General features: G+C 42.0%; 3 protein-coding genes across 5 annotated transcripts; 2 read left to right on the plus strand and 1 right to left on the minus strand.

Annotated features, from left to right (window-relative positions):
- The first annotated feature begins 9966 nt into the window (after positions 1 to 9966).
- Positions 9967 to 47026, plus strand: atp2b1a (ATPase plasma membrane Ca2+ transporting 1a). Of its 3 annotated transcripts, none has more exons than XM_071502937.1 (22): positions 9967 to 10028; positions 19412 to 19910; positions 28096 to 28293; positions 28577 to 28834; positions 29021 to 29146; positions 30620 to 30781; positions 31187 to 31225; positions 33240 to 33395; positions 33587 to 33801; positions 34138 to 34380; positions 34493 to 34734; positions 35390 to 35627; positions 36426 to 36605; positions 36690 to 36777; positions 36886 to 36992; positions 37260 to 37451; positions 37898 to 38111; positions 38230 to 38441; positions 38608 to 38715; positions 40208 to 40396; positions 41020 to 41109; positions 43758 to 47026. In XM_071502937.1, the coding sequence occupies exons 2-22, from the start codon at positions 19718 to 19720 to the stop codon at positions 44148 to 44150; spliced, it is 3843 nt and encodes a 1280-aa protein (XP_071359038.1). In that variant the 5' UTR covers positions 9967 to 10028; positions 19412 to 19717; the 3' UTR covers positions 44151 to 47026. The 3 variants fall into 3 exon arrangements, with proteins under 3 accessions (XP_071359038.1, XP_071359040.1, XP_071359039.1); XM_071502939.1 differs by having other exon boundaries at positions 41020 to 41200; positions 43758 to 43951; XM_071502938.1 differs by lacking the exon at positions 41020 to 41109.
- Positions 47027 to 48537: 1511 nt separating this feature from the next.
- On the plus strand, positions 48538 to 52988 carry mest (mesoderm specific transcript). The gene is made up of 12 exons (XM_071502941.1): positions 48538 to 48794; positions 48908 to 49098; positions 49444 to 49523; positions 49627 to 49704; positions 49870 to 50006; positions 50131 to 50189; positions 50615 to 50655; positions 50796 to 50866; positions 50958 to 51059; positions 51147 to 51223; positions 51592 to 51655; positions 52406 to 52988. The coding sequence occupies exons 2-12, from the start codon at positions 48945 to 48947 to the stop codon at positions 52521 to 52523; spliced, it is 981 nt and encodes a 326-aa protein (XP_071359042.1). The 5' UTR covers positions 48538 to 48794; positions 48908 to 48944; the 3' UTR covers positions 52524 to 52988.
- Positions 52989 to 53019: 31 nt separating this feature from the next.
- copg2 (COPI coat complex subunit gamma 2) lies at positions 53020 to 60748 on the minus strand. The gene is made up of 24 exons (XM_071502940.1): positions 60590 to 60748; positions 60176 to 60228; positions 59994 to 60074; positions 59790 to 59861; positions 59593 to 59672; positions 59218 to 59293; positions 58967 to 59059; positions 58697 to 58783; positions 58348 to 58505; positions 58035 to 58168; positions 57752 to 57819; positions 57258 to 57446; positions 56664 to 56759; positions 56218 to 56461; positions 55929 to 56004; positions 55561 to 55664; positions 55314 to 55439; positions 55128 to 55196; positions 54777 to 54958; positions 54484 to 54613; positions 54141 to 54238; positions 53863 to 54001; positions 53643 to 53741; positions 53020 to 53436 (listed from the first exon to the last, which is right to left on the minus strand). Exons 1-24 carry the CDS (start codon positions 60624 to 60626, stop codon positions 53306 to 53308), a joined length of 2622 nt encoding a protein of 873 aa, XP_071359041.1. The 5' UTR covers positions 60627 to 60748; the 3' UTR covers positions 53020 to 53305.
- Between the last annotated feature and the right edge of the window lie 200 nt (positions 60749 to 60948).

Here is a 60948-nt window from a genome sequence, read left to right on the forward strand (position 1 = left end):
CACAAAGAGTCTCTGCCTGAAGACGGAGTTTATCGGAAAGAAGAGTTGATGAAAAATCATCTTCAGCCCTTCATTTTGTCACACCTTTTATTAATTTAATTTTAGTCATTTTTCACCCACTTTTTTTCTTTGGCACTGAATGTGTATGAGTGGAGCAGTCATCTGCCACAGCAGTATTACTCAGTTCAGCTCACAGGACACTTTCCTGAGCATAAGAAACAAAGGCCAGTCTGTTTCTATGGTTTCTCACATACTGGAGATCTGAGTGGAATTTTACATAGACAAGACTAATGGATAGGCTGCACCAGCCGACATTTAACAAATACCATGGAGAGGTATGATGATGGAGAGGGCAACTTCATGTGCAAGCCATTCCACAGTAACATTTTTTGGTAATTAAATGTGTCATTGTGTTGCTCATTATAGAAATGAGGTGCAGTCGTTATATCATAGTAGGTGGTGTCACAGGTGGCACGGAAAAAAAAAAAAGCCTTCCGAGAACACGCTCAGATGCCGGCTAGAGCCCAAACATCACCTCCCCAAACAGAATATACACACACCTACTGTACATAGACATGCATCCACACACACACACACAAACACACACAAACAAACCCTTTCCCTCCCGTAGGTCAGAACAGGAAGCCCACCAAAAGCGCTTCGACAAACATGCCCTCCTTTCTCCAGGCTCCTGACGCATCACACGACGGATGGGTGTTTTTCTACAGACAAGAGTGTTGGAAAACTCCTGCCTTGCCCTTCACATGACACACTAACAGAGAGGAAAGTTTCCATTAACCACTGGCGAGCAGAGGAGATTCAGGGTAATATAGGTCTGAGTGAAATTAGAGAAGCTGATTATGTTTGTTAAGTGAATTATGCAATCTAAAAGTAACCAAAGGTAAACATGCGTGGAAAGGATGGGTGACAGAAAGCCTTCACATTAACCAGATCACCACACCATGTATCAAATAGGTCATCTGTGCCTAAATAAATCATAGAAAGTTTGTTATTAACGGATAACAAATGAAAAAGTGCTTTTTTAAATGACTGCTCTGCATCACTTCTGTTATGACTCAGTGGAATCGAACCACAGCCTCACTGAACCTTGTCAATGTGTTCTGTAATTTAATTGCAGGGCACACAGTGTTCTTTTTAAACTTAAGTAGACCAAACTGACTTCGTGAATCGCAGTGAACCAGGTCACCACCATCAGGACAGCTGATGAGCTTGAATGGGCAGAGATTTTCTTGAGCTTCCTTTCGTGTGGGCCCTTTGAAGAGGACTAATCCTTGCCCAAACCACAAAGCTGAAGCCATCGAATTTCACACATATGTTTACATATTAGTCATGCAGCCAATAACGGCCCAAGAGACGGACAAAGTTGGTTGTAACCTTGAACATTTTAAAGTAATTTCTCCACCCTGCTATCTTGGCAGCCATAGTAGTTAGTCAACAAAATAAACATAAGTCTGAGTTATGTCTTTTTTTTTTTTTTTTGTCATATTGACAAAGCCTGTGTCTCTGTGGTCTCTCAATCAAGAATGGGGAATCTCAGTTAAAACTGGCTCTCTCCTGCCTCTCTGTCACAGCAAAGTGACTGAGTTCTCCCCAGACAGACCCAGGGTAATTGGAACAGTGGATTGAGGGGTAGACACACACACACACACACGCGCACACACACACACGGGTCATTACATTTACCACTAAGCATCTCCATAAGCCCAAGCAGGCATATCTGACATATCCATCTGCTATGGTAGGATCATGCTGGATCTGCCTCTCTCTCTCTCTCTCTCTCTGTCGCTCTCACTCTCACTCTCTCTCTCTAAATCGGGGTAAGGGGTGTGCCAGTGGTAATGATGATGGGGACATGACATGTAATCACGGGGTTGGTCACAGCTTGGTAACTAAGCAGGGCTATGATTTTACCCACATTTACATCTCCTCTGGAGCAACATGTAATATTGGCCTGGTTTTGTGCAACAAAATGAAAAAGACAGTTGAAATTCTTAAAATCCTTTAATCCTATAAGGATGACTGGTACTTTATGGATTGTGTCTGTTGTTGCCCACATATCACAGATCCTCCCTTTTTTTTGCCTCTTGCCTGGGTGTGCATCAGTTGATTCAATTTTATGTTGAATGGCTTGTAAACACTTGTTTCAAGTTGTTTGTGTATTGCTAGGTATCGATTTTTTTTTTTCCTTGGCAGCGCCAATACAATACCTGAGTTTCTCTGCTGACACCAATATTGTTATTTACTTTAGCTTGAGAGCCAACTGATTGCCCTACGGACATGTGAACAAATATTAATGTGTTTTTCTTCTAAATCCATAACTCTCTGATCATAGAATTCTAGCTTTCAGTACTTGAAAGTTGTTGATACTTATTCATGTTGCAGACACATTTCAGGTGACACCATAAAGGTATACACTGTCAATACCTAGCCCTGATTATGAAGGGATATTTAGAACCGCAGTTTAACATTCTGGGATATACATTTTTTTGCTTTCTTGAATTGAAGAAGATGATCTGTCCATTGAATATAAATGCTCAACGCAGCAATGTCCCTGGAAACAGGAGGAAACGGCTACATTGGCAAGCTTTTTTTTTTTTCTTCGCAAATTAAACAACATTAAATATGTTAATTAGTTATCTTTAGAAACTGATTTTGTTTGAAGAAAGACAGGTTAGTGGTGTCTTTGTGTTTCCACTCTTTATCCCAAGCTAAGGTAACCAGCTTCTGGCTGTAGCTTCAGAGGAGTATTCATCTTTATGATCTAACTCTCAGCAATAAATCAAACAGTTGCTTTAAAACTGTAGCTTGGTATATGGTGTATGTACAGTATGTTTCTATATTTTGTAGTTTCAGATGTGACTTGTTGAAGATACAGTTGATTTATTTCAGTCTGTCTCTCACATCACATTCTGCCCTCTCTTTGAAACCCTCCACCTCTCCCTCCCTCCAACACACATATGTCCATTTGTTCTCCTCCCTAAGGTAGGAAGGTCAAGGCCACTATGTACTACAGGGCAAGGTGTGTGTCTGTGTGTGTATGTGCATCTTGAGTGTGTGCACACACATGCTCTGCGCCACGAAGCATAGGTCCTAGTGTGCAACCCTGCCTCTCTTCCTCCTTGTGCTGTCTTTCCCTCCCAGGGGAAAAGCCCCCATGTGAAAGGGAAGAAATGGGGTGTAAAGGGCACCGAGTTCCCATTGGATCTACTCCTCTATGCCCCATCTGTGCCCAGTCTATGCCACTCTGCGCTCTGTGCTGGCTTGAGGAAGCAAGCACTTCTAATGTACCCCGTCTCTTGCTCTCTGCACATTCTGTGGGTTAAGCAAAAATCTGATGTGGCTCTGTAATTAAGTTGCTATTAATTGTTTTGCCTGGTCCCTGGTGGCACTCTCAGACTTTGGGGGAAGAGAACAGCAGATTTATAGGGCTGATGGGCTCCACGCCTAACTGAACAACTAAACACAGGGAAAACGATTCTTAATTACTGCCTGTTGCCACTAATTTACCCAAAGTCACCTCTGCCAGAAAGCTAACTAGCCCTCACCGTCTAGCTGCACTTAAGCACACAAGCTTCTCCTCCTTTAGAATTTGTCCTTTCTATCATTACATCATGTATAAACACCTTAAACTGTTACCATTTCTTAACCTGGATATTTTATTTCTAGCAAACTTGTTTTGGAGACTGAAACACAGACAGCTAAAGTTTGATTCTGCAGTATTTTTGTCTTGTATGTTTTGTTTTCCATTTTCATTCCCGTTGGATTCTAGAGGCAACATTTTCCATGAGCGTTGCACTCAGTCTAAATTTGGAATCTCAGGTGGTTTCTCTGCTTTGGAGGTAATTGAATCAAGACTATTTATATGCCCTACATTTTGTGACATGTAAATGTTCACTGGCCTGAATAAAATACACTCTCCAGCACCACCGTTAGCCAAGCCAAATGTAAATACAGAGGATATCGATGGAAAACAGAGCATGGAAAACATGTCCTGGAGGGCAGTGGCAATACCACCCAACCCCCGCCAACACCCTTCTATGGCTCTTCTACGTCTTCACACACACCACACACAAGTTTATGTGGTGATGGCATACTATAACCATACACAGTCTCTTCCACTCACGCACCCACATACAGGGCTGGGCGGGTCGCTGTCCTGACAAAGTCTGGCCTCAATGGGCACTTGAGGTGAATTATTGTTTGTGAGTGGAAACTTGGCCAGATAATCTCAGTGCTGCTGGCTCAGAGCTGAGTAAGACCACTGTCTCCTTCCCTGTACACACACACACACACACACACACACACACACACACACACATGCACATGCTCGATACACACACACAGCTTTTCTTTTACCATCTCTATTTCCAGTTCACACTTATTTGCTGACTCTTTGCCTTTTACAATAACACCTTGTCTGTATGTGCTGTTACTTCATCTTTCTCTTCCTTTTCTACAAATCTCTGTTTTTCCTCTCTCTATTTCTCTCCACTCACTCTTTTCCCAACAACTCTGGCCTTTATCCTGCAGGCCATTCACCTCTCTGTGGCTGCCCTTGCCAGTGCCTGCAGTAAATTCCAGGGGTAGTTGGAAACACAAACATGCACAAGCCTAGAGCGAGCCACTCGGTCATGATAGACCCCTCCTTTACAAGCACCGCACCTACCCACCACCTCTCACTCAGCTTTCCTCCACACAAGGGGTCTTTGTGTGTGCGACTGCTTCACAAGGTCTCGCTTCAGATCTTCGCTTAGATGTTTACCTGCATCATAGGTGTAATGCATGCGTCTGTGTCTCTAGTTCTGTTGCCAGTCAGCAGAGTGTGAATGTTAATCATATAATTGGGGACTCCTCCAGCAGACATAAACCAATGTTTGGACGCTTGTGGATTTCAGGAGAAATGTGATTACAGTAATTGTGGCAGGCTAATGACGTGTTAGATGAGGAAGGTTTGTTATTACAATGAGAAGGACCCATCCCTAATATAAACTTTGTCTGATTGATATAGCTACTGTCCTTTTTAAATAATAGGTCTAAACAGTCTAATGTTAATACATCCTTCTAACACCGAGCCCAACAATATGACATATTGTCTAAACTCAGAAATACAAGCTAAGAACTGCTTAACATCTGGACTTTTGATTAATTTGCGATCGGAAAATTCTCACACATCATCAAACCCGATCAGCAGTCTTTCTCTAAAGTATGCAACACAATTTTTCCTCTTCCTCTTCAAAAGGAGGAAGCCCCCCCGTCCCCGTCTAACTCTCTGCCAATGTGCTGAGCCAGTGGAAAATCCAACGTCTGTTCAAGAAACAAAGTGGTGCAGAAAGATTGGTTGACCAAAGGAAGCAATATTCATACAGCGTGTCCTCACTGATAGGGACCTGGTTGTGTAAGTTGACTAATGCGACATCTTCATGATAGCATTTTCCACTTGCCTTGGCTGAGGAGGCACATGATCTCTAAGTGCACCATAGGCATTTCCACCACAGTCATATGTTTATTTAAAAAAAAAAAAAATGTTTAGGAAATAACTGCTAATCTCTGTGGCTTGTGATCTATCTTTTCCATTCCCTTTGGCCTTTCCATTTTGCATTGTTACTTGAGCAAATGTCTTAATCAGTTCACAGCAGCATGTTATCTAAAAATGTGATAAGATGCCGAGTCCGCAACTAAGTTCCTCTCTGTTAGAACAGCAGACGCATTCACGAGATGCCAGTTGCTAGACACTCTTCGACTGAACCTGCAATTATTTGTCAAGCTATCTTGTCTCATGGTGTGTAGAGCTCTACCCCAGTAATTAAAGTTCTATGTTGGGATGAACACACACAACCACAGCTTTCTTGTTTATTCTCAAATGTGACAAGACTTTAGCTTAACTTTTTTTTTTTTTTTTTTGTTCTCTGCATCGTGTTTCTCTGTCAGGCCATGTGTTCTCTTTCAACCTAAGTTAATAAAGTGGTTCTGTTTGAATGTGTTTTTAATAAATGCAAAAGTTACCCCCGAAAGCAGCATCCCCCTTTTTGGGAGAGTTTTGGCATGCCTCATCATTAATGTTTACTCAGACAGCATAGACAACACATTAGCATGCACAAAGGCTAATGACACTTGACATTTACTGTAGTTCACAAGATGCTCCAGAGCATATGGCAAATTTCCTCTGAGAAACTGAGTCAACAGCAAGACTGAGACAACAGCTGTGGGGAAAATGATTGGTCTCCCCGATTTAAAAACTCTCAACAACACCACTGACATGGCTCTATGAATATATTTGCAAAGATGTAATTTCCTTTTGAGTTAAGCAACAGGATTAATCTAAGTACATTTTTCTGCGGCAGTTAATTTATGAGATTACTGCCCTGCTCTCTGTTACGGATACATGCGGTCTTTTTATTTATTTATAATTCACTGTCTCCATTAACACGTCAAAAGACCAAACAGCTTTCAGATTGTTGTGTATACAGCTAAAAGGCCCTTCGTGTGGGGTTTCACCATCTTGCTCACTTCTGCGGCCCCAAAGTGTTTAAATGGATTGAAGCCGAGATTAAGTGGTTTCAACTGAACAAACAGGCAGGGATAACACAAGGTGAAATTCCAATGTATTGTCTGTCATATTTAGATAAAGAGATACTACAAACATTAGCCACAGACAAGACGGAAATGCCATTGAAAGTTTTACTTGATATACCTACACTTTTATGAACTCTGTGTGTCTGAATGAAAGATTTGTGTGATTAAAAAACATTTTTTTTTTACATTCCTAAAATTGTATTGGAATTTAATGAATGAATGAATGAATGTTAAAGGAGTCATGTGCTGGACTTCTTGCTATTACTGCCCCATAACACCCTGAATCAGGGGCTAGCTATTTCACCCTGTTTCCAGCCATTGTGCTAAGCTAAGCTAACTGAGTGCGGGCTGTAGCTTTATACTGACTATACAGACATTTTCAAGGTATCCTCTCATCCAACTCTCCATTAGAAAGCAAATAAGTATTTCTTTAACATTATAAATAAAAATAATAATGCAATGCAATGTTCATGCTGTTTAAACTAATCTACTGTCCACATTGGGTATTGTGTGGTATTAAACTTGTGTAGTTGCTTGCTAGTTTCTGAAAGGACATTTTGAGACTATATTAGCATTCCTACCATCAGATTCTTGTGTCTGTGCCCTGGCTTCTGCAAGTGAGATAAAGAGGGAGGGAAGATACAGATTGATGGATAGACAAAACAAAGAGAGAGAGAGAGAGAGAGAGAGAGAGAGAGAGAGAGAGAGAAATGGGTGACATCAGTGTCATGTTGGAGGGGCATCTCGTCAGGGTTGGCCAAACACAAAGCACTGCAGGCTGCCAATCAGGAAGTCACCAAAACCACTGACAGTGAACTGGTATAAAAAAAAAGGTCACATCTCTATAGCAATACAGGGTTTGAGGGTCTGCAGAGCAAATCCGGTTTGCCAGTGCTAGCTCAGCTGAGGCCTGTGTTATTGTTGTACAAGAAAAACACCAGCATTGAAGTGCTGCGGTGCAACAGCTCCAGTTTGAAGTCTGAGAGCAGAAGATTGACAGCTGAAAATATGTGATGGGTGTGGGGCGTATATGTGACACCCAGACACAACTGACTGCATCATCTCACTGATGGACGATTTTGCAAACATTGGTCAAAATTCTGCCCATGCTATGTCTTAGATCTAGAAATCTTACAAAGGACAATTCAATCACAACAAAAGGTCATCATATTAGAATCAACCGTTAATTATCTAATTCAGTAGCTCTCAAAGTGGGGTCTGAGGACCTGAGTCCTGAGGGGGTTCCTGGGGGTCCCTAGCAAGAAGGGGACTCATTTATTTTCACTATAATTCCATCCATCCAATAACATAATGTTTGACTATTACAGTCATGGGTTTCAAACATGTTCTGTAGTAAAACATCTAAAAGCCAAAACCTTATTAGGTGGGGGTCCCTGGGTCCCTGATGTGAAATAGTTTGAAAGGACTGATTTAATATACTACTGTACTAATGCAATGTACTGTAGTACAATATATACTAATCTGATGAGTCAAAGCAATTGTGGTTTAAAGAGATTGGTTGGATGCTCATGAGTGGGAGAACAGATGCAAAAAAACAGTCACCAATATAATACATTTTGTGGTAATCTACCTATTATATAAATCTGTTTTTATCTATCTATGCATCTTCTGATTGTTCCGCTGTCTACTTTTGACTGAACCAACTCAAGTCACACACACATAAGACCAAATGATTGCACAAGTCAACTGACATAAATCAAGTTTTTTTTTCCTCTTTCCTCTCTTCCTCTTTTCTCTCCTCCCTTGACGTTGATCTGACTCAGAAGTTCTGAAACAACATTTTCCGACTTTTAAACTGCATACAGCTGTAAACATGTTGAACTTTTCCCTTGTTTACAAGTCTGAAGAGGTAAATGTTTCTGTGCACTTAGAGCTGTTGTGTTAATGATAAATCCCATTATGTGAAGGCAGCAAGTATATTACACTGGGGTTTGACCTCAACTGGGGTTATTTTCTGTTTATCATCTACCACCACTTGTCCTGTTTTTTAACCTGGGGCCCACCAGTCAGATAAAGTCATTTATCAGAAGACAGCTGCCTCGCCTGACTTGGTTCGTCCAAAGTTGAGATATCTGATGTATTATTCATCTTGACTGAAAAATGTTTTAACTGTCCCTGTGCACATATTAAACATTCTGCACTTTGTATTTCTAAGTCATTGACTTTGTCATTTGCTGTAGCTTTGCACCTTATACTCCTCATGGATCTGCTCAAACCATAAAGTCTCACAAATAATAGGTGATCGCTTTACAATGCACCATAAAGCATATTCTGTGGTGAATCCATTATCAATGTGCTGTTCAGTTTCTGTAACATAAGCAGTCAAGGGGTATTTCACCGACAGCCGCAGTAACAGGGAGGCCGATTGTTAAATGTGTGGCTCCTTCTCAACAGGACTAAAGAAGCGCAAAGAATACAGGCATTGAATCCGGAGAAGAAGAAGAAGAAGAAGAAGAAGAAGAAAAAAAGCGCTACGTCATGGAAAGAATGACGTCAGGCATTATTAGGCGCCGAGGGAAGAGCCTTGTGTAGCTTAGGTGGAGTTCAGACAGGCACACAGGCAGACACGATGCGGCAGTGAGGTTTCGGCGCGTACTTTTTGCAGGCTGCATCATATGATGGGAAGTGGGGGGGGGGGGGGGGGGGGGGGGGGGGGGGCGACTGAACAATCCTGTTATTAAAAAGCGACACGGGAGCAAAGAGGGAGTACGAGGGATCATGACGTAACCGTTTCCATAGGCGACTGATATGCTGGCTAAGCCAATGGGAATCCACACTAGCGGTCCATACCTATCCTCCTTTTAACGTGCATCACATGTTCCCGGCGGTGTAGTGACAGAAAGGAACTCACTGAGGCGAGATGATTCACCGCGGCGTACTTCCGCCTTCGCAAAAATCTACGTTAGAGAAACCGAACCACTTCATTTCTGGCTGGTTGTGTCCCATATAGTTTTCACATAAATGTTAATGCTTTCAGTCTCAGAAATGTGATATTGTTATAAAAAAAACATACATTTCATCATATTATTAGAAAAAGCAGGTGTTCATGGTATGCACCTGTTCTATAATGAAGCGATCCTTTATGAATCACTCCCGTGTTCAGCAGTTTTATTTCCATGAGTTATCTACTGGGTGCAGTCGTCGCAGGAACATCATGTCAGATGACCGTTATTGCAACGGTGTAAATAGCTGTACGCATGCGTCATATGTTGTCCGGTTAGTTGACGTGGGTGACCATTGGCTCTAAAGGGACGGGAACCATCTTGACAGCTGAGACTGAGGACTTTGGTTGTGGCTGTGACAGCGCAGTGGGCGGGATTTTACCTCAGAGCAGGGGAGAGAGTCCAGTCTTTGGTGAGACTGAGGGGGAGTTAAGGAGAGAAAGGGAGCTGGGATACTCTTCAGAGAACGGAGTAAGTATTTTTTTTTTGTTATATTTTCCTGTGCTGGCGCGACAAAATGCAGCAAGATAAGGGCTGCTTCCAAATGTTTTGGATGTTGCATAGGACACCCTGAACGGTTGAGTCTTCATTTTTGTATGCAGTGATCAACGAGGGCCAGCCACTGGTGGGTAGCTGCCTTGAGTAGTTAGCTTTATACCAAGCTAACATCGTTAGCTAACGTTAAATCTTGAATAGATACTGATTGGGCGTCTCATTTTTCCAAACCCAGGTAAGCTATTCAGCCAGGATGCTGCCAGATTTTCTTTGCTTGTGCTTAGCTTAGTTAGACCTCTGCATTGCCATGGGCTAAGTTTTTGGACTTGTCAATCTCTTGGAAGTAGCTTTTGTATATTTCCCTTCTTTACAATCAGCATAAGCTAACGCCTGGGAGCTAGTTGGCTAACATTGCACGTTAGCCCGGATCGATGTTTTTACCGTTGGGCTCCACGCTACGGTCTCCCGTGGGTAGCAGATTGACGGGGAGACGTGGAGGCGGCTGGAGACTTGCCTGTGAAATAACGCCAGACACTTAAACGTGGACCTCTATATCGGTACGAGAAACTTACCCGGATCTCATTCTAACACACAGACCTCATCGTGAACATTTGGGTGCGTTTTAGCGAATTGTCATTTAACCGGTTTTCACGTCATATGGACCCCGCTGTTCTCGGCTGAGAGACGGCGGCAGTGAGTGATATCAACCGGCCTGGAGCGATACTCTCCGGGTGTCGGACTCCAAACACTGCGGTTCTTCACGCAGGCACATTATAGTCACTTTTGTCGACTGTGTGTCGATATAGAGTAGACGCAGTAAATATGTAATTATTACCAGCACCAGTAACGTCGCTTATCGCCCAACGTGTCCCCACGCTGTCAAAGTTAGACATCCAGTCGGGGGATATCGTTTGCCGGTGTGGTCTCGACGTATGTTTCCCCTTAGATTAGTGTCATCCCGTGCTCTATCCCGACCACAGACTTCAGCTTTAACGTCTACCTCTCGGCGTCTAACCTCGACCACGGAGGGCACCTCTCCCCGGGAAACACTATTTTGCACCCTCTCTGTCTTATAACCTTAAGCCACCTATCAAGTGCAAATGTCATAGCAGGAACCTTACACTTTCATCCATGCAATCAACGTCGCTGTTAAAAAATAACGATCACTTCCTGACTAGCAATCCAACTGAAATTCAGTGACGGGAAACCTTGAACCGCATGCCTCTTTAAATGACCAATACTGGTTACTGCATGATGGTAACATCTCGTATTTCCCTAACTTTTCAGCTCCTACGAGTTGATTACGTATATCAACGTTGCACTTTTGACCTTAATGGGCTAAACTAATGTAGTTTCGCACTCGCTAACATTACCAGCAAGTTTCCAGGTCGATGTGGAGTGCAGCCTCTGAGCACCTTTTGGTGTCTAGTTGAAGGGATCTCTCCTTATCCACTGAAACAGCACCGGGCTTGCTGCAGCGCCAGCTGCGTCTTCCAGTGTTTGTGTAGAATGGCTCCTGATCCTTCATTGGGTTGAAAGTCGTATTGCAGTTTTATCAAAAATATATTTGAACACAGAATTTAGCTTGAGCCTAAAGTGGATAGACTGTGATTCAGTGATACAAGGTGTGCAAGTCATTGTAGTATGGTATGGCTATCTGTAGATATATTACATAATATAATGGCAGCTAAGTGATTCCATAGACAGGCATTATGGTCAGAATACTGTGCTGCAGAGTATGTGCAAGACATGTCAAAACAGATTGTGCAATTCAGTTTTCAGTTATGTCTGTACTTTACAGATTTTACAACGTTGGAAAACATTTTCTAGGTTTAGTAACAAGTGATATTTCATTATAGCTGTCTAGGTCAGCATATAGAGATTCAGAGTTTGTTTAATGATTCACTTAAACCATCAGTAACACAATCTGTTGCTGTGTCTGAGCCCTTTGAACTCAGACTGTTGCTGTCACTCAAGAATGACAAAAATATCCTTTCTTGTTCCTTGCTGTACCATGCTTTTTCATAATGGCCGGCTACTGACAGTGCTTCTTGCCCCGACTAAAGGATATGAGTCAGTAGTTGTTACACTTGTTTTGTAAATAGTTTTGGAAAATGGTTATATCTCAGAGGCAAGATCACTTGACCTCCTTGGCTGTGTGGTTCTGCTGGATAATGTTTTCCCTACTTACATTTTGTAGACCAACAACCTCTCAAGACTACAACTCTAGGTTTTTTTGTGCAGTGCATACGTTCATTACGCATGCTGGTGATTATCTGATTTCTACTAATCTAACATCATAGCTTGCTGTTAAAATAAGCACTGTTTGTGGTCACGGAGCAATTGTCATTGTGAAGTAATGCAGTATGCCGAGTACACTTTCTGTGTACTGTCCCAGCTTTATCACGGACGAGCCCCACCTTACAATTGCTTGATCTGTCCACTCATTTCATTGTCATGTTCTGCATGTGAGTCAATTAAAAGCATAGCCTAAAAAAAGAATTAATATTGTTCATGGCAACAATTTGTAATGCTTGTCCTTAGTTCAGTCTGTATTTCTCAGTCCAGTTTCTTAAACTAGTATGAAGCATTATTTTAGAGAGCAAACCACTGTAGGTCATTACTCTAAGGTGACTTTGAGCCTCATGTAAACTGGCATGGAAAGCTAAATATAGTCTGCTTTTGTACCATTTAGTACGATGTATTCATGATAGTATTTACTTATGATGGAGTTTTGCTTATCTTTATTTTTCTCTGTGGATTATTAGGCCAAGGTTATTCCAAGCAGAGGTTTTGGGTTACATGGAGTTTGCCTCATTCATTACTACTCATTCATTTAAATGTGGCCTGACAAAGCAAGCAGTAAGAACGAACTACACTGTTATGACAAAAATGTATTTGCTGTTTTAAAATACTGGGTTAATGTTAAAGATGGAGGGAGACGCAGAGGATCATAATTGGCAAAACTAATTTGATAAACTGCACCCTAAAACAATTCTAAGTTACACACTGCAAAATATCATGAATTAGTCATCAACAGCTAGAAGGTCTAACTATGCTACGAGGTGTTAGTTTTAGCATTTCTGAAAAGAAAAGATTAAGCTTGTGTATCACCATAGAAATAAAGTTTACTTTTTTTTTTTTTGACTGTATATCATCATTGCTGAGTATATAAAATAAACCCTTCTGCTAGACTCCAAAGTTGTTTTAGTGTAAAGAATTGCTGGTTGTGGTGGACAGCGTCACTTGTGGTATGATGTACAGTCCAACGCTGGTGTAATCTTCTCTACACATCTGAACCATCATTGTGAAATGATGTAAAAAATCTTGCTATATCAGGCCAATGGAGACAATGGAGAAATCACATTTCTTTCTATCAGGCTTTTAAAATGTGCCTCTGCAATCGGAACACATTTTACACAATCTATAGACTGATTCACCTGCAGACTTTGTGTTTTCCTTGTCTAGGGACATTACACCAGGCTTAGTCACACTAAATGTAGTTTCACTGACAGTGAAAACACAGGTGGTTGGCTTGAACCCTTCTTGAATAAAGGTATTCTATGTGAATGTAAATTTTAAAACACTAAAACACTAGTCTGAAATTTATTATGACATGGCTGTTGGAAGAAAGTCCGACTTACACAGGATGGTTGTGAAACTGCTGTGTAGCAGCATAGTATTAGCTTGAGACTTGATGTACTTCCACCCACTCCCCTGTAATAGTCTACAATATAATTGTGTGCATATATGTCTGTCTGTCACTAATTGCATTCCCTACCACAGGCCATGGTAAAATGAGTTTGATGCTCAACACTACTGCGTCCTGAAATTGAAATGGTAAGGACAGTAAGGTCAGATAGCACATGGTATGGGCGGCAGGACCTCAGGCCACTGAGCTGCTATGTAGAATCACATGTAACAAAGACCAGAGAGAGCTTCTCATCTTGTGGCTCGTTGGATGATGCTTCATGTTTGAATATTTTCCATGCTGTGGACATGAAGGACTTCGTAATGGCTAAACAAATGCCTCCCTCCTGGTTCTCTCACCTCTGAACGAAAAAATATGATAATATTTTCACAGTCACTACTTAGACATACAGTTACATTATTGATCCAGAAAAAGGGTGGATCAGAGAGTGATTTTGGTGGTAGAATGTGATTCTAATGGAAATAAATCCTTTTCACAGTTTGAAGATGCCTATAAAGAATTAATTATACTTTATCAACAATATAGTCTTTCAGGACTCTGCAATATGTGGAAATGCTTGTTGAGCAAATGAGAAGTAAATGATTGCACCATATGACCTCTTGCCATCCGCACAGATATCTTCATAATGATGTGAAGAAACACCAGAATACTACAAACTTTGTATGGCATGTTAAATGGTGCATTGATGAGGTTTTTGAAAAGGCTTCGCCTCTAAACCTCTGCTTTAACTTCAGCTGTATTTTATTGATTATGAGTCACAATTTGAATGTTTCAAAAGAACAATTCAGTCACCTTTACTTCAGCATGACGGGATTGAACCAGAGATTTACCTCAGCTTGTTTCAACCTGCTGGTGATTCTTGAAGTGTCTCAGTGCCTCCATATTCAAATGTGAGGGCAGTTGGTATATGCTCCGTTTTTCTGACGTAAGCAGCCAAATTTCTGCCCTACTTCCAGGCTAGTGTGCGCTCCACTTGCATGGATTTTGTGATTTAATCGTCACGGTTTTCACAGATCGAATCAATGGGTACCACTTGCTGAAAAAACATTGAAGCCCCCGTTTCTTTAGACAAAGGTTTAACAACAAAAGGGCACTGAATTATTTAGTAGCATAAAACAGCTGCAGTGTTGCATGAAAGAAGACATACAGACATTAGTGTTTCTGTACAATATGACTTATTTATTAAAAAAATACTTTAATTATACCGAACCAAATTTAAATTAAGCCACTGTCCTGACAGGATCCTTTTAAGTACTGGACATATACAGCCATTAAAAGTCAACATCTCATTCCTAACACCTTACATCCAGATCAAAGCAATTATGATTTCTTTTCATTTTAGAGTCCATCTCATGTCCCTCTACACATGAAGTAAGAGGAGCTGAGGAGGAGAAGTGTGTTGACGGTGACACCTCTGACTGTGCGTTCTTATGCATTGGCACCCTGACAGCGTTTGAGGTTCCAGTCTGTGGGGTGAAGAAGCACTCTCAGCTACAAGCGATGCAGCACAAGGAGGGCTGGGTGTCTCTGCTTTGTACTCTCCACATTTACATGGCCTGACCCAGTTCAGCAGTGGCTAGCAGTGGGGGGAGGGGCAGTCTGGGGGAAGCTAAAAATACCACCCCTCGCATTAGGCAGCTCCATTGCAGAGGGATCCCTAGAATTGCCATCCTTGACTTGCATCGAGTTGCTGGCACGTAGAGGTGTGCAAACTGCCAGAGGGTTTCCTTAGCGTGGAAACAAAGACATGAGTATATTTCTGAGATGGCCACCACTGTTGTCCCATCTACTCGTTTCCCCTCACCACAGCCCTTCTGGGTGGAGGATTCAGTGTGCATCTGATGTGTGATAGCAGCCTTAAATAGCTTGGTTAGAGAAGTGACTTGTGACTTGCACGTCTCTGGTCCTTGAGTGAAACCAGCACATTTATGCTGAGCTATGGTTTTGCTGTGGTTGTCTGCAAAGGGTTAACCTTTGCCTCTGTCATTCAACCATACCATGCCAGCTGTTGGCTTGGAGATCCAATCACAATGATTTTCCACTGTTGTGACATGTGACCTGCTCCGCAACCCGAAACTGTCGCAGCACAGCAAATGTTGGCACTTCCTTCAGCTTGGCGTTGTTGCTGCTCGTGGTGTTAGGGAGTGTGAATGTGGGAGAGGGCTCATGGAGTAAGACATGAAGACAGGGAAATGGAGAAGGCAGAGAATTACATTCATTACCATAGGCTGCTGTGCATGTGGTACCCAAGGCAAGTGAAATATCTACCGTTTAAGATAAGTCCTTTAGGGCCCATTTACACATTTGAAAAGCTGTATGCTTTTCCCAAGATGCAATATGAAATTTAAATATGCTATTTTTAGGCATAAGAAACTCAAAAACTGACCATCCTGGTGTCTACAATCAATGTCAATACTTGTGGATTTGCAACATGTTCTTTTCATATTTTTTCTTTTCACTTTTATTTGAAATAATTAACCTTGAAGTAAGAAATTAGTGACACAAAATAGTAGCAAGAAGAGTTTTTTTAAAATACAAAATAGAAATGAATAATATGATTATTACTGTGTTTTTCTGTAAAGTACACTTTTATCATACATCTGTTTTATTTAAAAAAAAAAAAAAAAAATATATATATATATATATATATATATATATATATATATATATATATATATATATCTGTTAAACTCAAAATAAGGCTCAGCCCTGTTATACATCGGAAAGTACACTACATAGTCACTGGGTGTTACTGAGATGATGCATGACTGAATAAACTCGGTTGGAGATTCAGCTACAGCTAAATGTCTCATTTCCCACTCGTCTAATATGTGACCCACTGTGAGAGCGGTATAACTTGCCCAGTAGTCTGTGGGTCTTGTAGAGATGATCGCGTTTGCTGGCATGTCTGTGCCTTTTTACTTTATCATGGAAGTGAAAACAGTGGTGTGAATTGCATGATTATGGTGTGATTATAATTGATATCATATGATGATATTAGGCAAAATAACACCTGATTTGTCATCACATCTCAGAAATGATTGCATTTCTTTATAGGCATTTAAACATGCACCAAAGATCCTAAATCTGTGGTCAGTACCAGAGGTGGAAAGAGGTGCATTTTCCTCCTAGAGATTTCTGCGATCTCTCCCACCTCGGTAATACACCCGGCCCTGCAATTATGCTGTGTAATAAATAATAAATTCTGTCCTGTTTTCCATGGCAGATGGCTCCAAATAGAATCTCAACATGTGACAGAATAGTTTCCAAGAATCTCAATGGAATAAGCTGCAAGCTTTCATTTGTGCAGTGAGCAATAATAAAGGCTACATTTTCTGTCCTGCATCTGCGTCCCAGTTTAAAGGTCTGACATATTTTTGACTTCAGATGTTAGTTTGGGTTTACATGTTTGAAGTCCCATTTGGTGTAAAGGCACATGAATTGTGCTCTCTCAAAAATGTTTTGATGTTTTTTATATAGTCAGAAATTCAGAAAGTGAGTAAAACCTCCCCAGCTGAGGGATAACTGCAGAATTTTTCCAGGAAAGGAGAAACATCCCAGTCTGTCTTCACTGGTGCCTGTCTTTATGTATCAGATGGCTACATCCATGTTCCCTTCAATGCAGTTTATAGTCTGACATGGCTTTCCACCTGAAAGTACAGTACAGTGTTTCACAAATTGTTTCAGACTAGTAATCAAGCCCATCTTGTTGAATCTTTCAAATAAATCCAATCCGACATGAATGAATCACCCTCATTGTGTTAGGCTGATTAAAGCTGAATGGACAGCAACCTCTCATTAGAATGGACTCCCCCATGTAGAGCACCATGGAGCTCCCTGATGCCACAGATAGTCTTAATTAGATTAAACAGAAGGCTTTTCCTAAGGTAATCAGTCAGTTGGTGCCTGCTCACTATGTTGCCCCACAAGTTTCACTGCAGGGAAGCTTGTGGATTTTCTTTTTCTGTGTGAACCTACTGTGTGGACAGATATGGATGTCTAGATTTGATTTGATTTGAATGCTTTACTTTACATCTGGTCATACTAGGAAACTGCTGTTTCATCAAGCAGACCTCACTCTGTGTGTGTGTGTGTGTGTTTGTGTGTGTGTGTGTGTGTGTGTGTGTGTGTGTGTGTGTTAAAAGTAAGAACATCACAAACTCTGCTTTCCCATAGGCATCTGTGAGCTGAAAGAGGGTTGTGAATGGCTTTTATAATCGTAAATAGAAATCTAACAACATATGAAAATTAACATAATGAAATCCAGATGAAATAATAAAAAAGATCAAAATAGTTGAGGCATTTAATTCTCCACAGAAGCTTATTTTTATTCTGCATTCACTGTTCAGTAACTTCAATTCCATTTAAGGCACATTGTTGCATCTGCGGCAACTGCAGATGCAACTATTTTAATGAGAGCGTGTAGGCTTTTGTTCTGCAGGTAGAATTTTATCTTGTAGATTACTGAGCTTAAGGTCCATGAGTAGGTTACCAGCTACTGGCCAGCAAACAGATTTTTGCTAGTGCTTAGGCTTGTATCTTATAAGCAGTTTTAACACACAACCTTCAGCCAATAAGAATGCAGCAAATGAAATGCAACAAAACACAGTGAATCAGTTCAAATCCAGCAAATGCAAAAAAGGAACGAATTTGGAGATGCTGCTGGAAGCTCTTTACTGTGAAACGGTTACAAGAAGCATTGAGTTTGTATTAACAGTAGATGAATATTGCAGAGGGGGAAATACTATCTTTGAATTCTCTATGCAGGAAAAACCCTGGGAGCCGCTTGTAGCTGAGTGATTATCGAAAACTAATGCTCCATTCTACTCACATACTCCGGCTGGGAATCAGAGGGCATATTACCAGACAAGAGTTTTGTCTAGATGACAAAATTATTATTGTTATTATTATTATTTTCATACAACTCAAGTAGAGCTAATCAAAATCTCTTGGCAATATCTCCAGGCAGTTTTGCTAATTACTTTGCAGCCAAGTGGATTTATCTAAGCGCCTCCATGCTTCCTCTCATGCAGCAGTAAAATATTTCAGCAAAGGTGTCTGTAGCTGCATGACAGAGATGGAAAGAAACGGTGATGTCAACATATCATTTAACATGCTGTACTGAGAATTTGTAAGTCCACACTAGAAGGTGCACCTGTAATGCACAGCAATAGGTTGACATAGTTCATGAAAACTGCACGGATGATGGTACTGCATTAAAGGAAAAAAATGATCTGTGTGTAAATCTGCTTCCTTATATTTAAGACAAAACAAAATGAGCTTCATTGCTGACTTGCTTGTGGTTCTTCAGTACAGCTGTGTTCTCACAAAGGCATGAAGGCATGTTTCACGTTTGCCAAAAATGTCTATTCCTCCTTTTTGTCATTTTGTTATTGCTGTTGTGTGGAAGGCTTTAATTATGAAAATGGAAATGAAAAATTAAAACAAAAATAAATCATCCTGTTCTAACTTGAACAACCAGCATTTTGTATCGCAGCATGTTAAACCTAAGTTTTCCTGCACAGCTTGCCCAGATGTCATTGTCATTCATGTGATATCAATAATTGTATGAAATCCTGCTTTACAGGAAATAACATTTGGAGGTCTCACTAAAGAAAATTCTTGTATGTTTGCTCTTCCCTTTCAGATCTACATGCATGGTGATCTCCGGCTCTGTGGGTGATCCTCAGTCACCATGAAAGACTAGGAACTCAGCTCTCCAAGGGAAATGGCTTGTTTTGTAATATCCCTGCCCTGCTACCTGCCGTATGACTCCAGCTGCCTCTGAGGGGCCTGTCAACTGTTTATGGGAACTACTACTGTGTATGCACTCTTGAGGATTTAAGCTTTTCCAATTCTTTTTTTTTTTTGTTTTTTTTTTGTTTGTTTTTTTACCCCCGCTATCAAGCCAAAGCAACAACGCTTTGCAACAGAGTGGGGAGGCGGTGAGACAATGGCGAACAACTCGTACAGCGGGGTGAAGAACTCCATGGTGGAGGCCAACCACGATGGAGAGTTTGGCTGCACGCTCAAAGAACTGCGCTCCCTTATGGAACTGAGGGGTGCCGAGGCACTAAACAAAATTGGGGAAACTTACGGGGATACTCAAGGACTCTGCAACCGATTAAAAACTTCACCTATAGATGGTAGAGTAACGTTTCCACTACACTCAACATGATGGCTGTTGTTTAACTGGATCAAATACAGGATGTTTTCACAACAGTGCTAGTAGTGAGTGCTTGTTGGAATGCTAATGTGGTGCACACATAGTTTAGGAGGCGTGTCATTGGCCATGTTATCCACATTGCGGATACCTTGACATCACTTCCTTGGAAAACTCATATGCCAGACAGGTGGCCAGGCTGGCTGGCTCTGACCTGGGCCAGTCCTGCTCTATTTCAAGGCCTGTGGATATGTCCCTCACACCCTCTCTCTCCCTTTTCACCTCTGTGTCTTCATGTGTGCGTGTCTGTGTGTGTGTGTGTGTGTAGGCTTCAGACAGACCAGCTGTCTGCCTGGGCACTGCACCAGGCTGCGGGCAGGTCTATGTCCCACATGTGGCGGACAAAACAGGAGGCTGTAAGGCTGGGTAGTAATGACTTGAACATGTTAGGGAAGGAGGGAGTACATTTTTGAATAGCTCTCCTGTGTTACCCTTTTGCCACCAAACCATTCACTGTAAAGATGCTCACAGTTATGTAAAAATTTCCAGTTAGGCTACAGCAGAACCCCACACAGCTGTGATGGGTTTTTTTTTTTTTTTAACTACTCTTTTTCTCTCTGTCTCAGTTTGTCTCTCTATAGACAGTCTGCCTAATCGCCAGTATGACCTTGACTGAACTCTTATGGGAGGGGATTTTCAGTTTGATCCCAGATTAAAACGGCACCGCATATTCACTGTAGCAGCAACAATCCTCTGTACGCAGTGTCTCAAAGCAAGTCAAAAATTTCCTAACCAAAAGGAATGCCGTGAATACCATGCTACGCTACAGCACAAAACATCTCTCATTCAAGAATCACTACCGTACCGTTTAATTCTTGACCTCTCATTTGTTGACAGCGTGGTCAGTGTACAAGGTAGACCCTGCAGTCCCTCTTGCTGCTTTCATTGTCAGCCATACAGACCAACAGGCCTTTGTCTGAACTGTGAAGAAAGTGCTGAATTGGAATTTGTCTGTTGGGAGAGAGAGTGAGTTGTCTAAACATGCATGTGGCTGTGTCAAGTTGGTGAACACCAGAGGCCTGTCATATTTGTACCATGAGTGACACTGGCTGTTTCCTAAGTGTACCTGTCCTCCCCTGCTCATTCGACCGAGTCCACACTGCAAAAAAGAAAATGTGTGAATAGTCCAGGCCCATTAACTCGTCAGCACTTTTTGTTATGAAGCACAAAGAAGTCTCAGCATGGCATTGGCTTCTTTGTATGGGTGTGAAACTACTACAAACCAATTAGCATTGATTTTCAACTTCTGCTGTAGCTGCCTGTTTCATCTGAGTCAGTACTCAACACCAGCCATTTCTATTTACCATCTTCAGATTATCAACGATGAAGACTGAGAGATAAGACTGAGAATAAATAGTTTCTTGATTTCTACTGGAAACAATGCTTTGGATTCATTGTGTTTCTACCCTGCAAAGCAAAGGCAGCTTTGACCCAACTTGTAGAAATCTTTAGTGTTACTCCTCCACTTATTTGCAACTGCACTGCTCTGATGAGCTTGACTAGGTCCACATTTGTTTCCCCTTGCAGCAGGGGCTGTCCCACTTGGTTCGCCGCCACTGAGTTTTGATACTTACAATCAGCTCATTCGTCATTGGCTTGGGAAATTAAGCCATCATTTAAGATTAAAGGAGCTTGACAATTGAAAAGGGATTTCTAATTAGTTGGTTGGTCATTTCTCGAACTTCTTAAGACAATCCTTCGCTAATCCTCCACGTTTCAGAGCTTTTTTTTTTTTTTTTTTTTTTTTCATCCAAAGAAGTTTGACTGAACTTTCTTGTTGCAGCTGTGCATGACTGTACCACTCTAACTAGATTTCAAAATCTAAGACTTGGAGGCATGGCCTGTTTGGATTAGGCTAAATTTAATATAGCGTGGCACTACCACTGCTATTTTCCATGCTACCACATAAGTCTGAATATCTCTAAAGTCTCCCAACTCATTTCGATTTCAGTAGATTGGACTGTGATTCATATTGATTTGGGTAATTACCATACTAATGCTGAGTCTGAAAAGGGTTAATTGCGCTCACTGCATGTGCTTTCTATACTGTGACAATGAACTCTGGCAAAAGCTTATTCAAATATTACATTTGTCTGTTTGACAAATGTAAACCATTAACCCGGTTGCAGTGCTGCAGTCTAATGAAATAAAAGGTGAAGCCTGAAGGGCAGTAATCACAGATAGAAAAGATCCGAACTAAAGGTTGAAAGTTTTTAACCAACTACTTATTTTTACATGTGGCCTTCTAGTTGCGCCAGCATGCTGTACTTATACCTTATTTCCAGTGCTCACCAATACCTGAAGCTCTGGCAGATAGACTGGTTTTATTTGTATGAGTTCATTTCCTCTGTGTGTGCAGAATATTTATTCTGTTGCTGAAAGGTACCACTTAAGTCTCGGTTTTGCCTCTCGGCCTCCATTTATCTCTTTTTTTCTTGTTGCGCAGTCAGTTATATAAATCTCAGTAGCACTGAAGAGGGAACTGCAGTATGTCTTTACACATAAAAATCAGTTTACTGATAATGGGGAACACTATTCAGATTGTGTAAGAATAGTTGAATAATGTTCTCTTTGGTCTTGTGGGAGTTTCGTCAAGCCTGAGGAAATAGCACTGGTGACGTCACCAGGGTTACCTTGTCTTGGGCATGGCGACACATTTTAACTTGAAGCTTGCGTTACGTATGTGGGGGAATGGCATTTGGAAGTCTTCTGTGTTAACCGGGCCATGAAAAAGTGCACTATGGAAAATGTAGGATGCAAGTTTTTGGAAGTTTTGGGCAATGGTACATCCCAAGTCAATGGAAGTGGTGTTGCTGAATGGGTTCTACTTATTTTTCACGTGGACTTACTTGAAGAGTCAAGACATCAGAGCATCTGCTGCATCAGTTGTGACCATTGTTGTTTTTTAATGTGTCTCTCATGATTCACCCTGTGGTCTTTGAGAGCAGCATTAAATCACTGGAGTATTGTTATAACAAAATTCCCATCCTTTTACCACATTTTCTCAGCATTGAATATCACAGCTCAGGGTCATAGTATTGTAGTCTAAAGTGTACCCAGATGTCTGGATTTAGGTTTGGAGGGGTTTTCTTGGGCACCCAAATCAGTTGACGCTTAAAAGCAGTATTGGGTTTGATTAACTGGGGCGTCCATACACGCCCAGAGGAGAATTAGAAACATACACGAGCTGAGTTTTTACATGTTTGTGATATTGGGGGAAAAAATGAAATCATACTGTAGCATCAATATTCTCAGCTAGTCCTACTCACACAGCAACATTTCTTTACTCTCTTTGGGATCCTCTGATTCCTCCATATAATGACACTTATCAAATGTGCAAGGCCACTTTGCATCAATATCATTGACAGTGGTCCCCTATTTTTCCTTGTCACAGTTATTCCCTGTTGATTGCTGTTTTAGTGGAGTCAAATATTTGGGTTCCAGCCTATTGATCCCATCGACTGTGGGCTGAGAGGCCTCCGCAATTGGACTACAACTGAAAAACTGACAGGCTCTCTGTATCTGTCATTCCAGACACCACGCCTCCTCATTCAACAGGAAGCTTCAAACTGTTAAATGATAGCTTACTCTTTGTGACTGGGGGGTGGGGGGGTTAGCACAGCTTGTATTCATGTCTGAATTCAAAATGATGTTCTTAAAAAGAGGCTTTTGCCAGTGAGTGGATGTAGCATATGGCCAGACCCTGCTTCTGTTAGTGAGCTGTTCAGTGGGAAATGGTGGAGGTATGCTGTGAGCACAGTTGGTTTCTTGTGTTTCCCTGCTTTCATTTATTAAAGATGGGTGTGGGTGTCCTCTGCTTCGGTAATTCCTGTTGTTCTGGTGCTTTTAGAACTGTAATCTGTGAAGCAGACAACAGTTAAAACCTTTTTTTTTTAATTTTAAATTATTTGTGCCACTTTGAGGAGTTGATTGATCAGACCCTCGAACAAACCATTCACACCTTTAGTGTCTGTGTACACACTGTCCCCTTGTTATTCATAGTCCAGCCTGATTCTCCAGTGTAGCTTGCCTGGTGGAAACTGATCTCCTTCAGTGGTCTTCCCAGAATTCCTGAGATGGGTGGTGATATTAGATTCCCAAAAGCTTTTTACCAAGACCCTCTTTGTGTATTCTGAGATGAAACTGCATGAAAATTTCCATTTACCACCATTTATTTGGGAAGTAGAAAGATCATGCTATAATAATGAGGAAGCAGCACTGCTGTTCCATTCGTTAAACAAAGCCCTGCTCATTAGCACAGAATCTGCTTATGTGCACCAATGCCCAAAATGCCCTGATCGCTTGGAAATGAGAAAGAAGCAGGGGGATGTAATCACTAAAAACGACAGCAAATGGAAGTTCAAAAAACAACCACAGTAATTATTTTTGCACGACATAGTCACCAAGTCATTTTTTTTTTAAACTATAGGAAAAATTAAAGGCCTGCCTACTTCAGAGTGACCAAATACTGTCTAAGCATTTGAGCCATTTGTTAAGGCATTTCTTCCTTTTTTTTGTTGTACTCGTTCTCTGTGTGTATCAGCTGCTACCCAGCAGATACCTGTTGTGTAAACCCTAAAAATCATGATAAAATAACACTATAACTTGAACAGAGGTGATAAAAATCCCATAATCCATTTATCCTTGTCAGAGTATAATGTCATACAATAGCATACCCAGAAGATGGGTTTAACATTTCAGCCAAATTAACACATCTATCTCTTTTTTTTTTTCTGTTCTTGCATGTGTTAAAAAAGAAATTAAGTACGTTCATCCAAATACTGACAGTACACAATGTGAACAAATCCTGTAGTAAACCAACAGTTTCTCAGATTCAGCTAACTTGTTTTCATTAAAAAAAAAAAAAAAAAAGTTCTTATTTGAACCAAAAAGCACAACGCAACTCTCTGACATCTGTTTGTGTATGAGCTTCACATATAATGACTTTAAATGTTCTGACAGGAGAAAGGGAAGAAGAGCACACATCCATGCAGCGTTGTCATTCTCGCAGTGACTCTTGTTTCTGTGCACTTCTGGAGTCCAATTAAGATCTAATGACACAAACACCCTCATTGTCTAATGAAGCTTAACTATACAACAGTGGGTGGGATTCCTCTCTCTGTTGCATTCTGTTGAAACTACCTGGGCTGTTGAGTGCGTGGAACTCTACATATTCTCTGCGAAGTAGGATAGCTTTCTAGTAGCTTGTCCATTAAGGGTTTTGGTCTCATTGTACTGGACAGTGTGTTGGCACTTTGAAGGCAATAAAAAAAAAAAATACCGTGACCCTTTTTGATTTGATTGTGACAGGCTCAGAGTGAAGGCTTACCTTGACCCCTCTCAAGTGGCTAAAAGGACAGTACTCAGAGGGGTCAGCTGGGGACAAGCATCCAAATTAAATGGTTAATGATTAGCTGCTTGACTTGAGACACACTCTGGCTGCTAAAATGATGTGAGGGGCCAAGGCCAACCTATTTTCTGTTTGTGTATCCAATGGAGGGACGGCATGTTGATCATCCTCTGTCACTTGTATTCACTGCTCCAATGCGAAGGGAAAATGTGGTGTAAAATTGAATGGGGTATTAGCTGTCAGCATGTTTTCATTAGAGGCATAGAGAATCAAAGCAGACGGTGAGAGACAGCCAGGGAGCGGCAACAGGCAGCTATGCAGAATAAACCCCATAGCCTTTTTTTTTTTTTTAATGTGCTGTGCTAGTGAGTCATTGTTCTTCTCACCTCTCTTTTAGAAAAGTATGTGTTAGTGTTAGGTTGTAATGTCAATTAACCATGTAACTAGTGATGCAGGATTATTTTCTTGTTTAATGAAGTGGACCGAAACATGTTTAAAGTGAGAAATTAGTAGAAATGTGACAGAAACAGAAGCAGAGAGGCCGTGGTTTAATGAAGTCAGATCAACACCCGTGATTGCACACAGTCTCTCCTTTTCTCATTTTAGAAATATATTGATGCATTTCATTCAGGAGGAAAGTGTTATCCCATTGTCGCTGCTGTAATTTAATTATGGCCATGTATAATGTTGAAATGTCTGTGCAGCGAGAATCAGTGGGGACAGAGCATTTGGGATTGACTGCAAATGTGTCGCTCATTTTATTTAAATCAAGTATCTCTAAAGGATCACTGATTAAACAGTTGACAGGAAATTAATAGCAAATTTGTTAATCACTAAAGATGTTCGGCTCTAGGATCTTGTGGACATGTGTCCCACTTTCTGACATTTTGTATAAACAATCAGTAGTTGCAGTCCTGCATTTACTGTATGATTGAATTCTCTTTCTTATTACAATGATTTATTGATGGTTTCGATCATTTCGAATGGAAATAATGTCACCAGCAAAACCACTGTCGAAGATAGAAGGGGAGGAATATGTAGTAAATTGGGGAAAAAAGGGTTAAGTTGTCAGATACTAGTGAGAATTGGGAAGATGAACTTAAGGGGATTCCCTTGCCGACATGAGAATCGGTTTCAGGTTTGGTACACATGTGATCACTTAAACAGTCATCTGACAACCCACCTAAAAATCCCTGGCAACTGTTGACTGGGGACGGGAATTTCAGTCTGTGTCACAGAGCTGTTAAAATACTCACTTGACAGTGCCTGTAATTCTGAGTTAGTTGTATCATATCTTGCTAAATGAAATTCAGTATGTGGTTAATGCCTGGTTGCCTTTTTTTTTTTTTTTTTTTTTTTTTTAAATATAGTGTATCACAGTTATTACTGGTACTATTTAATGAACTGTGAGCTTGAAGATTGGAAAACGTTATGGTGTAAAGGAAGAAAGCACAACCAGCACACCGAGGCAGTGTGTAGATATTTATCTCATGAGATGGCAGGAACACTAAAGGTATTAAAGTTTTGTTTGACAACTGGACAAATTGATGATTTAATTCTTCCTGAAGTGCTTGTAGACCACATAGAGAAATCTGCTCCCTCTGCCTGAAATAATCAAAATTCAGCTGCAGTCTCCACCGTCACTGGTCTGTTTTGGCAGCATTTATGGTCACTTGAGATGGAGAATTGTCTCAGCCCCAGATGAACAATGTACCTTACTCCCTGTGCTGTTGTCACTGCACAGACTCATTATTCAAATGTGGTGTTGTGGTTTGTATTGTACCCTTAGGCTTTGTGTGTGTGTGTGTGTCTTTCTGTCCATAAACTGACCCTACTGATCCTTTTCCCTATTAAGATGCTGCTATTCCCAGCGCAGCTTCCCTTCCGCCGTCAGTAGCTCCACTCTTTAATAGTCTCAGTCCTTTGCACCCTCACCCCCGACCCCCACCCACCCCCATCTGCCTGTCAGTAGCAGTTTCACACAGTCACTCTTCCCTGGCCCCCAATTCTGCTCCATCTCCTCTCTGCCACACACACAACAGCTCCATCCAGTCTGTACAGCCACCCACACACAGTCAGTCGGCATGAATAGAGCTGAAAAACTGTCAGGCATCATCAAATGTGCGAAGGCCCTTTTGAATATATGACTGTGCCTTGAATGTGGAGGCATTTGAATGGGTGGCTGCAGAATGCTCTCCGTGCACATGGATGAATGGGTCTCAGGCCAGCCAGACATGTAATGTGTCAGAGAGATGACTCTATAACAGGACAGTAGTATGCATACACACCTGTGAGTCTAAAGCTGATTCAACCTCTGCAGTCATTCAGTCATTGTATTAAAAAAAAAAAAACGGCTGAAGTTTACAGGATTAGCTGTGACCTCTGTTCTCACATTCTCTGGCATGCCTGAAAGCGGTGAAAATGTTTGACATGCCCACAGAAAGTGTGTCATTGTTGTCCAGTGTTGTCGCCTCCACAGTGTCCTGTCAGAAATGCTGATTCCTTTTGGGGATTGTGTTTTTAGAGGCCCAGTGACCACTTCACTGACTTTTACTTTTTGAGACCAGCCCTCCTCCGGTGAACTAAATGTGCACATGCACTTGCATCCATCTGTGTTCAGATTATACATAACTGTCTTTTTGTAATGTGAACACATGTTGTTTTTTTTTTTTTTGCAGTCTTAACATTAAATTCCACAATAGATTTAAAGTTAAAATCTTACAAATGAAATGCTTTTCTCCTCTGTTTCCCTCCCCAGGTCTAAGTGGACAGCCTGCAGACATCGAGAAGCGGAAAACAGTGTTTGGGCAAAATTTTATACCACCCAAAAAGCCCAAAACTTTCTTACAGTTAGTGTGGGAGGCGCTACAGGATGTCACACTGATTATCCTAGAAGTGGCAGCCATAGTTTCACTAGGCCTTTCTTTTTATAAACCTCCAGATGCCAAAAGAGAAAGTAAGCACTTCATTACTATTTCCCAAACTTGGTATTGAGACATGTAACTGTTAATGGATATTAGTCTATTTATGTTTTGGGATCATTTGAATAGTTTGTTCCTAGATAAAATATTTTATGTTACAACAAAATCCTTCGTTTATTTTGTCAGTTTATTTCATGCTAAAATCAAATGAAATGCCCTTTTCTCTTACACTGTGTTTATTTCTCTCAGTGAGTGCATTCCAGTGTGTCTGAATGATGGGATGATGTGTATTAAGATTTGCCCCTTGTCCCTTGGCAGACTGTGGAAGGGCTGCTGGAGGTGTGGAGGATGAAAACGAGGCAGAAGCGGGCTGGATTGAGGGAGCTGCTATTCTTCTGTCAGTCATCTGCGTGGTGCTGGTGACGGCGTTCAATGACTGGAGTAAAGAGAAGCAGTTTAGGGGCCTCCAGAGCCGCATCGAGCAGGAGCAGAAATTCACTGTCGTCCGTGGAGGACAAGTTATCCAAATTCCTGTGGCTGAGATCGTGGTCGGCGACATTGCACAAGTAAAATATGGTAAGAGGAGAGTTACAGCTGTGTAACTGACGTCATTTAATTAAACATAATTAAATCTTTGAGGGATAAAATATAAATCTGTCAATTAAGAATGCTTAGGATGAATGTCATGTTTTCACAGTTCTGATTTTTTGTCCACTATAGTTCCTCCAAATTAAAGAAGAGTTTTGTCTGCGTGTGTTTCAGGTGACCTTTTGCCTGCCGACGGAGTCCTCATCCAAGGCAACGACCTGAAGATTGATGAGAGCTCGCTCACAGGGGAGTCAGACCATGTCAAGAAAACACAAGAAAAAGATCCGATGCTGTTATCAGGTAACATGAAGCCTCAGTTTTAATTTTGGAGGTCAACATGGAAATTGATCCTAACCATAATTAATTCTAGTTATTAAAATAAAAGCATCCCCATGACGCCTTTATTCATTTATTTTTTAGGTGATATTTAATCTGCTGTTCGGCATTATAGACTTCATTTTCTAGAATAAAGACATCCATCATACACCTATGAGAGACTGAGGCATACATTCATCAGTGAGGCTATTTGTGTGGCTATATTGTGGCCGGAAGAGACCTTCCCAGTTTAATGTTCTGACAAATGAACAGTGTGCCCCACTGTAGGCCAACTTCTTATGTTTTATTTATAAGCCTCAACACCGTGTTCAATATTTGATGTACACCAATAATCTTCATACAATATGAAAACAAAGATTTTGCTTAAATCAGCTGAGAACAGTGGAAAACACTGTTCATTGTAGTACACAGCTCCTGCTCTGCTTTTAAGGATAAGTCTCTATGTTGTGATGTAAATTAGCACGGCTTCTGTGACAAGCTGGATTAGAATTGAAAGTGCTGCTCAGTGTAATCAATTATCAGCCATTCAACATTCCCAAGATGTGAACCTGTAACAGTCTGAGTTGCGCTGTGGAGACACTTCATGGTTCTGCTGTCAGACAGCTTTGTCTTCACTGCTCTGCTCAGTTCCCCAGAAGAAGTGTGTAGGGATTCAGGAGAAACACTTCTTGTTTAGTTCATCTGGCTCTCTATTGGCACGCCTCAAAGAGAGAGGAGTGTTCAGTGTGTGTGTATGTGTGTGTGTTGCTTTTAGATTCCCCTTAGCACAGGCTGTATTCCTTCTGCCATCATTCTCACGAATGAAAAGAAAGCATCCTCTAATTAACAAAGGCATGAGAGAACTCTGAAATGCTTTCTACTTCTGTCTGGCTTCTTCCATCTTTTTCCTCTGACTGTAGCTTGTTTTCTCCTCTGTTACTTGCGTTTTCTTTATAAATCAACAACATTTTCCTGTGCACTGAGAGGAATAGTGAGCCGGAGATATTAAACTGTGGAGAAACCCTCTGAGATTCCATTAATTCACCCAGACTGACAATTGGCTTCTGATTAAAGGCTGTTGATTAAAGGTTTGGAGGGTATTTGCATCTTTCTCTTTTTACTTGCAAGTGCGCCATTCCTTTTGTATTTATTGCCTGCATTTGAAAACCTGCATTTATTTTTCTTTCTTGTGTGTAGCTGAACATGCCACTTGAAAGCCTAGCTAAACCACCCTCTCAGAAAGCAAAGGAATCTAGCTCAACATTTAGTCTGAAGCAAAATGAAAAAGTCAAAGCAACAAATAAGTTAGAAATGTCATGGTCAAAGTCGAAGCTGAAACAGGGTATAGGAGATCTTGGAATCAAAAGTGAAACGACACGTATCAATTAGTCAGATTTCGTTCACAGCCTTTCCCTCCCTTATTGACTCACATTTTTATTTTTCCTCCTCTGTCTGAAGGCACCCATGTAATGGAAGGCTCAGGGAAAATGGTGGTCACTGCTGTCGGTGTCAACTCTCAAACTGGAATTATCTTCACTTTACTCGGGGGCGGTGAGGATGATGATGACGAAGAAGAGGAAAAGAAAAAGGAAAAGGAGGAGAAGAAGAAACAGAGAAAAAGTTGGTGTCCTCACTACGTATTTACCTTCCTATTGTGTGTGTGGCTCAGTGTAGTTGGTGGCAGAGTTACCTCCGCACTAAGAACACAGGTTGGACTATTTACACAAGTTAGGGTTTCCTCTTAGGGAGCATGCAGCAGCTACTTATGGACATAAATTCAGATTCTTTGCACTCATTTTTGTATGAAGGGAACATTTGTATGTCAAAATTACACCAGTGGTTTAATGCTTTGCAGGAATTGCAGGATTTTCACTGTGCCTTTTTTTTTTTAATCAATGAGAATTAACATAATTATATACATGTTATGCATGTTATGCATCTATCGTGGTTAATGGCACAGTAAGTGTGTATCGCCCATCTGGTATTTACTCAGCAGTACTCACTCCATGGTGTGTTTTTCCACAGACAAAAAGCAGGATGGATCTGTGGAAAATCGTAAGAAAGGTAAGTTGCCTCCACACACACACAAACCAACACACACACAGCCATATATAATTGTCTTACAGCTTAGAGCCTACCTTTACGCATTAGCCTCCCTCTCCATTTAACAGCACTGGATGTAGGTTAAGGCCTCTATCTGTTAATAATTGGCCACAGTAGTTTTATGCAAGTAATGAGGAGTTGCATATTTTAGCATGACCCCATGTCAGCATACACTTGGTACGGGATGTTCTTGCCTATCCATTGTACTGTCTGACCCTCCCTTCTGTCTCTCTCTCCTCTTTTCTCGTCCTTCCCTGGCACATTGCGCTTTGAGCAGCAGGTGCTACTGAATCCAGTTATAGCGATTAGTGATGAGGAGATTAAAGCCATGCAACAATTCTGGGGCCAGAACATCTGCTTTCCCACCCATCTCTCTCTCTGACTCTCCCTCAGGCCCCCACAATTTGATTTCTATTGACGGCCCAATCTGAACTATTCAGTGTCAAACCGTAAGACTTGCACTGGTGCAATTTCAGACTGACAACAATGATAATGAGGCTGTTTGGGGGGTAACACAGCCAGCTAGCCAGGCTTGTAGTCCTCATGGGACACCATGATCAGTAGTGCTTGGGTCTGTGGCCACAACCCTGGCGCTAGTCCCTGGTGCACAGATTCCCTCTGCCTGCCAGGAATCAACAGTAATCCTTTAGACTGAGATTACACAGGCCATGTAAGTGCAGAACAAGCCACAGTCCACAGCAGCTGCAGTGGCCCAATGATAATGCCCCTCCTCTCCCTGCTGCATACGTTCGCACACAGTGCCATGCTACAGTCCATAGAAAAGCAAGGCTGCAGAAATTACACAAGATACCCTCATAATGCATGGTAATAATATTAGCAGAAGTTAACTGAGAGATGGGGAAGATGTGTCAGTTTCCCTGTACCAGCAGCAGTAGCCTCAGTGCCCCGCAGAACTAATGATTTTATCGTGGTGAGTGACACGACAGAGACCAGCCCCTGCTGGCCTGCCGGCTGCCTCTCGTCCCTGCTTTGCCATTAGAGGCTTTGTGTCTCCAAGGTTACCTGGTAGATGTGGGCTTGGGATTCCTGTCAGTTCTGCAGGCGAGGAATGGGGGTCCTGAGGGACGTTGAAGAGGAGATGAATGAGATTTATGGGAATTTAACTGGCAACAACTACTGTGGTTGTGGTGCTGTCAAAGGAGGAGGGGGCTCCTCAGACAGATCCCAGTGCTGCTAGCTGGTTAACCTGTTCTTTAAATCTCTAGGTGGGAGGATGGTAATTACACTTTCAGATCATTCAGCTAATTACTGTGCAGTTAGATCACTGCAAACATAATAACAGTGACATTTCCTAAATTCCATGGATTTAAAAAAAAGCATGCTAAAAATTTGAGTGATATGACATCTCATCTTTTCATTTAATTATCTTGAAATACAGTGCTTCACTGTGTGATACTTGAATTATTCCCACAATCCAGTAGCCTCGTCATATTGCTCTGAATCAACTTGCTGTGACTTGTTACCTGTTAAATCAGATAATCAAATAACTTGGGGATACAGTCTAGTCTAAACCTGTTTTTGACGTACTTGTTTTCTGAACCACAACAACCACAACAGGTAACCTAGAAATGAATTCATATTTCTCGAATATTAAAGATGAAAAAACTTTATTCATACACTGATGTCAGGTTGAGAATATAGTTTTTAATCATGGACTTGCAAATGTAAGCAAATAGGCAAATCTAAATAGGCTTCACGTGTTGCCTGATTGAAGAATGCAGCTCTTGTTTCTTTGGATTATGCTGATTTGTTACAACTGCTAGACTAGATCAGAAATCATTTCTATTTCAGACTCAAGTCTGTTTGAATATTCACAGTCAGTGTTGTGTTGTATCAGTGTGTGTACATTAAATTTGTGTGCATCACTTGACACCAGCGGAATGTCAAAGCCGTACACTAGTGTAACTGTCAGGGCATTTCATTCAACAGCGATTTATTGTTCTCTTTGCTGCAGCTAAAGCACAGGATGGTGCTGCAATGGAAATGCAGCCTCTGAACAGTGATGAGGGAGCTGATGCAGAGGAGAAGAAGAAAGCCAACCTCCCAAAGAAGGAGAAGTCTGTCCTCCAAGGCAAACTGACCAAACTAGCTGTTCAGATTGGCAAAGCAGGTGAGTGGGACAAATTCAGCTAAAACTTAATGTAAATGTACGGTTTTATCCACTCATCAACATTAAAACTGTGATTTTATTATCTACATCTCCATCTTTCTATTTTCTATTCTCAGTAACATGTTGGTAAATGATACCCTTATGATTCCTTGACCATCCTCTTTCTTCTTTTTCTCCCTCTTTCTCTCCAGGACTGGTTATGTCAGCCATCACTGTTATTATCCTGGTGGTGCTGTTTGTAGTAGACACCTTCTGGATCCAGAATCTACCCTGGGACAAGGCTTGCACACCCATTTACATTCAGTTCTTTGTGAAATTCTTCATCATTGGCGTCACTGTTCTGGTGGTGGCTGTTCCTGAAGGCCTGCCGCTTGCTGTAACAATCTCCCTGGCATATTCCGTTAAGGTAAAGTCTCCTAGCCAAGTGACCTGTGCCCAGTGCTGACCAGCTTACACTTTAGCCTATTAAAACTAGCAGGCCAGGCTGTTAAGTCAAGGAGACTTGGCTAACTGATACCCTAAAGCCAAGCAATGATCCCCTCTGCTGAAGTTGTTAGCCAACAGAGGGTTTTATCCTATCAAGGAGCTATTATTTCAGTCCTATAACCTTTGCTCACATTTCTTTTTCCTACCAATTAAAATTCTGTCCAGCACAGAAAATGTATTATTGAATTTCTGCTTGTACATGCTGCTCTACAGTCGCCGTCTGTAATCATTTGATGCATCGTTTATCCTCCTACAGAAAATGATGAAAGACAACAACCTGGTGCGTCACTTGGACGCCTGTGAGACCATGGGCAATGCTACAGCTATCTGCTCGGACAAGACTGGTACCCTCACGATGAACCGCATGACCGTGGTGCAGGCCTACCTCGCTGATAAGCACAACAAGAAAGTCCCTGAGCCAGAGAACATCCCCTCATCCATTTTAGACATCTTGATTCTGGGCATCGCAGTAAACTGCGCTTACACCACCAAGATCATGGTAGGCTTGTGGAATGCTGTGTGTCTAAAATATACTGCGTATCACCCTGAATATTCCCTTGTTATGTATTTAGCTTTAGGAAATGACTGACTGTCTTGTCAATTCTCTTCAGCCTCCAGAGAAAGAAGGGGGCCTGCCACGGCAGGTGGGTAACAAGACCGAATGTGCCTTGCTTGGCTTTGCTACTGACCTGAAGCGTGACTACCAGGCTATCCGGAACGAGATCCCCGAGGAAAAATTATACAAAGTGTACACCTTCAACTCAGTCCGCAAGTCTATGAGCACTGTGTTGAAGATGGCAGATGGCAGCTACCGTATGTTCAGCAAAGGAGCCTCAGAAATTCTCTTAAAAAAGTGAGAACAGTTTCCATCTTTGTTTTTAATACTGCATGTTTTTTTTTTTTTGGTTTCATATGTTTGATTGTATGGTTGTTTTATCTTTGTCAGTGTTTTGTTTTTTTTTTTCCTTGGAATTTATAGTGATGAGACTTTTACTGACGTATGAAGTGTGATCAGTGCTGTCCACATAAATGATTTTACACAATGAAAGGTTATTCTGTAGGTTTTTTTTTTTTACTTGCTCCAGCTGGCCAGACTTCGCAGTAAATGATATGTGTAATGGCTTAAGCAGCTAAGAAGTTCAAGTGCGTCCCACCCAAGCCCCTTACTTTGCGACTTAAAAACAGGGGCTGAGAAAATGAGCCGGTAACAACTCTGTAAGCCTCTTAACCAAGCAGGCTTCTTTTTAACCCACAGATGGCTTAGTGTGACTTCTTACCACTGCAGCTCACCATTCAAATGCTTTGTCTTCTCCTCTTTACTCCTTCATCTCATCTAAACTATATTCTCTTTTCACAATTCTGTACCTGTCATCCTCATCCACATTTCTCCATCTCTCTTAATGCCTTCCTTCATCTGGATATTTTCCCCTCCTACACTCCTCCCTTCTGTCGGTCTTCTGTTCTCTACACTTACATCTATATCAATATATCCCCTTTTCCCCTCCCAGGTGCTATAAAATACTGACAGCTAATGGAGAGCCCAAGGTGTTTCGCCCACGGGACAGAGATGACATGGTTAAGAAAGTGATCGAGCCCATGGCCTCAGAGGGCCTCAGGACCATCTGCCTCGCATACAGAGATTTCCCGGTCTCTGAGGGTGAGCCTGACTGGGACAATGAAAATGACATCCTCACTGGACTGACCTGCATCTGCGTGGTGGGCATTGAAGACCCCGTGAGACCTGAGGTTAGCGGCCACACACAAAGGACACAAACAGAATCAGCTAATAATTGTTGACTTAATTGAACCCGTCAGAGAGAATTTGATTTCATAAACAAAATGGAGTCGGATTATTTCAGGGGAATCACTCATAATAGAAATACAGCTTGCTTGTGGTTACACTTATATCACTAATACATTTGAAAATAACAGTGCACATCTTCAGACAGTCTGTCCTGGAAGACATTCATGGTGTCGCACTCGGTTGTTCACGTGAAAAGTGACAGAAATAATTGTGTCAAGAATGAAAAAGAAACGCTAGAGAGAGCAGGTCAAACCTAGGCTCCTCTCTCCCCTCTCTAGTGTGGTTGACAATGTCAGATTATAGTTTTTGGGAAGTTACAATCCCCGAGATCCAATGCCAGACCGGGAGAGGGTCTGAAACTATCTGACTTCCCAACAAGCACTTCTGAAGAAACATACTGTAGAAGGAGAATGTGCGTCAGCCATTTTTAAACATGAGAAGTGGCTTCATGTTTGCACAAGCTTCAAATATTGAACCTATACACCAGCTGTGATATTCAAGCTTTTGAGAGAGTGCTTTCAGTTTGTTTAGCTTGAAACAAACTGCATGTTGTTTGGAAGGGGCTTTATGAGAGCAGTGAGACTCCACCATACAGCGTCTATATAAATCTAAACCTGAAAGCTGCGTAGAGCTGCCCAGTTAGATGTTTCAGTGCTCAGGGAGCTTTAATTCTGGTATCCCCAGTGACAGGCAAATGCAACACGCATTTCCTCCCTCATTGTGTTTCCTGTTTCCTCCAGGTCCCAGACGCTATCAGGAAATGCCAACGTGCTGGCATCACAGTGCGCATGGTGACTGGGGACAACATCAATACAGCTCGAGCCATCGCCACCAAGTGTGGCATCCTACAGCCTGGAGATGACTTCCTCTGCCTCGAGGGCAAGGAGTTCAACCGAAGGATACGCAATGAAAAAGGAGAGGTGGGCCACAGTAAAATACTGTACCTCAGAGACTGTTGCAGATGTACTGTTGGGATTCTATTAGGTTTTGTCTCATGTTTCTAGATTGAACAAGAACGCATTGACAAGATCTGGCCCAAACTACGAGTACTGGCTCGCTCTTCACCCACAGACAAACACACCTTAGTGAAAGGTAGTTTTGTTTTTCTGGTTTGTGTGAAAAATGTTTTGTTGTCACTATTTTGTTTGTGTGTTGTTCTTCAGGGGTTCCATTTTAAATACTCATGTTTTACTATTCTAGGTATTATTGACAGCACCGTGGTAGAACAGAGACAAGTAGTGGCAGTGACAGGAGATGGTACAAATGACGGTCCTGCCTTGAAGAAAGCAGACGTTGGTTTTGCCATGGTGAGTTTTCTCTGTTTACAGGTCTAATGCTTCAGATATCACAGCTCATTTCATACATGCAACACCCTGCTCCAGTCAGTCATCCATGGTATCAAATTCAATCCAATCCATGGTAACTTGGTACTCAGCGAGACGCAAGCCAGAACTTTATTTGCTAACTGGGCCACAGCGATTCTTAGAAATAATGGTCATGCAGAAGAGTAACAACGTTAAATATGTTGTGACTAGATCCAGACAGATCCTTGATCATCATCTTTTTGTCTCCAGGGTATTGCTGGCACAGATGTAGCCAAGGAAGCATCTGACATCATTCTGACTGACGACAACTTTTCCAGCATTGTCAAAGCCGTCATGTGGGGACGCAACGTCTACGACAGCATCTCCAAGTTCCTCCAGTTTCAGCTAACTGTCAATGTGGTGGCTGTCATCGTAGCATTTACAGGAGCCTGCATCACACAGGTTGGCACCAACAGAGTCTGTTAGGTGTTAGCAACAGCAGACTCGAATAACTATAAATGTATCTCAGTCACTGGATTTTTTTTCCAGCAATAAAATCTGAGAGGAAACACAGGGTCTGATATCATTTTGAAATATGTGCTGTGCACCTTTAAACTCTGTTTCTAAAGAGACCCCATTCATTGAATTTCCTCATGCATTAGAAATTATAAGTACATGAAATTCCCTAATGTCTTTTGTAGCTGACAAATTATGTTCTGCAGCCTAATGAAATGATTTAAGTGTCTCAAATAAAGTACTGCAGATTTATTTGAAGTATTCAATATATTTCTCAGCCTTAATTGTCTTCAAAAAAAAAAATCCCGTCCTCTCTAATTGATGCTCTAAATTTCCATGATAGGAGTGAGATTATGAAAATGTAACTGAATTTGCTGTCTCTCGACCACCAGGACTCTCCACTGAAAGCGGTACAGATGTTATGGGTCAACTTGATCATGGACACCTTTGCGTCACTCGCTCTGGCCACAGAGCCCCCCACAGAAGCCCTGCTGCTAAGGAAGCCATATGGCCGCAACAAGCCTCTAATCTCCCGCACTATGATGAAGAACATCCTCGGTCAGGGAGTGTACCAGCTAATCATCATCTTTTCTCTGCTCTTTGCCGGTAAGAAGCTGTAATAGGCATAGTTCTCCATGTACTTGGAGCTAGTGGACTTGCTGTGTTTTTTCGTGGGTGAATGTATCCGTTAAGTTGAACAAATTCTCTCTGACTATTTCTGTAGGTGAGAAACTATTTGATATTGACAGCGGCAGGAACGCACCCCTCCACGCTCCACCTTCTGAACACTACACCATTGTCTTCAATACCTTTGTAATGATGCAGCTTTTCAACGAGATCAATGCCCGCAAGATCCACGGTGAAAGGAATGTCTTTGAAGGCATCTTCAACAACCTTATCTTCTGTAGTATTGTCTTTGGTACCTTCATTATCCAGGTAAAGTAGACCGGAGATTTCTGCTAAGTTGCAAGGTTTTTTCTGTGAATGTGCTGTTGACACACACATGAAAAGAGATTATCAGTCCCACAAGGCTTCAACCTGTAAATGTCAAATCGTAAAGTTTGCTCTCTAATTAATTTCACCTCTCTTCCTGCTCCTCTAGATTGTCATCGTGCAGTTTGGAGGGAAGCCATTCAGCTGCGTCGCTCTGTCCATCGACCAGTGGCTGTGGTGCACTTTCTTAGGCTTTGGCTCGCTGCTATGGGGACAGGTATGATGAGACAATACAGCTGAGCTCTACCTTCAGTTGGCCAGTTGGAAAAATGTGGGATAACACTGCCCCCTTGTGTTGGACCTGGCATAGTGGCTGTCTGAAGGTGGTAAACGGGTGTCAGAGTGTGCTGTGAAGGGATAGGTGCTCTTCCAGACTAAAGCTGATTTAAATCAATTTGGAACAAATCATATGGCGTAATTATAGTACATAGTTCATAGCTTTAGTCAAGCTTACATTTCATGTAGCCACCTGAATGTGTTGGTCACGATGTCAGTGTTTTGTTTTTTTTGTTTTTTTTTTACATAAACACAATCTTTGCCTTCTTTTTCCTTTGAACAAAACAAATATAAAAAACATATTTAATGATGCCCTTTTCTTTTAATTTTGAACAATTTGTAAAAGCTATGTCACTTTGCATAATTACCTATATTTAGAATGAACTAACGTGGAGTAGATTTTTGGAGTTTGTTTGCCATGTTGCAGTAAAAAATAATATTGTGTGTATAATTTTTGTGAGAGATTGAGGGTTAAGATTCCTCAGAGTTATAATGAATGAAGTAATTCTAGTTTGCTCTCTTGCCCACGCTCATCCTGCAGTGCAGTGCATAAAATATGTCACTATCCAGACACAGATTAACAGGGTTGCACCGAGTGCATGGAAGGTCAGGGTTAGCGTTAGCAGCTGGCAGGTTTAGAACTGAAAAAGTTGTCTGTGTTGTAGGAGGACCAAGATTATTGGTGCCAAACCAGAGATTGTCCAAAGGAAGGTTCTGCTGCGTTTTCCATTAACCAGCGTGCTGGCTCTCTGAGCACTGAGTTGTTTCTGTCCTTTACTTTTAAATAGGATGCAAATACAAAAACCATATTTCCCAAAGGTTATCAATTAAGTGTAACTTAGCTCTACTGGTTAAACTCAACCACTGTGACTTATGTTATTTGTATTTATTTTTAAGTTTTTGTATCCCCTACTCTGCGGTCCTAGTTGTACAGCTGCATCTAACAATTATTTGTTGTTATATTTTAATCTACAGATTAGTTCCACAGTTAATAGAATATTATGTATATTTTTTGGCTAATTGATTTATCTGTAATATACTGTAATTCAGTGTTATTATTGTGATGGAAACAAGTGAAGAGGAGGAGGAGGAAGCTTTTGGGAGAGGATTAAAGGTGATATGACTGATTATCACCAGATAGTTGATGAAATAGTTTTTTTTTAGAATTAGTTACAACATCATCATTATCAGTCATTATCTATTCAGTGTGTGACTTCACTGTAGATAGGTCTGGAGAATCTGAGCAAACCTGATGACGTCAAACTGTCTGTCTCCCATCAGCCCTTTGGCAGGGCGGCTAATTTTCAGGGTCACTGGCTGCTTAATGTGTGTGATGTACCCATCCTGCTGTAATGAAATGTCACTTTCCCCCGCTGAAGAGTGTCACATTATCAGCCAGCAGTGTTGCTGATGTAAATGGTGATGTCTTCCAGGTAATCTCTACAATACCCACCAGCCGCTTAAAATTCTTGAAAACAGCGGGCCACGGCACCCAGAAGGAGGAGATTCCAGACGAGGAGCTGGAGGAGCTGGAGGACATGGATGAGATCGACCATGCTGAACGGGAGCTTCGCCGAGGCCAGATCCTCTGGTTCCGAGGCCTCAATCGCATCCAGACTCAGGTAACAATCCACGGACCGTCCTGCGCACCACCGAACACTGCACCCAACACCAAGGGAATCAAAAGCCATAAACCCTTTAACTCTACTGCTCTTCCAGCTTAAAATCTATGTTTTGTTCTTTCTCTCGGCATTCTTTAAGAATGGCTTGTGCCCTAAAAACAGAAGCCCTTCCTCTAATTTTTCTGTTCTGCTTCTGAGCTAAAGCAGGTTCCTGTGCCTATTTCTGACTCAGTCTGAATCTATCTGCTAAAACACAACTAGTTTGAAGGTACTGATGAGAAGCAAGTGAATTGGATTGGATGGAAAGCGCGATAGAACAGCTGAATGTTCAAAGACTATTGGCATGGCTATAGCTATGAGTATGGAAGGATTCTGCAGAGAAAAGAGTGAAAGTGAGGTCAGATTTTGGAGTCAGAGCTCCCTCCGATCAGTGCCTTTAAACCCAACCGCCCCCTTTTTCCTCTTTCTTTAACTATAATGCCTAAATCCAATTTCCAAGTGACATTTTTTCTATGGTTACTGGTGCCTTTTCTTTATTTTTTCTCTCTTTTCTCTCTCCTCTGGCTGTGTTGTGTTTTATTTCCTCTGGGCTTTCTCCTGTCACGCTGTCTGATTCTTTGCAGATGGATGTAGTGAGTGCGTTCCAGAGTGGAACTTCCTTTCAGGGGGCTCTAAGGCGGCAGGCCTCCAACTCCAGCCAACAACAGCACGATGTAACCAATGTTTCTAGCCCTACACATGTAGCCTTTTCTACTACTACCACTACTGCCACTGCCGCCAACACCGCTTCTGCCACTGTGGGGTGTGAGTGCGTGTTCTCCTCTAGTGCATGAGACTTTTATTTCTTCTCTTCTTCTAACATCTTCCTCCTCCACTCTACTTCTCACCTAACGTTGACACTTTTACTCTCTCATGCTTCTCCTAATGTTCCCCTCTGTTTTTTTCCAAAAAAAAAAAAAATGACACCAAATATACCACATCTTCCATATTGCTTCGATAACACTGCTGTATATATATATATATATGTACCCTGTAACCAGGTCGCTTCTGGCGTCAAGGTGTTTTCTCTGTGTCATCATGTTTTCTGTTCTGCTTCTGCTTTGGTCTGAGAAATGGAAAGGTTTTACTGTTACCTCAGGGGGGGGGGGGGGGGGGGGGGGGTGATGTGCATTTAATATTTGACAAAAATTACATTCTGCATTGACAGTCACCAGGTTTGTCTGCAGCTGCCTCAGTCTGCTCTGTGCCCCTGCAGCACCCATGGGTCTGTGTCGCAGCTCTCTAGCCCCTCTAGTTGCGTAAATGTTTTGAGTATATGCCCATGATCACGGCCTAAAACAATAGAGACAAACCATGACATGGACCTCTGTGAGAAAATCTATCCTGGTGTCAGTGGATGTCTTGTCACTCAGTGGTTAGACAATGACTTCTTCTTCTCTAGCTGTGAGTTTACTGTGAAAAACAGGGTGTGTTAAGAGAAGGGGGGTGGGGGTGGCAGGGAAGAGGCTTCAAAAACACCCTATAGCCGCAGTTAGTACGACACAGTTTGTCGGTGTGCTTGGATGCAAGGTTGTGCATAAGTTTGGAAGGTCTGGCAGCTTTCACACCATGCCAGCCGTCCGTTCAGCGTGGAAGATCGCTGTGTCGAGCAGATGCGGATCATTTCACAGTGGTATTTCCTCTTGACCGTGCCCTTACAAGGATTGTGTGTGTGCGTGTTGACGATGACTCTTTTTCTCTTTCAGATCTTCCCAGGCAAACCATCTGACCAGCAGTGGATTTTAAATGTCTAACAGATGTCACTAAAAACAGCTTAATGGAATAGATGACTGTGCTCTTGAATGTAAACATGTGGGACTTTTCCCAGACACATTAACAGCAGATCCAATGTTGTGTTCCCCCTGCATCTTGAACAATTATGCAATCTTACAGTAATATTAAGGTCTGCTGCAGGTGGGACTCCTCTCAGATCTGACGTTTATGGGCCAACGGGCACTTCCCTATTAAACTCTGAACTTTTCCTTTCAGGTACTCTTGGAAAGAGCTGGACCATCTTTCCTCGAAGTCTTTCTCTATGTGAATACTTGTTTGTTGGCAGAATGTGTCCAGCTGGCAATGTGTTGCCAAAGAGACCCTAAAAGAATGAATACCACTGACTCCCCACATATTCTTCTTTAGATTCTGTGAAATGTGTCATGGGCTATACTCAAAGGTTTACTACCATTGAACACAAGGTAGCGCCGCGCTCTGCATGGGTTCAAAGTCTCTGGTCTCGTTTGTGAGTTTTTTCTCTTTGTGCTGTTTTTGACATGTATACCAGCTTGTAGACATGCTTGGCTGCCGCAGCTTTTTTTGTTCTTACTCCACAAACATAAGCTGTAACTGACCACCCCTTTCTTTCTTTGTCTGTCTTTGTTCTTTCTGTCTCTATTCCTCTGCCTCTCTCTGTCTCTCTCTCTTTACTCTATCCTAAGCATGACCAACAACAGTAAACTCTTGTGTCCAACCTCTGTCCTTTTTCTCTCTCTGGATGTGTTCTTGTCTAAAGAACAGCATCTCTCTTGTCTCTTGGTTCCCTTTTGCATTTTGATTAATCAGACACAGGCCTCTACCAAGTGTTTTTGTGAATTACTACCACTGTACTTACAAACAAAAAAAAAGCCTACATTGCATCGAGTTTGACACTGGTTTGTACCCTCCCCTCAAGGGATTTACTACATGATTTTAAAGAATAGAGTCAATTGTCAGGTTTGTCTTCACTGGGTGCAAGTCAAGTTTTCTATCTCTCAGAAATGCTTTTATTTTAACCAACATTGTGATTTGCACTGGCTCCGTACAGGCCTACAGTCCAGTCTGCGAAACATTATTGAAACCGGATGCCTTTTAAATGCCTCAAGTCTATCTCATGCCTTTAGTTGTGTGCGTTAGCATGTGGCTTTGGCCTGTGCTTAAGGCGTTAAATCAGTGGCAGTCTGTACTCTAGAATAAATATATTGGCAGGATGGAGGGTGACTTGGAGAAACAGGAAGTGACACTGAATTAGAATAGACTTTGACAGTGGCTTTGAGGCTAAAGTAGTCTAGAAAATGGGTAAGGACAGCCCACTGTAAACTGGTTCCACAAGCTGTAATTTGACTACTAGAAATAACTGCACACTTGCACGTGTCTCTGAGAGTTCCCCCCCTCACTGGTAATTTTTTGCCCCTAAAACTCACCTATTATTGACTCAGTAAAACCTGCGTCCCGGGTTTTCTATCTGTGGTGTTACCTCCAGGTGTGAAAATGAAAAACACGTGTATCATTACTGAATGTGACTAAACATGTGCCTTTCCCGCTCCCTGTCCCTTCTCCCTCCCTCCAGATCCGGGTGGTGAATGCATTCCGCAGCTCCATCTCCCTCTATGAGGGGCTGGAGAAGCCCGAGTCGCGAACATCGATCCACAACTTCATGACCCACCCCGAATTTCGGATAGAGGACTCTGAGCCCCATATTCCCCTCATAGACGACACCGACGCAGAGGACGACGCTCCCACCAAGCGCAACTCCGCCAGCCCCCGCAACGCCACGCCCACGCCGCCCTCACCCTCACCTTCGCCCGCTACCACCGCCGCCCCCACCACGCCGGTGTCCCCCTCCACAAACCAGAACAATAACGCTGTGGAGAGCAGTAACCATCTCCTCCTAGAGGCTCCCAAATCAGGAACCCCCTCGGCCCCAGGGAGCCCCCTACACAGCCTGGAGACCTCCCTTTGATCTGACCCCCCCCTACTCCCACCCCTGCTCCACATGTCACCATCACTTTTCTACCCACCACCAAGGAGCTCAGCTCAGACAAAACGAGTGAACACTTGGAGAAGAGAGATGAAGGGCTAGAAGGAGAGCGGAGTCACGTGTGAGCTTGGCTTGGGCTGGACTAAAAGAACAGCAAACATTCAGAGGAATGTACGGCTTGGTGTGGATGCTTTGGTCTTCTTTTATTTTTGGTTCTTATTAATACCCCACTGCAACACAAGGACTCCACCCCTCCCTCCTTGGTAACTTTTGTTTTTCTCGGTAAACAAGGGGTGATTATAAACTCAGATTGAAAGTGACCTGTTTTTATTATTCTATTCTATTATTATTATTATTAATATTATTTGAATTGAGAAGGGGAGGTCTTCCTCCTGGCTTGAAGATCGATGAAAGAACCTTTAGCTTCTCTTTTATCTGAATGGTGTTGTATATTTATCTCTTTGGCCCTTGCTCATTCAAAACTTATTTCTGCTCCATTGGCTGTTAATATTTTGAGTTATTTATGTTTTTGGAAAAAGCAGGTCTGTTTACAAAGTTTGTAGATACTTTTTTTCTGTTTGTAGGCAAAAGAGCTTCCTGATGTATGATGCAGAAAACTGGGACAGAAAAAAAAAAAATGAATGAGAGGATTATTTCAGATACTGCTGTATTTTCAGGAAAAAGGGTGTTTCTATTGAAACTTAACTATTTTTGCCTGCAAGTTTTATTTGTTATATATTTGTAGATAAATATAGAACCTTCTAGCCAAACCGATAAACACTAAGGCTTGTATAGAAAAGAGGTCCACTGGGCGAGGTGTTTTTCACGAGACGGGACGGGAAAGACAATTAGGGCCTCTGTTCACGTTGCTATAAATATTTACTTCTTCCATTTCTTCAATAGTTTTCATGTGCACAAAACCTTCTGGAGTTCTGGATTCTCTTTTCATTCAGTATGTTGTGTTCGAGGATTTCCACATGTTGAAAGGTTCACTCATTAAAGGGATTTTAGAAAAAAAAAACCATCTGGGCCCGTATTTAGCAAGCATCTCAGAACGACGCCTAGAATCCTGCTGAGAGTCGGACTAGGAAACAAAGTCTTACCTCAGTCGGACACGAGGTCCTTATGAAGCCTCCTACGGTCACTTTCAGCAGGAAGTAGAAGTTTTCCTTTTAGATTTTTACAAGTTGTTGTTGTTGTTGTTATTAGTTACATTCAGAAGAGGCTAATGTAGATCAGTTGCAGGGAAAAGAAAACAGCTTCACTTGTGGGTGTATGATGAGCTAATTTATGCACGTTAAGGCTAAAAATTTGTTTTTGCCAAAACTCAAAAGCATTAAAAATGACTTGCAGTCATCAGCGTTTTTTAACAACCAGCTGTGCTGTATTTTGAGCTATTCAACCAGTGCGCCTATTTATTTTTGAATAAGAACTTCATATAGACTAAATGTGAATGTGCCTTGGCTACAATAATAACTTAGATGATGCTTATTCCCATCATTCGCCACCTTCAGGAAACTCCTCACAGTTAAAATACTGTCACTGTCTCCAGCTAAAAGTAGAACCAAATAAGCCTCATTCTTCAAATTTTGGGATTGTTAGGACTGATTTCTTCTGTCTGGATGCTTGATAAATATGGATCCTGGTCATCTTTTTTTTTTTTTTTTTTTTTTTAAATTGGTGCATTTTATTTTTATTTTCCTCAGCAAAACATTAGCCCCCCTGCCAATGTATAATACCGACATTTGTTTACTCAGGCATAGAAAAGGGTATTTAATTTAAAAGAAATCTATAAAGAAAAAACCTTTTAACTTCAGACTTTGTGTATTTAGATAGTAAAACATTGTCTTGGTCAAAAAGCAAGTGAATTATTTTCATATTTCAAACTTAGTTTTACTCCTCCGAGTTCTGGCTTGTTGACCTTTTAAAAATCAAAAACTAAGGAAAAAAAAAAGAGCTTTTTTTTTTTTTCTTCAGCCCTGTCCATAAGACTCCTTTCATCTTGATTAAATGTTGCTGCATTTGATTTGTTTGTAAAATATTTTTGACACCTGATGTACTGGAAACGCTAAAGAATTGGACATGTGCATTTTTCAAGAATAAAGACTAGGCATACACTGGTATCTATCTGCACAGGGTACTTTATTTCATAGCGTTCCTTGGGGGAAAAAAAATAATTTTGATACAAATCATGATTTAAAAAAAAAAAATGTACCTTTGTATTTTTATGACAATAATGATGATACCTTTCATCGTACTAAAACGATTTTGGATGATTTGACACCAATCACATTATATGGGGAAGGTTTTGGCCACTAAAATGTGTGTTGTTCTGGAATATTCATCTCAGGGTGCAAATGGTGTGAAAGAGAACAGGCCTCTTTTAGTTTGTTACTTAATTAAATGTTTGGGACGGTGCTTGTCAACCACGCAGGATGTCTCCGGCAGCAGGCTGCAGATTCTTCCTGCAGCCTTCTGGTGGCCTTCTCCTGAAGGGCCGTGGACAGGGGAAGGAGGTGAAAATGTTAAATCACAACGTTCTCTGAGGAAATAAGTTTGTTTTCCTTGTTTTACAGATGACAAAATAGCAGCTAGGATTGCATACAAAGTGAGAAATTGAAAAGACAAGCGGAATCCATATGAGGAGTTTGTTCTGTAGCTTCTTCCTGTAATGGGAATGAATGTTTTTCCATCTGTTTTATGGATTATTATTTTTTTATCTTTTAACATTTGGAAATAAAAGTACTTCATGTCTGTTTATCTTGAGCATTTTAAATGGATATCGTGATTGGATTTACATTTGAAACTTGTCGAGTAATGTGTATGGTTTTTAAAAATAAAAAATGTATTTAGCCTAACTGCAGGGCTATGTTTTTCATTTATCATGCAGTATTTATGGGATGTTGTTACTGTGGATGTTGTAGAGATGAAAATCCTTTATTTCTACAGTGAACAAGCGAACATTTTCGCAGGAAAGGTGATTTTCTCCCAAGAATGTGCATAACTTTACAATTTCCAGATAATGTAACAGCTAAAGAACAGAGGAGGTTAAATAAACTAAAAACTGACAGTCTAACTCCCATTACCTGTTTGTTTAAGGGTATGAATAAGAGTGAGGTGTTTTTTGTTATATTTTTGTTCAGTGGTGATTTGGAAATTTCCTTATTTCCTCTGCAATCTGTCAAAGATTCAGATGATGTGGCTGCAAAATTTAACAGACCCTTTTAGTGCAACTTAACTCAGGGCACTTTCTCCACAATATCTTTTCCTCTCGGACTCGTTTGTCCTCTGGGAGCGATGGCTGATCCCCGTAACTACTGTCTTTGTGGCCAATGGAAATAATGTGTTATGATTCATATTTATCACTTTTTCAGAGCAGCGTCAGGCTCAGTGTAGCAGTTTGGTTCATCCGTCAGGCGCATACAGACTGTAACTGCATCTGCGCAGGCTGCCAGTGACTCTTACACAATGGACGCTTTGTTGGAAATGTTTTCCACAGCTGTCTCTCCTCCAACAAGGCCACCTCTTCTGTGCAGGGGTGACGCAGGTAAAGCAGGAGCTTGTTTACAGTAGATCAGCAATTCAGCAAGTGGGAAGGCTTAGTTTCTGTGTGTTTATTTTGCCATATGTGAACTTATATACATGTCAACTACTTTGTTTAATCTTTTTTTTGTGTGTGTTTTGTTTTTGGGGGAGATATGCACTTTATTTATTTATTTTTTTAACAAACATAACAGAATATCAACTCAAATTTAAAAATCAAAAGTGCAATAAATGTATTGTGTTTGTTGAGGAGTAAAAAGCCAAGAACAGACCTATAAATGCTGTATATAAAAACTGCAGGTACCTGGAGCTAACGATTGTTTTCAGTATTGATTCATCTGCAGATTATTTTTTGGATTATTCAGTTAATCACTTGGTCTATAAAATGTCAGGAAGAAAAGCGAGAATGCCCATCATGCTTTTGCAGAGCCAAAGGAACGTGTTGCTTGTGTGTTATCTGAAAAACCAAACAAAAAACAATAACAAAAAAAAAAAAAAAGTACTCTCATAGAGGACTGAGAAATCCAGCAAATATTCCCATGTGAATAGGTTTGACTTCAGACTATCATCAGTGTCTGTGCAAGCGTGATGAAGAAATATGCAAAACTGGTAAAAGTTATTACAAAAAAAAATTACAATTAAAAAATGACTATGCAAATGGAATAAAATGAGTAAATAAATAAAAACTAAACTAAAAGGGGGGGGGGGGGTTACTGCTCATCCACACCAGCAGAGAGCAGTAAACCTCTCTTCTTTCAGCACTTCAAACCTGTCAGCTCGTCAAAGATTGTGTATTGGTGTGATGTACCACTCCACCCCGGCGTCCCAACAACCACAGCCGACCACGTCGCTGAAGAGTTACCGGTGTGGTCTGGGAAGGGAAGCGGGGAGGTGAACTTTGACCTCAGCGTCTCCTGTCGATGACGGGATTTGAGGAAAACGCTCGTGGAACCTCGGAAGCAGGAACTGGAGTGAGACGTCCCGCAGCGTTCCCTCCTCTCCGCAGCCCGCAGGAATTTGTCCTGCGGTAATGGATCCTGAGCGCGGGGCCGAGGTCTGCTGAACACAGGTGGCTCCTTTTCCGTGAGTACTGCGGTCTCATTCCCGGCTGTGATCCCTCCCTTCCACGCATGATCCCTTCACCTGCCCCCCCCCCCCCCCACCACCCCTCTTAACGTGTCTTCTCCGTCTCCCAGAGGCAGGAATGCGACCCCCCCCACCGCCGAGCTCAAGATGAGGGAGTGGTGGATTCATGTGGGTCTGATCTGCGTCCCGCTGCTGGCCGTTTACCTGCACATCCCGCCCCCGCAGCTCTCACCTGCCCTGCACAAGTGGCACAGTGCCGGGGAGGTCTTCCGCTTCCGAGGCAGGAACATCTTCTACAGAGGCAAGAGTGCACCTGAGAGTCGCCCTCAGCCACAGGGACATTATGCACTGGAGAGTAAAATGTCTGCACAGGCTCCTAGTGTTGTAGGGCTGCTGATGGTGATTATTGATTGATCAGTGAACTTGTGGTTAATCATTTAATTTATACAAATAGTACCAAATGCCAGAAGGGGACTTTTAGTGACCCAGTCGTACATAATCTTTGTTTTTTCTGTTGCCATAATATCCCTACACACCTTTCCATCTGGAGTAAATGCACGATATTCCCACATGAACATATTTGCCTCTTAACTTAAAATGTGTGTATATTTTTATCAATGTTTTGTCTCTTTCCTCCTCCAACCAGACTCCTATGGTGCTCTGGGAAGCCCAGATGTTGTTATTCTGCTCCACGGCTTCCCCACCTCCAGCTTCGACTGGAACAAGGTTTCCACTGCACACGCTCAGTAGCTAAATCAGTACACTCAAGTTTTTACAACCTCTCAAACCATGTGTTTTTGTTTTTTTATCCCCCCCCCCCCCCTCACAGATCTGGGAGCCACTCACACAGCGCTTCCATCGAGTCATTGCACTGGACTTCCTCGGGTTCGGCTTCAGCGACAAGCCAGTGAGTAAAAAAACAGAGGAAAGAGAGTCTCCCCCTGAGGTTTTCCAACAGATATCTATTTCTTTATATAGATTAATCCACTAAAATGATTTTCTTATATTTCCTGCGCGATGCTCCGTTACTGGGCTCGTTCATAACTCATGTTCTCCTGTGCCCGGACCGCAGCGACCCCACAGGTACTCCATCTTTGAGCAGGCCAGTGTGGTGGAGGCCCTGGTGGCCCACCTGGGTCTGAGCAACCAGCGGGTCAACCTGGTGTCCCATGACTACGGAGACACTGTGGCCCTGGAGCTGCTCTACAGGTGTGTGTGTACCAGTGTATGTATCCGAATCGTCCAAAAAAAAAAAACAAAAAAAAAAACGAGTAAAATGATGAAATGTTAACACCCCTCTTCTTTCTGTGTTGTTTTTCTCTTGTCCTTCCAGGAGTGACCAGAATCGCACAGGTCACCTGACCTTGAACAGCCTGTGTCTTTCTAATGGAGGTACAGTGTGATGTGCTTTTTTTTGTTTTTGTTTTTTGGGTTGTGTTGTACTTTGCGGCAGGGATTTACTGTTGCGTAACAAGTCAAAATCATTTTATTGCACATCAGACTAAACACTGTCAGTCTGAGGGCGTGTGGAGTTCCTGTTGTCTGCTCTGTCACCTGAACACCTTTGATCATCATTTATTTATTAAATAAGCAAAAAAATGCCCAACATTTTCTGCGTCTATCCTCTAAATTGTGAGGGTTTTCTGCTTTTCTCTCTTTTATATCCCTGTCAATTGAACGTCTTTGGTTTTGGTCAGACTAAACAAGCAGTCTGAAGACTTCATTAAATCATTAGCTGCAGCCCCAGCGCTCGCACCATGTCTGATTATTCTGCTGTGAAGGACACAGGCAGTGCTGACACTTGTTTTTTCCAACAGGAATATTCCCAGAAACACACTACCCACGGCTGCTGCAGATGGTGAGTCACCTTTGTTTTCTTCCACCTACTTTTCAGCGCAGTCATGCACAGTGTGAGATTTTTAAGAAGTTGGTGAGAGTGAACAGGAGTCTTTTTTTTTTTTTTTTTTTTTTTTTTTTTTTTAATCCCGTCTCCAAAAGCTTCTGAAGGACTCCAGTTTTCTGGCTCCGCTCCTGACACGTCTCACCAACTATATGATCTTCCAGAGAGGGTAAGCAGAGCTGGAGGCTTGTTCCAGAGTGACAGAAACACGTGTCTGCACCAGAGCGTGAAGTTTGTTTCCTGTTCCTGTTCCCTGGCAGGATCGGGGAGGTGTTCGGACCGTACACGCAGCCCACTGATGCCGAGTTCTGGGACATGTGGACGGGCTTGCGCTACAATGACGGCAACCTAGTTTTGGACAGGTGTGTCACTTTGCGTTGCTTTCATTGCTGCCACCACCCCCCTCTCTCTGTGTGCACTCACTCCTGCGTCTGGCCTCTCTTTTTCAGTATTCTCCAGTACATCAACCAGAGATTGAAACACAGAGAGCGATGGGTGGGCGCACTCACTTCCACCTTCGTCCCGCGTGAGTTGCATCAGACATGTTGATGTGTGTGTGTGTGTGTGTGTGTGTGCGCGTGTGAAGAAATCAGAGGGTGGCTTTTGTGTTGGCCAAACATTTCCTTGAGGTGGATTGACCCAGCAGCCTCGGCCAGAGAGCCGCTGCTGCTAAGCTGCTTACGCTGTGAGGAGCGGCCTCATGGTCCATCTGTGATCCTGAGCTCAGGAGGGAAGGGGGTGGGGGGGTGGGGGGTGGAGGGGGTGGGTGTGTGTGCTATTGTCACAGACCTCACGAGAAATACAGCAAAAAAAGTATTAGCATTAGCACATTGTGCGTGTGCTGACATAAGCATTGAAGTCTCCGTCTTCTTCCATCTCCACCTTGTCTCGCAGTGCATATGATCTACGGACCCCTGGACCCAGTCAACCCCCATCCTCAGTTCATCCGTCTTTACCAGTGAGTGCCCCCCCCGCCTGATTCTTAAACCCTGTTCAGATGATCTGATCTGTAACACGCCTCCTGGCAGATCCTCCTGCAGCTCACTCATTGAATCTGAATGAGAAAAAAAATCGAACTCGCATAGATGTTTTTTATTCAGCTGATTTGAGTTCAGTCAGAAAATTGGAGTTCACATCTTTTGACTTTAGTTGCATTTACAAATGTAAGATGGCGTGTGTAAAAATTTGGCGCAAATATTCACTTGGACTCAAGGACAAACTGATTAGGTCTTGGTGGCGTAAGGTCAAGGTCACGGTGACCTTGCAACAGAGTAGAGTCAATTTTTCAGTTTTGTTTGAATGAAAACCAAAAAAGCTGCTTAGTCAGTGTTTAAGTGTCTGTAGAGCTTCACTCAAAAATAGTTTCCCGGTTTATATCCACCACAGTAAAATAGTTTCACTGGAATTAATGCAGAATCATGAAACATAATTTTTATCAAGTATTTTATTTTTATTTTTATTTTTTTTATCATTGTAAGTATTTTTTAACTTTTTGAGTAGAAATATGGACAGGAAATGAAAATTTACCAAAGATCCTAAGTAGGATTTGATTCAGAATCAGTCATGACCTTAAACCACCAAGCCACCAGGACAATCCACAGGGTCAATATGCCCTTCCTGCTCCTGATTTTCGGTCCAATCACAGCTTTGCCTTTTGTCGTTTTGTGCATTAATGATCTTGTTAATCTTTTTTAACTTGTCCCTGCAGGCAGCTGGTCCAGAGGTCGACAGTCACCATTTTAGACGAACACATCAGTCACTACCCTCAGCTGGAAGACCCCACTGGCTTCCTCAATGCATATTTCAATTTTATTCACTCTTTCTAATGGGAAATGCAACACCCACGTTCAACAGTGATGCTAAAACCTATTCAAGCTGCGTGTACCAAAGTGATAAATGATCACGAGGAAATTGTAAGCAGGAGAAACGCTGCGCTAATCTGAGATTTCATCACAACTGATGGGTTAGTTTACCAGCATCAATCCTTCAGATGTCAGGTGCTGTCACAGAAAACTAAAACAATCGATCAATTGTATGTAACGCAACTGACTAATCTGATGGTCAGTGTTCAATCATAAACCCTCTGAGGAAGCATGATACTCTAAGTTCGGTTTGGTTGTGTGACCTTTGAACTTATCTGTGGGATTCCTTGCTTTCTGTTGAGTCCAGCAATCAGCTGCATTCTGAATGAATTTTGATATGATTTTCTAAATGTCTCTCGATGTTAATGAAAAAAAATCAATGTCAATTTTCTTCAAATAAAAGTAGTTTTGTAAAAAAAAAAAAAAAAAGTCTTAATTTTTTGAGACAAATGAAACCTGGTGTATTTTGACAGTCAAGACTTTATTGTAGATTTGACAGAGGAAAACTCTTATTGTGAAGGAGGACCAGCAGACAGTAAAAAGAAAACAGAAACACTTCTCAGTTTATATACTAGAAACAATAAAACAATGATGTTGTTTTTCGGGTTGGATGGTGTCAGCGTAGTAATTACAATAGCATTACACATGTCATTTTAGAGCTGTGAAAAAGTGACATTTCAGACAGTTTGTTGTGCAGAGATGAAAGGTCTCGTGTTGCATTGGCACGGAGCTGCGCTGTTAGCACGTTAGCCCACAGAGGCCAGGATGACGTCAACGACCGTCTCCTCCCCGCTGCGAACCGTCACCTGCATGGTGACGCCGTCGGCCAGCGCCAGGCGGGAGCGAACCAGCACGTCATGACCTCCACGAAACACACCTGAGGAGAGAGAGAGAGGGAGGGAAAGGTGTCAGTTAAACAGCTGCTAGCCAATCACGTCACACCTGTCAGAAAAAGTATTATTATATACTATCTGGATAGAGTCCATATAATATAAGACAATATCATGTTTTATGAAACAGGTATCCAAATATGTTCTTAAACCTCTGAAATCATTCTGCTATTTGTAGTTATAATACACCCACCGGCGAGGAAGAGGACATGCGAGTTCTTGTTCTCGGGAACTTTGTCTGAGCGCTCACATGGCTGCATTCCCAGGAAGCTGATGATGTTACCCACCGCCTCTGTACATGAAAACCACTCAAGATTAATTTTTCAGTTGAAGAAATTAAGCTCAGTGCTTTCACCTTTATTTTGAAGTAAGCAAATTAATGATTTCAGCCTAAATTTCAGACTTCTGCGTACCGTCAAGAGTCCGTACAGACGCCAGGGCAAATGTTTCTTCCTTCTCAAATTCGTCTCCCACTTCTTCCCACGCTGCTCCAAAGTTTGGTTTCAAAACCTTTTGAATGTGGTCTGCAACTGTCACCTCCAGATCCTCCAGCTGAAGAAGAGTAGAAGACAAAAACACACATTTAAGGATTGAAGGACGAGAAGAGAAAAGTGGCAAAGATCGTTTACATTAATGAAAATACACAAGGCTCCTTGTTTTGATAGCTTGTCGATGTGCTGCCATTACGTACCACATATTCATCATCATAACCGTCATCATCAGGCTCTCCTGTGTTGGGGTCGCAGTCTCTGACAAGGTACTTCATGGTGCAGCTGAACGTGCAAGACACTATGGACAGATGGGACACGTCAATTACCTCTTCCTCAGTGAACTCTTCCTCACTTTGCTTATTCAGAAAGACACATTTTTTTCATCATTCTGGACTTTGTGCAGGTGTCACACTTAACAGTAATTAACAACAACTGCGTGATCTCCCTGTTTTTGATCTAAATGTTAGGAACTCTCAAGTTTCGTCAACGAGAAATTCAAATCCTGCTTTTTCTGTCAGCCCCATGATGCCCCAGTGGTCTTACCAGCAGTGGGGTCGTCATCAGGCAGTCGGACCAGAGTGTAGCAGGAGCCGGGCTGACTGTAGGGGAGGCTGGTGGCGGGAATGTAGTGTATCACCTCGTACGCCTCCGATGGCTCCATCTGCACTATGACCTGACACAAAGCAGCACACATTGCATTCACAACTGTGCTATAGTTAAGCTGCTGTTATATCTGAAATCCTGACACACAGAGTGTATCTAACCAAATCAAAACTGAACAAAAAGAATTCCAGGAAATAAAAGATCATGAAACTAAGCAGTAACAGTGCTGGTACCTTCTGCAAGAGCTGGTCATTCAGAGTGTTTGTGCAATCGAACTGGAACACCATGTGCCTGGCGAAGGTGTGTTTGATGCAGCGCACCACATATTCTGTCTCAGCCTCCGTCAGCTGCACCGGCTCAGAAGACTTGAAGAGCGGGCCGAGACCCTGGAACTCTGGGATAGATGCCAGTTGCTCTGTCAGAGGGACGAAAAGCAGAGACAGATTAAAACAAAGACATGGCGGGTTCTTTATTCATTATATCTAGTCAAACCAATGTACTCTGTATGAGGGCAAATATCAGACTCTCATTGGATCATGCACGTCTTGAATCCCATGAAGGACAGATAGTGTTTACAAGCATACCCTGATAAATGTCCTGGCGTGATGGGGCCAACTTTTCTGGCAGTTTGCTGGTGGCAACAGGGGCAATTTCTGGGAGAAAAAAAAAATTCAACATTAACAGATGCTCTTGACCATACAAGTTTCTCGGTTGAGTGCAAGAATCAACAGAAACCCTGTGAAGATTAGTTAACAGCTCTGTGGTTGTACCTGTCTTCTGTTCTGTGATGGGAGCGGTGGCCAGAGGGACAGTCTTCATGTCGAAAGGCTTCTCCGAGGGCTCTAAAGTGTACTGGTGGAGGGACTTCTCCAGGCCGGGGATGGAAACAGACAGACCTGAAAGCAAGGAGAAGAAGAAACTTTAATGCTCAACATTTTTGCTTCACTTGTCGAGGTTTTGCCTTGTCAGCTGCCTGGTACGAGCTCAATCAATGTGCTCTTAGCAAATAAGGCTCACCGTTGAAGATGTAGGCAGCATTCAGAGCCTTCTGCTTCTGCTGTAGCACGTTCATGTAGAAAGTAGCTCTATCACGCACCTCATCATCACTGTCCATCATGCATCTGTAAGGACAGACGGACATTAAAGATACGACATATTCACCAATGTGTCTCTGAATTTGTATCTACTGACAACAGAATCCAATATTAAATATGTACAAATTTGCTAATTTCAGGGGAATAAATTACTTCTACAGAGTGAGAAAAGTCTAAATTTATCATAATCATAAAATAAATAGAGTAGCCAGTGTGTTTTTTCCAAAGAAAAGTGCAGTATTGCAGTCACACATGAAAGGACAAACACAACTAATGTAAGTAAATGAATACCTCTGCATAAGAACCAGGACACTTGGCAGCAGATCATCATTCTGAGCTCCAAATTTAGCCAAAGCGCTGACCGCAGCTGAAGGCAGAAGGAGGAAAAAAAGAATTTTTTTCAGCTGGATACAAAATGTCATGAAATAAAGCTCACTAGTGAAGCTGTTGTGCTGTAAATAAATCTGCTGCTTAAGTAAGAGGCGACCCTTGGCATGGATGTGATAGATCACTCTCTGGGGAGGCTAAAAGGTTGAGATACATACAATTCTGAGACGCACATTTCCCCACTCGGTCTCACCTGCACGGACAGCCTCGCTCTCCAGCACCACGCGGTTGAAGATGAAGCGGATGTATTTGGAGGGCTGCGGTGTGCGTGGACCCTCTTTGCCTAGCAGGTGCAGGATCTTGGTGGCCAACACCGTGTGCTCGCAGTCCTCGATGAACTCGCAGAGGTGGGCCAAGCCCGTCTCTTTGCTCTCTGGGTTCTCCTCAATGATGCTGATGATGCAATCTACGATGGCCCGCTTGTACTCAAAACCGCCCTGCAGGGAGACAGGAAATGGTCACTGTGAGTCATGTGCTCAACTTAGAAGTGAAATACAATTATAAATAAAATATGTTAAAAAAAAAAAAAAAGCAAGTTTTACACTAGTTGTCTTTCTAGGTGATGATACCATAAAGGAAGCTCCCTCACAAAGACCAAAGTGTGAGGGATAGTCAGTGGTCTATTAATGGCCAACTTACATCATCTCTCAGCATGTTGGACAAGAAGTTCATCATGACGCTGTGCTTCCTGGGATACTTCTGACACAGAGCGCTGATGGCCTGCACCACCACCACCTGAGGTAAACAAGTATCAGGGACCGATTCAGGACAACAGACAACACAACACAACACAAATAACAGGATTTAAAAATGGGGACAAAGCAATGAAATTCATTTTAGAAATTAATCTTTCGTAACCACAGAAGCTGAAATCCTGAGGGATAAAAAATAAAAAACCTTACTCTGACACATTCTCACTTTCAACAAATATTGTATTACAATACTAGTACAACAATGACACTCCTGGTTTTGATGCATTTATACCTTCAAGTTCTGCCTGGCCTTCATTTCCAAAAGTGTATTAGACAACTTTTCATATATAACGTAGGATTAATTGTTTCTGTTTCTTGCTCTGTGGAGGTCAGGAGTTGGACTTGATTACAGATCGCAGCTCAGGATTTTAAAATCTATTACATGTAATCTTATAGACCCTCTACATCATGTGTCTATGGATTTTCTTCTACTTTGTTATTAAATACACCACAAAACAAGACTAAAACAAAAATGTCTGACCTTGAACTCATCAGAGATCTCAGAAACAAACGAGGAGATCTGCTTCATGAGTCGGTCCACGCTGCTCTCGCTGCCCGTCTTGAGCAGAGTGGTGATGGCCAGCGTGGCGATGCTACGGTTTGAGTCAGTGATCAGGTTCTCCAGGTCCAGATTACAGGCCGTGACGGCTGAAGGATGCTTCATCGCCACCTGGTGGACACAAAGGAAATGTCAGTATAGTTGCTGAAATATTACTATACATCTTTGATTTTATTTTGAGGTATAAACGGTGTGCCTTGAGTAAAGGGGGAAAAAAAGAACTACAAAGCTCTTTCAGTCTTGCCTTCTGTATCTAGCTGAGAAACAATAAAGGACTTACAACCACTTTTATGTCATATTGCTCCAATACAGTGCAACAACTGAATAATGCAACACAATGACTTACACAAATGTAAGTGTTGCTTATACATAATAAGGGAAGCCATGTAGAGGAGGGATGGAGAGTAAGGCTGTACCTTGTTGAGGGTCCTCACTGCAGCGTATCTCAAGGCAGCTTTAGGAGAACTGCAGAAGAGCTGCAGCACTGCAGGAGAACACACACATTTCCAATTAGATTCATGAGCATGCAATATGAGAGGAAGAGCTCATTTTACTGCATCACTCAGACATCATTGAATTCTGTCAGTGCTGCAAATGAATCAAAGAATAAAATGAGTTATGCTCTGAATCAATAATACAAAGAGATAGAGCAAAAATAAATGGAGGAAGAGAGTGGATGAGACGTGAATAACTACTGACCTGACACAGCAGGGGCCAGCTCCCTGGCAGTACAGTTGGGCATATGGACAATGGCAGAAGCAGCCTCATACACCACCATCTCGTTCTTGTTCCTCAGGCAGCTCTCAATGAAATCAAACAAGGGGCTGTCGTGACTGTAAACATGAAGATAAAGCACAGTGCTGTCAACAGCCTCACAATGTGCCATCAACACCGTATTTAGTCTCACTCAGAGATACTATAGGTGGCAACAAATAACTTATCACTAGGGATTAGCTGTTCTGTACAAGTACTCAGATGTCCCTGTGTCTCTCCTCACTGCAGGTCTACTCACCCTCCCTCTGTCTCGTCCAGCAGTTTGCTTGCGATCCGGATGAGCATGCAATAGGCGAAAGGAGACTTGAGACCAGACTTAGTGAACTTGTTGAGCATCTTAGTGACGGCAAGACGGTCGTTCTTCCTGAGGTGATACAACAGACCCAGGGCGTGGTACTGGAGAGCAGGACACACACAAACAACAGTGATATCAAACAATATTAGTTTAATCTGCAATAGTTGACATTTTAACTTTATGAATACTCTGTGTGATACAAAAATCCAGTTGAGCCTCCCCTCTACACCAACGATTAATGTTTCAAAATCATATGAATTCCCAAGCCTTTGAGTGTGTTTGTTCTACCCACCTGGACCATGATATTGTCACTGGAAGCAGCTTCCTGGGCTTCATTCACCCAGCGCTTCACCACATCGTAGCTCATCTTCACCATGTGCTGTACACATACAAACAGAAAAGATCATTAGCAATGAGATGTAAGCAATTACACAAGTTCATATGAATCACATGGAAACACAAAAACACCAGCAGAATAAAACCTGCGATCCAGACCCAATTTAAAAAAAAAAAAATACTTCACAATTTTTTTTGTCAAATCTGATATTGTTCCATGCCTTACCAGTGAGGAGACCAGGGCAGAACTGGACACACTGGGCACCTTGTCAACAATAGCCTGCTTCATGTATCTCTCAATGGCCTGCAGCATGGTGGTCTGAGGGCAAGACAGGGAAAACGTAAGAACAGGTGCTTTATTTCTTAATTAAAAAACATTAAACAAGTACAGTTGGGGAATATACAGAGTGTTTCTTCTATGTGATGGCAAAAGAAGGAAGAGATGGGGAAAGAGGTCAAGGATGAAGCAGCACTCACATCTGTGATCCTGCAGAGGGCCCTGATAGCAGGTCCTCGGTACACATCTTCCTTCCCTGTCATGTCCTTGGTCAAGCTGTAAAATAACACAAAAGAAATAACTATGACCTCAAAAGAAAAGGGAACATTTGCAAAGACTTACTCTCCTCTGCAATACTTTAAATAGTATTTATTCTATACATCAAATCTCTGTCCATCCACATCTGTCACTCTATGTATCCAGGTGTTACTGTGTGATAACAGCTGTACTACAACAACAGATGTACACAAACTGCAGGCAAACTGTTTCAGAGGTCCTTCCACTCACTTTTTTCTGAGATATCACTACCTGAATACAGGTGATACTTAAAGTCATAGTCATGTCATGGTACAAACCTGCTGGTGACAATGATGACATCCTCAGAGATGTTGGCCATCTCTTTGATGGTAAGGTAGCACATCCTCCTCAGGGTTTGCTGAGATGGAAAGAGAGTATAAACTTTCTATGTCTGTATCTTCACACTGCAGAGTGATGCTATGCTGGTTGAGCTAAAATGGAATTAAAAATTTAAGGTAAATCAGTGTTATCTTACATCATTGGACTGAAAGAGCCTGGTCATGGCAAAGAAGGCCTCAGTAGCCTCTGTGGTCCCGAAATGCTCTCCCTAAATAAACAAAGACATGGAAGTGAGATGGAGTTAAGACGTTAAGATGGATGGTTGGACAGACATTAACGCAATACACACCAAAACTGAGCTACTTTACATTTTTGTTCATCAATTTATGTATTTTTTTACCTGGTTGAGGAGGTAGATAATCTTGGTGAGAATGTGGAGACATCTCCTTGGGTTGATAGGTGTCTCATTGAAAATTCTTGCCTGTGATTAAGAAGGGTCGTATTATTTCATTTCAATAGTTAGGATATTTCTTTGGCTACTTTTTTTTCTCAAATATGTGCAGAACCAGGTGTAGACTTTACCTCCTGCAACACGGCACTCTTCTCCAGGTGTTGGAAAGGGTTCGACCCACTTCCTAAATATCAAAACAGCAGGAAAACAGTAGTGTCAGACGTCTGTGCAATCACAATATCCAGCTGACACTGCCGAGCTTGCAATGCTAGTACAGCTAGCTGAGACTACACCTTAACGGACCGTTGTAATTAAGTCAATAACCTAATTGGTCCTGCAACTCGGTTTACAACTGACCAAACTGCACTTAAACAATACAAAGTCACGGTTAACAGTCAGGTTGATTTATCCTGACTAGCTGTCGTTAACTTTAGCTAGTACGCTAACAGGCTAGCACCGCGTTAGCTTCGAAAGCGATCAAGATCTTGTCAGTCCAGCAACGATTTTTATTTTGAAGTAGCAAACTAATAACTTCATAATCTTACCAGACTCCTCGTCCTTTTTATCAAACTTTTTAATCATTATTTCGGAATGAAGCTGACGGATGAGGGCAAAAGGTGCTCTCAGCCTCGGTTACACCAGAAGCTACTTCCACGTAGCTGAAATGAAAACCTTCTTCCTGCTGCGACGTCCACGTCGGCGGAACTGACGTCAGAAGCATTCAGCGTCAGGACCGGAAGGGGCGCTGCTGCTACAGAAAACAAATATTAAAACGTCGTTTTATTCTATTTATTCAAGTAAACAGGGTCACCACAAAGCAGTCTTTTATCGAAAGCCAACTTGTTGGGAAGACAGAAGCAGGTATTGAAAATGGCACAAATTCGGAGCAACAGCGCAAGTCAAC

Source organism: Trachinotus anak, unplaced genomic scaffold (assembly GCF_046630095.1).
Source record: "Trachinotus anak isolate AG129_WGS33_773 ecotype Australia unplaced genomic scaffold, CSIRO_AGI_Tana_v1 ptg000018l, whole genome shotgun sequence".
NCBI classification, from domain to species: domain Eukaryota; kingdom Metazoa; phylum Chordata; class Actinopteri; order Carangiformes; family Carangidae; genus Trachinotus; species Trachinotus anak.

Excerpts from the sequence above, each read along its gene's own strand:
- mest (XM_071502941.1), top strand. The coding sequence starts at position 48,945 with ATGAGGGAGTGGTGGATTCATGTGGGTCTGATCTGCGTCCCGCTGCTG. Across the intron at positions 49,099-49,443 it reads CAGGAACATCTTCTACAGAG|ACTCCTATGGTGCTCTGGGA; the intron begins GCAAGAGTGCAC and ends TCCTCCAACCAG. Across the intron at positions 51,656-52,405 it reads CAGTTCATCCGTCTTTACCA|GCAGCTGGTCCAGAGGTCGA; the intron begins GTGAGTGCCCCC and ends TTGTCCCTGCAG.
- atp2b1a (XM_071502937.1), top strand. The coding sequence starts at position 19,718 with ATGGCGAACAACTCGTACAGCGGGGTGAAGAACTCCATGGTGGAGGCC. Across the intron at positions 28,835-29,020 it reads CATTGCACAAGTAAAATATG|GTGACCTTTTGCCTGCCGAC; the intron begins GTAAGAGGAGAG and ends CGTGTGTTTCAG. Across the intron at positions 36,606-36,689 it reads TACGCAATGAAAAAGGAGAG|ATTGAACAAGAACGCATTGA; the intron begins GTGGGCCACAGT and ends TCATGTTTCTAG.
- copg2 (XM_071502940.1), bottom strand. The coding sequence starts at position 60,626 with ATGATTAAAAAGTTTGATAAAAAGGACGAGGAGTCTG. Across the intron at positions 60,075-60,175 it reads AGAGTGCCGTGTTGCAGGAG|GCAAGAATTTTCAATGAGAC; the intron begins GTAAAGTCTACA and ends TCTTAATCACAG. Across the intron at positions 53,437-53,642 it reads GCATGTCCTCTTCCTCGCCG|GTGTGTTTCGTGGAGGTCAT; the intron begins GTGGGTGTATTA and ends CTCTCTCCTCAG.